Source organism: Sciurus carolinensis, chromosome 2, assembly GCF_902686445.1.
Source record: "Sciurus carolinensis chromosome 2, mSciCar1.2, whole genome shotgun sequence".
NCBI lineage: Eukaryota > Metazoa > Chordata > Mammalia > Rodentia > Sciuridae > Sciurus > Sciurus carolinensis.
In genome coordinates, this window is record NC_062214.1 from 169,155,282 (window position 1) to 169,224,792 (window position 69,511).

At 37.2% G+C, this 69,511-nt stretch overlaps 2 protein-coding genes and 1 pseudogene across 3 annotated transcripts; 2 read left to right on the plus strand and 1 right to left on the minus strand.

Annotated features, from left to right (window-relative positions):
- Nucleotides 1–5,498: 5,498 nt before the first annotated feature.
- Nucleotides 5,499–39,690, minus strand: Synj2bp (synaptojanin 2 binding protein). 2 transcript variants are annotated; one of them, XM_047540995.1, is made up of 6 exons: nucleotides 39,604–39,690; nucleotides 39,045–39,369; nucleotides 27,041–27,083; nucleotides 23,843–23,979; nucleotides 13,096–13,191; nucleotides 5,499–10,882 (listed from the first exon to the last, which is right to left on the minus strand). In XM_047540995.1, the coding sequence occupies exons 3-6, from the start codon at nucleotides 27,045–27,047 to the stop codon at nucleotides 10,742–10,744; spliced, it is 381 nt and encodes a 126-aa protein (XP_047396951.1). In that variant the 5' UTR covers nucleotides 27,048–27,083; nucleotides 39,045–39,369; nucleotides 39,604–39,690; the 3' UTR covers nucleotides 5,499–10,741. The 2 variants fall into 2 exon arrangements, with proteins under 2 accessions (XP_047396951.1, XP_047396950.1); XM_047540994.1 differs by lacking the exon at nucleotides 27,041–27,083 and having other exon boundaries at nucleotides 39,604–39,681.
- Nucleotides 39,691–42,195: 2,505 nt separating this feature from the next.
- Nucleotides 42,196–43,336, plus strand: LOC124976620 (cyclin-dependent kinase 1-like; annotated as a pseudogene).
- An 8,149-nt stretch (nucleotides 43,337–51,485) lies between these two features.
- LOC124977439 (60S ribosomal protein L26-like) lies at nucleotides 51,486–51,869 on the plus strand. Its single transcript, XM_047540996.1, has one exon. It carries the CDS (start codon nucleotides 51,486–51,488, stop codon nucleotides 51,867–51,869), a length of 384 nt encoding a protein of 127 aa, XP_047396952.1.
- The last annotated feature ends 17,642 nt before the right edge of the window (nucleotides 51,870–69,511 follow it).

Consider the following 69,511-nt stretch of genomic DNA (forward strand, 5'->3'; position numbering starts at 1 on the left):
AGGGCTGCTCAGCGAGGGAGTCCCTTGCAGAGGAGGGCTTCCCAGTCCAGGTGGTAGTTCTGGACCTAAGGGAACTTCTCGGAGGAGAGCTGTCCAGCGAAACTTCCCCACCGGGTGAGTCTTCCCCACTGGGCGAGGCTTTCCCACCAGGGCAGTAGAACCAGAGACACAGGCCCAGATCAGACGTGCCCCAGTCTGCAGTCTAGTCCCCCTTTGGCTGACCATCAGTCAACAAGTGGAGGCGCCTCTGCCCACTGACAGGGAATATAGCCCACCTGAAGGCCACCATCCCTAGAGGGGTGGCTTCCTAGTGGAGAACCACATTCTCAAGTTCCTCCAAGACTTCAGGCTACTGAAGGCTAAGAGGTGAGTTATTGGAATTCTATAGAGACAATATTAGTCACTAGAGGAAAACTGCAATATCCCAGAGTTTCACTATTAGAGGGGTAGATACCTGAGCAATATGAGAAAACAAGGGAAGAAAATGTCCCAAACAAACCTAGACAGTATAGCAATAAAATCCAACGACAGCATGGCAGAAGAAATGGCAGAAAGGGAGTTCAGAATGTACATAATTAAAACGATCGGGGAAGCAAAGGAGGAGATGAAAGAGCAAATGCAGGCATTGAAGGAGGAGATGAAAGAGCAAATGCAGGCATTGAATGATGGCACCAATCGACAGTTAAAAGAGCAAATACAGGAAGCAAAAGATCATTTCAATAAAGAGAGATATTGAAAAAAAAACAAACAGAAATCCTTGAAATGAAGGAAACAATAAACCAAATTAAAAACGCGATAGAAAGTATAACCAATAGGATAGAACACCTGGAAGACAGAGCCTCACATATTGAAGACAAAATATTTAATCTTGAAAATAAAGTTGACCAGAGAAGATGGTAAGAAATCATGAACAGAATCTACAAGAATTATGGGATATCATGAAAAAGTCAAATTTAAGAATTACTGGGATTGAGGAAGGCTTAGAGAAACAAACCAAAGGAATGAACAATCTATTCAATGAAATATCAGAAAATTTCCCAAATCTGAAGAATGAAATGGAAAATCAAGTACAAGAGGCTTATAGGACTCCAAATTCACAAAACTAAAACAGACCTGCACCAAGGCACATTATAATGAAAATACCTAACATACAAAATAAAGACAGAATTTTAAAGGCTGCGAGAGAAAAGAATCACATTATATTCAGGGGGAAACCAATACGGATCAGCAGATTTTTCAATCCAGACCCTAAAAGCTAGAAGGGCCTAGAACATTTTTCAAGCCCTGAAAGAAAATGGATGCCAACCAAGAATCTTATACCCAGCAAAACTTATCTTCAGATTTGATGACGAAATAAAATCCTTCCATAATAAACAAAAACTAAAAGAATTTACAAAAACAAAGCCAGCATTACAGAACATTCTCAGCAAAATATTCCATGAGGAAGAGATGAAAAACAATGATGTAAATCAGCAAAGGGAGGAACTACCCTAAAGAAACAGCCAAATAAAGGAGAAACCAAGTCATGTCAAAAAAAAAAAAAACGAGCCAAATGACCATAGACTGGCAGATTGGATTAACAAGAATTTGTTGCCTGCAAGAGATTCATCTCATAGAAAGAGATACCCACAGACTAAAGGTGAAAGGATGGGGAAAAACATACCATGCACACGGACACAGCAAAAAAGCTGGAGTATCCATCCTCATTTCAGATAATGTGGACTTCAAGCCAAAACTAGTCAGAAGGGATAAAGAAGGGCATTACATGCTGCTTAAGGGAAGCATAAACCAGCAAGATGTAACAATCATAAATATCTATGCCCCAAACAGTGGCTCATCCATATACGTCAAACAAATCCTTCTCAATTCCAGAAATCAAATAGACCACAACACAGTAATACTAGGTGATTTTAACACACCTCTCTCACCACTGGACAAATCCTCCAAACAAAAATTGAACAAACAAACCAAAGATCTCAATAACACAATCAATAATTTAGACTTAACAGACATTTATAGAATATAGCATCCAACAAAGAGCGAATACACTTTCTTCTTAGCAGCACATGGATCCTTCTCTAAAATAGACCATGTTTTATGCCACAAAGCTAATGTTAGCAAGTACAAGAAGACAGAGATACTACCTTGTATTCTATCAGATCATAATGAATTGAAATTAGAAATAAATGACACCGAGTAAAAAACAGAAACTACTCCAACACCTGGAGATTAAATAATACGTTATAGTATGATAAATGGATAACAGAAGACATCAGGAAGGAAATTAAAAAATTCTTAGAGGTAACTGAGAACAAAGAAAGATCATATCAAAACCTCTGGGATACTATGAAAGTTAGAGGAAAATTTATTTCATGGAATGCATTCAATAAAAGAAGAAAAAAATCAACAAATAAACGACCTAACACTACAGCTCAAAGCCCTAGAAAAAGAAGAACAGAGCAACACCAAAAGCAGTAGAAGACAGGAAGTAGTTAAAATCAGAGCCAAAATCAATGAAATTGAAACAAAAGAAACAACTGAAAAAATTGACAAAATAGTTGGTTCTTTGAAAAAATAAACAAAATTGATAAACCCTTAGCCACACTAACAAAGAGAAGGAGAGAGAAAACTCAGATTACTAAAATTTGGAATGAACAAGGAGATATCACAACAGACACGAATGAAATACAAAACATAATTAGAAGCTATTTTGAAAATTTATACTCCAACAAAATAGAAAATCTCAAAGACCTCAACAGGTTTCTAGAGATATATGAATTACCTAAACTGAACCAAGAGGACATACACAATTTAAATAGATCAAAAGCCTACCAACAAGGAAAAGTCTGGGACCAGATGGGTTCTCAGCCGAGTTCTACAAAACCTTTAAAGAAGAACTCATTCCAATACTTCTCAAAGTATTTCATGAAATAGAAGAGGAGGGAACCCTCCCAAACTCATTGTATGAAGCCAATATCACCCTGAAACCTAAACCAGAGATACACTGAGGAAAGAAAATTTCAGACCAATACTCTTAAGGAACATTGATGCAAAAATTCTCAACAAAATCTTAGCAAATCACATACAAAAATATATTAAAAAGATAATGCACCATGATCAAGTGGGTTTTATCCCAGGGATGCAAGGTTGGTTCAACATTCGGAAATCAATAAATGTAATTCACCATATCAACAGACTTAAAGTCAAGAATCACATGATTATTGTGATAGATGCAGAAAAAGCATTTGACAAAGTACAGTATCTGTTCATGCTCAAAACACTAGAAAAAATAGGGATAGTGGGAACATTCCTTAACATTGTAAAGGCCATCTATGCTAAGCCCATGGCCAATATCATTCTAAATGGTGAAAAACTGAAAGCATCCCCCCTAAAACTGGAACAAGGCAGGGATGCCCTCTTTCACCACTTCTATTCAACATTGTCCTCAAAACTCTAGCCAGAACAATTAGACCAAGGAAATTAAAGGGATATGAATAGGAAAAGAAGAACTCAAACTATCCCTATTTGCTGATGACATGATTATATATTTAGAGGAACCAGGAAATTCCACCAGAAAACTTTTAGAACTCATAAGTGAATTCAGTAAAGTAGCAGGGTATAAGATCAATGCTCATAAATCCAATGCATTTTTATACATACATGATGAATATTCAGAAAGAGAAGTTAGGAAAACTACCCCATTCACAATAGCCTCGAAAAAAATAAAATACTTGGGAATCAATCTCACAAAAGAGGTGAAAGACCTCTACAATGAGAACCACAGAACACGAAAGAAAGAAATTAAAGAAAACCTTAGAAGATGAAAAGATCTCCCATGTTCTTGGATAGGCAGAATTAATATTGTCAAAATGGCCATACTACCAAAAGTGCTATACAGATTCAATGCAATTCCAATTAAAATCCCAATGATGTACCTTACAGAAATAGAGCAAGCAATCATGAAATTCATCTGGAAGAATAAGAAACCCAGAATAGCTAAAGCAATCCTTAGCAGGAAGAATGAAGCAGGGGGTATTGCAATATAAGACCTTCAACTAATACTACAAAGCAATAGTAACAAAAACGGCATGGTATTGGCACCAAAATAGACAGGTACATCAATGGTACAGAATAGAGGACACAGACACACACCCAAATAAATACGATTTTCTCATACTAGACAAAAGGGCCAAAAATATGCAATGGAGAAAAGATAGCCTCTTCAACAAATGGTGCTGGCAAAACTGGAAATCCATATGCAACAGAATAAAACTAAACCCCTATCTCTCACCCTGCATAAAAATCAACTCAAAATGGATCACGGACCTTGGAATCAGACCAGAGACCCTGCGTCTTATAGAAGAAAAAGTAGGTCCAAATCAACTTGTTGGCTTAGGATCAGACTTCCTTAACAGGACTCCCATAGCACAAGAAATAAAAGCAAGAATAAACAACTGGGATAGATTCAAACTAAAAAGCTTTCTGTCAGCAAAGGAAACTATCAGCAATGCGAAGAGAGAACCTACAGAGTGGGAGAAAATCTTTGCCAATCATACTTCAGATAGAGCACTAATTTCCAGAATATATAAAGAACTCAAAAACTCTACACCAAGAATACAAATAACCCAATCAACAAATGGGCTAAGGAAATGAACAGACACTTCACAGAAGAAGATCTACAAGCAATCAACAGATATATGAAAAAATGTTCAACATCTTTAGTAATAAGAGAAATGCAAATCAAAACTAACCTAAGATTCCATCTCACCCCAATTAGAATGGTGATTATCAAGAATACAAGCAACAATAGGCGTTGGAGAGTATGTGGGGGAAAAGGTACACTCATACATTGCTGGTGGGGCTGCAAATTAGTGCAGCCACTCTGGAAAGCAGTGTGGAGATTCTTCAGAAAACTTGGAATGGAACCACCATTTGATCCAGCTATCCCACTCCTTGGCCTATACCCAAAGGACTTAAAATCAGCATACTACAGAGATACAGTCACATCAATGTTCACAGCTGCTCAATTCACAATAGCCAGATTGTGGAACCAACCTAGATGCCCTTCAATTGATGAATGGATAAAGAAACCATGATACACACACACACACACACACACACACACACACACACACACAATGGAATATTACTCAGCCATAAAAAATAATAAAATTATGGCATTTGCAGGCAAATGGATGAAATTGGAGAATATCATGGTAAGTGAGATAAGCCAATCTCAAAAAACCAAAGGACGAATGATCTCGCTGATAAGCAGATGATGACACATAATGGGGGGTGGGAGGGGGGCAAGAATGGAGGAAGGAGGGACTATATAGAGGGAAAAGAGGGGTGGGGGGGGAGGAAAAAAAAACAATGAATCAAAAACTATTACCCTAGGTAAATGTATGATTACACAAATGGTGTCTCTACTTCATGTACAAACAGAGAAACAAGATGTATCCCATTTGTTTACAATAAAAATAAATTTTTAAAAAATATTCAATGACCAATTTGAGTTTTTATTGAGTGCCATAATTTAATAGGCACAATCAGACACAGTATTATCTCATTTGCTGTATGTGATATCACATAGCAAAGCTTGAGTTTAGCATAGATTCTGATAGTCTCATTAACATATTTAATCTATAGTGATATAGATAATGTGGTTTTACATTGACATGTTTTCCAAGGGACTATCGGGCATTTACTTGATCTGAAAAACAAACTTCTATTTACATCCAGAAATGCAATGTGACATGACAATCAAAGAAGAAAGAACAAAACAAAACAAAGCTCATGAGGAAAATCTTATAAGAACTAATATGGCCAGAAGGTAAAATTCACATGTAACCAGTAATAAGAAACAAAGCAGCATTACAGATATAGCATTAAAAATGGGATTCAATTCTGAGTCTTCATTTGAAAATGTGCAAACAAGGAAGAAGGATCAGTCCATTTTCCTGTGATTTGTCAATAAATTTACAAAATTATTTTGTAAATGACTTTGCTGGTTAATAAATTACATTGCATTTGAAAATCTACTTCAGCCTTTTCCCTTCCCTATTTTTCCTGGAAAAATAAAGCGAACATTAACAGTGAGGAAAACTTTTACTAACAGGCATTAATGTTTGCTTGATTCCTTAGCAGCAATAATGCTTTTTAATAACTTAATAATTTAATGCTATCAAGTGCAGCAAGTTAAAAAGATCACAAGCTTTGTATTCTATATGTAAATATCAACACTACAAGAGAATATGGCAATCAAGAATCTGGTTCCAACCAGAACAAATTCCTTAAAATACTGTCTTCCCTTTGATCCTAACTGCCCTTTTGGATAAAAGTGCTGGTCTCAAAAAAGCTTTGCAGTTAAAAGAGGAACAGCAAAAAGGGTGTGCCTTGGGATAGCAGCTAACCCTAAACCTATTGTAGGAAAAGAGGTAGAGAGCTTCAAAATTCAATTGTTGACTTCTAGGTTATGTTAGAAAAATAGAACATCAACATCTCCACTTTCAGATGCTGAACTGTTTCAACTTAGAATGTAATATTTTATCTTTGTATCTTCAGCACCTAACACAGAGTTGGCACTCATTAGTTATTTGCCGAATGAAGGAAAAAATCCTCATCTGTCCAAAGAGAAATTTCCACAGAAAATGGGTCAAATAAAATCTTTACTGACTCTACATAAACTTATAGGAACTCTATTTCTCCACATTTTTGACAGCCTATAGTTCCTTGTATTATTTCTTTAAATACATTCTTAAATTTAAAAGCAATGTCCATCTCCAAAAACCAAATGTCTCTTGAACTATTAGAACACATCTGATTGAATATTAATTCTCTCAGATTGTTCAATGAAATCTCCCATTCCAATCATGATGCTTGTTAATACCATGCAGCTATCTTATCAATTCTTCTGGTCTTCATTCAAAGTTCAAAAAGAGAAAAGATGGACATGGACTGAAATTAAAAAGGAGTTTTGTATATATGCATACAGGTGACACATTCAAAACAAAGATATGAGACAAAAAAGGTACCTCTGCAACAAATTTTTTAAGTCTGACCAAGCTAAGTTACCTTACCTCTCTAAACACTGAGTTCCTCATCTCTATGGCAAATTCATCCCATAATTCTTCTGCTTCCTTTTAACTTCAATATTCTCTAATTTGGTTCTTAATGGATGCATGAACTGAAACACTCACTAATCATACATTTTGCTGGAGGTGGAATGGTTTCTCATTAACACATTAGGAGTGAAAGAATGTTCCACTTAATCCACATCTATATCAGGGGCAGAAGCTCAGAGATCTGGGCTCTGAAATGACCCAAGGGAAGTTACTGGTTTTGGCTGAAGTCTGTTAGTAATTTAGTAGTTTAAATAGTGTCTAAATCTAATTGCCAAAGAACACTGTCAACTTAGGTTGTAACTGTAATTGCCTGATAAAATCTGTTTACTGCTGCCTGAGTCCCCGTCCTGGATATTACTATCTAGATGTTGCTTTGAGGTGTAGCCTGGTCATAATCACTTTTACTACCTCTCCAGGTGATTCTAACCTAAGAAAAAAGGAAAACTACTAACAGAGTGATAACTCTCAAACTTAAGCATGAATCAGTCCCCTGGAGGGATTATTAAAACAGACTGCTGGTTGCCACATTCAGAGTCTCTCACTAGTACATCTAGGATAAAGCCCAGGAATTGCTTTTCTAACAAGTTTCTCAGTAGTGATAATGTTTTGGTCCAGAGACCTCCGTATGAAAACCATTAGTAGTGAGGAAATATCACTGATGCTGGCACCTGAAGTCCCAAGTTTAAATCCTGATTCTGTTATTACCACCTCTATAATCTTAGGAAAATACTCTCTAATCTGTAGTTTATTTATAGCAATACTTAGAGATCTCAGAGTTGTGAGGCATAGTGTACTAATCAGCGTATGGTGTAGTTCCTGGCATAGGATGCAGAAAACAAATATTAGCTTCCTTTTTCCATTATACATAGCTAGATGGACCAACTGATTACATTAAAACATTTGCACAGACATTAATGCTTCACAAGAAAAGGAAATAAGACACGACTGAAGTAGACCATCTTATTAAAATCACATGTATAATGACAAGTATGAGAAATGTTTTAAGTATAGGGCCTTAAAAATACCTGCATCCAGTTTTCAAAACTTTCATTATAATTTATGTGGTAGGAACATTAAAACAGTCTATTAAGCACTCAGAATATTAGGTTCAATCTGTAAAGAATACAAAAATTTTTTACAACATGTAATGGATTCTGATATTCATAATAATTTGTTTTCCATAGAATTAGAAGACCATCATAAATAGCAATACTTACATTGAACTTTAATATTTTGGTCTTTAAATGCTATTAAATTTCCAAGAAAACTTGTAACATTTAAATGCGTCAGAATCCCTATTATCACAAAGCAAAACTACCAATGATGGGGTAGATGGTTTTTTATTTACATGTACTAACAAATAAAAAATCACGTATCTTTCTTTTCTGCTTGCCGTTTGCTTCACTTTGTCTGTCCCAAGGTTTTCCAAGAATTAATGTCCAAACCCTGAGGTGAATCCTGGGAGGTAAGTAGGCCACAGTAGTTGCACATGCCATGCCATCAGATATAGGGAAAGCACCAGAAGTTGGGCCTCCATGGTGGGCTGGTTAAAATGAGAACTGGATACTGTTGGTGTTTGTCTATGGAACCTATGGAACTAATGAGTCTAGTTATCTAAATGAGTCTCAAAAAGTACTGAATAGTTCAGGTTGGAAGGCATAAGTTATGTTAGGATTGTTTAAAGCAAGTTTCTCCCTATGTCAATAGTTGACCCAGAGGCAAGGTCTTACTGGAACTTTTTATTTTTAAAAGGCCTTCCCTTTCCATTCTACTCTGATGCCATTAAAAGACAGCTTTCTGTTTCTGAACACTCTAGAAAATAAAACTGATGACCACTTGCAGATCTTTGTTGCTGCTTCATGTTATCCATGGTCCTATTTCTTTTTATCACTATTTTCAATTATTACTGGATCTGACAATAAACTTTTCATCTATTTATGAATTCTCTTAACTAGACGGTGAATTCTTATTTAAGAGTCCTTAACATGTGCCCTTCTTTTCTCAAGTGCTCCAATTCTCAGTAACTTTTTTCTTTTGCTTCCTGCAATATAAACTTGACACCAATTTACACTCCCCTGTTTATGTGACTAATTCCATTTAAAACATTCTGTCCCAAACTGGAACCAAAAACCCTTGAGGATGAAAGTTATATATTTCACTTCTTCATAAAAGCATATCAACAAAGCTTATGTCCAATCATGTTTGTTAAGTAACTGATAATCTGTCCATGCTAAAAACTGGATACAACTGATTGCCTGAGGAAAATTCCTCATCGGCTTATGTCACAATGATATAAAGTCTACGGTCTGGCTGGTATATTTGGAGAATGGAAATACTTTCTCAAAGCTAGAAAATAAGACTTGGTTCACTTATCCTCAGTGCTTTAAAACCAACACTTAAACAGAATGGGTCCCACCTCACCAATATCCCCAGTATTCCCTAGCATCCATTCATCCATATTCTTTTCAGGTTTCCCCCAGTAAACATCCACCAAATTTCCCTAGCCCTAAAACAAACAAAACTAATTTCCTCCTAGTCTCTGAAAAATGGTTTATTTTAAAGTATGAAAAGCCAAATTCAGTGTTGGGAGCCTTACAAAGAGCTAGTAATTCAGGTCTTCTTATATTCACTAAATCAGAAACAGAGTTGATTTCATGCCTATCCTACCCAGGAGGCAGTTCTTTTCTCAGGTTTTGCCTGTTGCTAGAAACCAAAAAGATTGGAAGATTGCTTGAGAGGGTTCAGATGCCTCCTTGAAGACACCACCTTTTTTCCTTTCAGAGTTGTCTTGATGGGTTGGTTTGGTCTCACTGACAAGACCCCTGACCACAATCATCCCCAATGATCCTTTAACACTACTGTGAGGTATAAGTGACTTTGATTAGGCATCCCCTTTGAAAGCTCACCTTCCTCTTTCCCATTACATATGTTCTGAAAATAGCTTTTTAAGTTCTTTAATTAAGATTAGCTTTTAAATCAGAAACCTAGAAACCACAGAGTAGCTTTCTCACCTCTTTAATTTTCCATAAGGCATCAATATTATACTGTCATATATGCTAATGTATGTGTACTATATATGTGCATATGTGTGTATATATATATATATGTATATATATATATATGCTTTTTAAAAAAAGTAAAAAGCTCTTCATAGTCTCCTGTGTCCAATATAGGCACCAAGAATGTATTCAGAAATTTACATAAAGGCCACAAGTACTTCCCAAGGAAGATCATTAAAAGAAGAAAAATCCTCTCTTCCTCTCATGTCATATAGCTGGCCTTCAAGGCATGCCAGCTAAGTAAAAGGTGTCACCCATGGTGACAGGAAGACTAGACAGTTCCCTCTTTGGGTGGTAGCTGAATTTCTATTGGCAGTCTTAGTAAAATATGTAACTCCTCATTTGTTCTAAGCAAGTCTTTTCTTCAGCTTTCCTTCAAGTAACACCTTTACTCTCCCATTAGAATATGAAGGCTTGGAGATTTTGAATAGCAACGTTCTGGGTGGGAATCAGTCACTTTAAATCATGTGTTGACTATGCAGAGAGAGGGAAAGATACAGGACAACAACAGGGAAGGAGAGATAAGTTCACTGGGAGCACTAGAAGACAGCAAGCCTTTCAAAGGTGTTGCCGGTATCTCATGAAGGCCCAGGCTGCAACCATGGTGAGGGCAAACACTGGCAGCAGCACCATAGCTATGGGAATACCGCTTGGCTCCCCTTCACCTCGATGTGCTATAGGTCCATTCGGCACCTGTAACTAGAAGGGAAAGAAAAATGTTAACTCTAGTGACTACAGTGTGTTGACCACAATTAAAATGTCCATGCTGCTACATCCCCCAGGGCTGTAGTCTGTAGAGCAACCAAAACAGTCAACCCCAGCACTTCCTATTGTCCTGAGCTGAAGCATTAGTGACACAGATTTTTTATGAATAAAACAGGTCTGATGGGGGAGGTATTGGCCTAATGGGTTCCTTGAGGGCAAGTCAGATGTACAGCCTCCACCTCACTGCTGTTTCATATCAGGAAAATGGAGTTATGAGATGAAACCTACTGATCCTGTGGGGAACCTGGATATTACTAATTGGGGGAAGGAGAGGAAGGAGAATATCTTCCTGGAAACTTTTGCTTACAATGATTACTAGTCAACAGAATGCAATAAGAACAGATCAAGGCAAAGTCAACACAGGTGCAATGTCATCAACTTGGAAATGCTTTTCAATTCCTGAAAGGTACCTCCTCTCTCCTAAGATGTGGTCTTGTCTTTCATGCCCTAATTTATGATACTAGATAAAGATAAAATCTATATGGAAGAGAGGTTGAATCAGAGGTGAGTAAAAATAAATCATATCCTAGTCACTATAATTTCTTAGTGCCTAAGTATTTTCTTTTGAGACTGGATTATCTTTCTCTGTTGCATTTTTTTCAGGGTGGGCCTTCTGAATATCACCTTTTAATGCTTAACTTGTAATAAATATAGTATCATCTTGTTTCAGTGAGATTTCACCTCCTCATGATAACACATGAAACTCTGACCCCTCCATCTGAAAGGTGAGACCACACAAACTACCTTTTATACCCTCTATCCCACTTCTACACATTTCATTTCTTTCTTGACGAGATGTCCTGAAAGGCGACACTTCAATAGGAAGACATGTTTTTTAGGATTGGGCCAATTTCCTTGAACAGCAGAGTCTGTTGTATTAGGAGTTACTTATGGATGTTCCCTGAACACTGCAAGTCACTTCCCACACACCTTTGAAAAGAACCCTAATTATACCTGAAGTATATGCCTTTATTTACTTGACTTTACCTACTACATAAATTCTCCCATACTTTAGAAATACAGAGGAGTCAAGGTAGAAGCAGAAGCAGTGGATGACAATACTGTCTCTTATCAACCTGTTTTCTTTCTTTCTTTTTTTTTTTTTTTTTTGGTACCAGTGATTGAACCCAGGGGCGCTTGACCACTGAAACACATCCACAACCCTTTTTTGTATTTTATTTAGAGACAGGGTCTTGCTAAAGTTGCTGAGGCTGGCTTTGTTTGTTTTTTGTTTTTTGGTGCTGGGGATTGTACATGTGAGGCAAGCACTCTACCAACTGAGCTATATCCCTAGCCCTGAGGCTGGCTTTGAACTTGCAATTCTCCTGCCTCAGCCTCCCAAACTGCTGGGATTACAGCCACCACACCCGGTTTATCAAACTGTTTTCTAATCCCTCACACCCACACTCTGTTTGTAATCCTAGCTGCTGTCTCAGCTTTTGGGTTTTGCCTTCTCCACTTTTTAGTTTCTCTCAACCTTCTACAGCCTCTCTCTACTCAGATGCTAGAGTGTACCAATTTAAGAAGGAATATAAAGGCACAGTGAACCTGTGCTGCGGGAAGAACTGTCTACCAAGTATCCTTCCTTTTCATCATCCAAATTATAAAACACTAAGAAGTAAGACGTGGATGGAGAGAGAGATGTTGTCTTGACCCAATTCTGAATTCCATTTCTTTTTTCCTAGAGCTCTCCTCTTTGAGCATGATAGCTTTAGTCAAGAGTCATCCAGCTGATAGAGAAAGGTTCATGGCAGTGATAGGGAAGGCAAATAAGGGGGAGCCAGAAAACACACCATCTTTGTAGTCAGAATTTTAAAACTAAGATTTTTCCAGGGCAAGTATATGCTTCTTTTCCTGACAAAATGTAAAGGTCATTTTATTTTCCCCTCACTATTTTAATTTGATTATTAAGTTTTATCTTTAAAGAACATTACCTTGGAGGCAGAATCTGGGTTACAAGGATACTGTTATGAATTTCCTTTGATGATAAGCAAAAGTAAAAGAGAACTCCTGCTTGTGTCAAACAAGCTCTTCAAAGTAGTGACAGTAAAACAAAACAAAACACAAACACAAACACACCCACAGGTTTACTCACAAGGATGGTGCAAAAGCCTGATGCCAGGTATCTGGCTGCAAATGACACCTACCCTATGCTGTACTCTCAGTGACACAGCATAGCCTGCATTACGAAAGAGGTCTACCGCATCCTGGTGCAGCAGGTTCTTTAGGTCTTGACCATTTACCTGTCAAAAACAGTGAGAGAGGATAGTAAGAGAAGCAGACAACTAATGCTATAATTCAACAACCTACTTTCATATGGCCAAACCTTTAAAAAAAAAAAAAAAAAAAAACTCCTTCAGGGCAAATTCTAAGGACTAGGAATAAAGACAACTCTTTTTTTTTTTTTTTCCATTTTCAAAGTTGTTTTCCTACAGCTGAGGTTCTGTGGGCCACTTGAAGAGACACCAGGTAAAAATAAAGTAGTTTCTCCTTTTTCCCTGCTTCTGTGCCTGTCTTGTTTTGACACTGGATTCCGTTACTATATTTGTGTGTCTTCCAAAAGAAATAGCCTACTTCTCTATAACTAACCAATCTTCTAAGTCATAACCCTAATCTTTATATTCCTGATCCTTAGCATTGTCAGTTTTAAATCTGGAAACAATTCTATGAAACTCTCCCACAATTTATTTATTTATTTATTTGGGGGGTGGGTACAAGGGATTGAACTCAGGGGAACTTGACCACTGAGCTACATCTCCAGCCCTATTTGGTATTTTATTTAAAGACAGGGTTTTACTGAGTTGCTTAGCACCTTGCTTTTGCCAAGGCTGGCTTTGAACTCACGATTCTCCTGCCTTAGCTTCCCAAGCTCCTGGGATTACAGGCTCATGCCTGTGGTGAGCCACCACACTCAGCCCACAATTTATTTTGATACAATATAAATCTACACTGGCACATTCTCTTGGGCTTACTTTATTGTGACCAATTTTCCTGGATTCCATACATATTCCTATCCTCAAATTTACTAAGCACTGTATTTCTGTGATGATGCAAACCTTTAAAAGGGCATTTCAACATAGGTCACTCTTGGCACTTAAAGGTAAATATGTGAAGGAATACTGGTATTAATACTGTTTGTTGATAAGAGTGACACTAGCCACAGGTGATATCTATCCTATGCTGTACTCAGCAACACAGCACAGTCAATTGTATGCAAGATTACAAATCTTTTATACAAGTCAACATTATCATCAATAGCAAGAGCAGCAAGACTATTTACATATTTATCTATATTTTGTATAAGTTATCTCAATTCTCCCATCCTGTAGACAGTATTTTTATATTGTTTTCATTGATGCAACAATTGAGGCTCTGTGAGACTAGTGAGTATAGTAGCTAGGGCTGGAGTTTTTAAATAATGGAAGAACTTTCGAAGTATCTTTGCATTTTACTGTCCATGTATACTACTATTCCTCCTCTCTAACTCACCAACTATCCTTGGCTGGGTTGAAGCTCAAGCTATTGACTGTTTCAATTCTCTCATCTCTCGTCACAATTTTCCTTCTCCAAGAAGTTCATATTCTTCTATTTCCTGCTAAAGCCCTTGGTAAATCTACCAATACTTTTTGCCTTTCAGGCTGTCTGTTCTCTATTATAATAGTTTCCAGCTCCACTCCTCAATTACCGACTGGGCGACACACACTTAAGACTTAACATTTGATATGTTTCAACTCCCAAAACTCAAACTCTTAAAAACCTGACAATTTCTACTAGTTTTATACTTCTTAGTCCTCTAGCGGATTTCCTCTATAACTTCAGCGTCTAATCTTTTTTATACATTTCACTGGTATTTTTTACCCATCTGGGGGTTGCATTTGTAATTTCAGCCAAGGACTTAATAAATCATTAGAATTTCTTGTCCTCACAATCTTCTGACATCTTTCCAGTCCTGGGCAATATACTGCATCTACTTTCCCTGTTATCACTGAGTTGAATATTCCTAGAGAAAGACTCTCCACCACAGATACACATTACCTGAGTCTGGCCTATCCTTAAAACCCTCATACTCATCAAACAAACTCGCCAAGACATATACAGCTGTATATATACAGCTGTTCCACACCTTTTCTACCATCAAAGACTATTCCAATCCTCCCTCACCTCTCAGCAGATTCCTGTCTCATCTTTTTTGAGAATATTGAGGACTTCTCACATTCTCTCCCTCATCTTCCTCTTCAGTTTCTTGATCTCCTCTCACTGCTCCTTTCTCCTAATTTCTGAATTAGATCTATTTCCTTTATCGAGAATAAAACCATCCACTGATGTACTTATTCTTATTCCCTATTATCATTTTCTCCTCTTGATTCCTTGATTATTTTTCTCTGCTCCTTCATTCTCCTCCACAAAGAATATAATTATTTCTAGCATGCACTGCCATCCTCTTCCCATCTTCTACTTCTTTTCTTTTCCTTTTTTTTTTTTTTTTTTTTTTTTTTTGTGTGTGTGTGTGTGTGTGTGTGTGTGTGTGTGTGTGGTACTGGAGATTAAAGCCAGGGATGCTTTATAACTGAGTTACATCCCTAGATCTTTAATTTTTTTTAATTTTTTTTTTTAAATTTTGAGACAAGTTACTGAGGCTGGCCTCAAACTTGTAATCTTCTTGCCTCACTTTTCTGAGACTCTGAGATTACAGGTATGCATCACTGGGCCTGGTCTCGTCTTTCTTTCACTGCAAAACAGTTTAAAGACCTGTTTGCAAGCACTGCCTCCATTACCTCAGAAACCATCCACTCTTTATTCCTTTGTAATCTCATAATATATAAACTGGGAAGGAAGAACATGTTCTCCTAAAGGTCAGCAGTGATTTCCAATCACCAAATCTTATAGCTCTTTCTCAATCTTCAGACCATCTCCTTCCTTCTGTAATCTCCTATTTTGGATTATGCACCCTTAGCTCTCTTAGTCCTTAAATTATTCTTTTTCTGATTCTTCTCCCTTTCCTTCTTCTTAAAGTAAGTCAGCATTCTTCACAGTCAGTCCTTCACCCCTTCTCTCTTATGATGATCTTTCGCAATTCCAACCATAATCTATAAGATAACTCCCAATTTTTATCCTACTTTTACTTTGGGATTTGCCAATTTCCTGATGAATGCTTATACCTGGATCCTCTACTAGACCCCAATTCAACATATCCAAAGTTTCTTGGTTAACTTCCCACAAAACCAGAAATTTCCTGACTTCCTTCTAAACTGTGAATACCATTTTACTTCTCAAGACACAAAAACAAAATTGGGGAGCAAGGAGAGTGAATACTTGATTTCTTGAACTGGTAATGCAAAGTCCTCCAGGAAAAGACTAACCCACTTTCTCAGTTTAATCTCTCACTACTTCCTTTCATATATTCTATGCCCAAAATATGCTGCATAGCTTACTGACCCTAGGACCTAAAACACAGACAGTCATATCTATGCTGAAACTCTATCTACCACCTAAATGCTTTCCCAAAATTCTACTTATCTTCCAAGATTGATCTTAAAAAGGATCAGTCCTGCTACATGTAACATAGCATAAATACAGGGTTTTCTAGTAGATGGACTTTGACTTCACATTAAGACAACTTCTGATTATGCCCTTTTTGGGGTGGGATGGGGAGATATGCCACAGGGGAGGAACTTCACAATGAATTCTCAATGACTCGATTTTCTAGTTAACTCTTAGGGTAGAGAACAGGTGTGAGACTGCTGACTGCAGTGAGTGAGAATGCCCACTTCGGTAATCTAGCCCGTGTATTAGCCATATTTCTCATTGTGAAGAAACAGGTATTTTCGATTAGAGACATATAAGTAAGTTAACAGTGCAGTCATGTCAGCAAGTGCCAAATGATGCCCCACATTAGTCATCAACAGCAGAGTTTCATGACAACATGAATTCAAGTGGAATAACTGGATCACTCCATGACATTCATGGTAGGAATACTGAGCTTAAAATAATCTTGGCATAATGTTCAGTAATGATTCCAGGAATTATTTAACATTTATCATCATGTTTGGGGCTGCCTAGTCATTCTACCTACATTAATTCATTTAGTCTTCACAATGGTTCCTTTACTTTAGGAACTTCCAGTGATAAAGCAAAAACTCAGAGAAACTATGCAACACATCTATGGGCACAAAGAATGGAAGTAGCAAAGCAAAGGTTCAAACTCAAGCAGCCTGCTGCCCAAACCCTCACTTTAAAACACTGACCTACACAAATTTACACTGTAAGCAAGGATTTCATTTCAGCAAATCTCACTATCATATTAATATTGTAAATTTTATTGATTTTACAGTTTTGTCCGTATTTAATGTTATACATTTAAAAAACTTATACATGCATAAAACATAGGTGTTTAAATAGTAGTATTTTATTCATTTGTATATACTAAAGTAGAATTAAAAATTTTTAAATGCAATTTAGTTACACACCACTTCATGGACAAAGTCTTTCTTCATAACTTCACTAGATGTGAGTGGTTTACTTCTTTGAATCTCCATCCTAGTAATGCTCTTAAAACTCAAACTGAACTTTGCCTCATGTCATTTCACATTCTACTTTGAGTAACTTGAAGAGATTATCTCAACTCATCATTATAAGCCTTATAACACCTGAAGAGCAGTTTGTACAACACTTGAACGTAAGAAATGTCACATTTTCCCAAAGTCTGGCTACTAGTGTACCCTGCAGAAGCTATACCTGCAGGAAGACTGACTGGCAAAAATCTCGGTATTACAGAGTTGAAAGGCCTGGAGTCTAATAGTAGCTCTACCTGCCAATGATTCAGTGAACAATCGTGGCCCTCATCTGAGCATCCTTCTGCTAACAGAGAAGAAAGACATTGGTGATATTAGGCAAAAGAAGGTACTATAAAGGACAAAAGTCAATTAGGCCTCTCAGCACTCTTAGTTAAGACTAAATGTATCCTAATATAAGAATTATTCTAATTACTATTTTAAAAATAAAACCCTTTTGATGGGTGTGGTGGCACACACCTGTCATTCCAGACTCAAGAGGTTGAGGCAGCAGGATCACAAGTTTAAGGCCAGCCCCAACAACTCAGTGAGGCCCTGAACTTAGTGAGATCCTGTCTCAAAAAATAAAGGGCTGATGACAGAGTGCAGAGGTAAAGTGATTCAATTCCTGGTACTAAAAACAAAAACCCTTTTAAAATAAGAGAACTTTCAGAAATGTAAAGGAAATTTCTTTTTTAAAAAAATTTTTCATCCTTCACCCAAGATAAACCAGCCCCATAAAATAAATCATGATTATGATTTTTCTCCCTTGACAATATCATTTCTACTACAAATCTGAATTTGCTTTCCAATGTTTTTAATCTCTCCTAAACATTTTACAGTTTCCAGTTGCCTAGCTACCAAATTCTATAGATTTTATCATATATATCTATAAAATTGACTTTCTTTATCACCATCCATACTAATACAGAAAATAGCTCTCAACCTCCAGGTGATTCTGAAGTTGAGTGAATTCTACAATTTAAACTGCCTCCAATAGTCTTTCACTCCTAGACTACTTACCCTACTTAATACACTACCCATGCATCATTCATTGATGATTTTCCATTTATTAAAGTAGTGATGTTTCAAATATAAGTCTGCGGACCCAGTATAGAAGGTTGTAAAATCAACCCACTGGGTCAAGAGAGTACTTAATTTTTAAAAAATGCAATCAAAAGAAAAGAAAATACTGGATTTCATCACATACAGAAAAGTAGTTTTCTTAAACTTTAATTTCAAATATATATGCTTATTCTGATTTAATGAATAGGGAGTATATGTAGGTCCTAATTTTTAATGTTTGAAAAATACTTGCCTACAACAGTGGTTCTCAAACTATTGTGCAGATTCACCAGGGGACTTATAATATAATTTTGATTCTGCAGGTCTAGGGAGGGTCCTGAGATTCTGCATTCCCAGTTGATAACCAGACTGCTGGTTCGTGGATTTCACTTTTATTTCCAAGAGCTATTCAGTTTGGTAATCCCAGAATTGTTAACTTGCTACTTCAGCTTCCTTAACTCATGGCACAGTAAGTTTCATTGAGCCCAAGATACAACAAGTTTGCAATGTTCTAGAAAATTTTGCCTAATGAATTATTTGGAGAATCAGTATGGTGGTGTTCTAATTAACTGATGGGGAAACACAAAACCTTTTGCTTTAACTCTGATTGTTGGCAGACTTTAAAGAAGTGCTTTCTATTCCTGCTTTAGGAAATAAGTTCAGCTAAAATTAGTTTTTTTTTTTTTTTGGATGATTAAGAATTTTGAATTGCCTCAGGATAATCTAGAATAGGAGTTCTCACTATAGGATAGATGTAGGGTCATAAAGAAAGAATGGGCCCAATTTAATGAGCATCAATCTTAGACTACTGTGGATATTTTAATTTTTTACTAAGATCCTGAAATGAACCACATTTTTGTCTCTTTTTTAATCAAAGTTGAGAGAATTAAAAAAAAGTTATCTAAATACAATTCATCAGACCCAATCAAAAAGGTCAGTGCGTCATAACAGAATGATTCTTTAACTGAACAACTAAATTAGGTCTTTACCCTGTGCCAGTTAAAAGCCTTGGTGCTAGAGATTCAGAGATAAAAGAGGGACTCTTCCATAGAGATACTTTGTCTAAAGATTTTGCTGTATATTTCAATGTCTCTATAGATAACTAGATAGGGTTTCTGCTAGGTCATTCCCTGACTGCTAATCCAAAAGGAAATGAGTCTTTCATCTTCTTTGTAACTTTCCAGAGCTCCTGGCATATGCCCCAGAGGCCATCAAATATACTCATTGATAAATGATAACTAACCAATTCTTTCATTCACCGAATTAAGACTTGTGCTTGAACAGAATATGAAATGCAGTTGGCTAATGGCCCAATCTATGCCATTTTGTTTTATAAATGGTTTGGTTAAAGAGGACAGCATTCATCTATGCAGTGAAATAAACCAGCTACATCACCCTGAGCATCATAAAATATATAGAGTTTACTGAGGATGGACTGTTCTTGACTATCTACCTCCTTTCATTTAGACAAAGAGAGGAAATAAGAAATGTAAGACAGTTTACCCTTTTATTCTTTTAATCAAAAAGAAAATTTCTGCAGCTTCCATGGTAACTTATTCTAATATGACACCATCCTCTCTACACACACACAATTATTTAACACTGATTAGTATTAAATTTTTTTCTTTTTTAGTTGAAATCATAAGTGATCATTAAAAAATTAAATTTCACTTTCGATGAGAAAATAAGGAACTACGTGATATATTATGCAATTATTCAGTTTTAGAACTTGAAATCAAGACACTATGTGGGTATTACTTGGAAAAAATGGAAAGATTAAATTAACAGTCAATAATAACAAAAAATTTGCAGACCACTAATGATATTTCTATTGGTTACCTAAAATGGATGTGTGCTAAGAAACTTATTTTTAGTTTGGTTATCTAGCAAAAGTTATTAGAAAAAAGTGGGACACATTTTAAAACATGGAAAAATAACCCATGTCTGGAGAATAGGAAAATGCATTAAAAAATGGATATATATACTAATAAATAATTTTAAGTCATTTCACAGAGACAACAAAACCAATAATTAATGAATATTTAAATACATTAAAGGGATGAAATGAGCCATCTAGTGGTTATGGCCTAACAGGTTCACTTAAGGATAGACAGGGAGGGGCTGGGGATGTAGCTCAGTTGGTATTGACTCGCATACACAAGGCCCTGGGTTCAATCCCCAGCACCAAAAAAAAAAAAAAAAAGATAGACAGGGAATATGATGCCATAGATGAGTGAGGTAACAGAGACTATTCCACAATCTTCCTTAAGGAAAGGGATCTACAAAGAAAATTGTGGAGTAAACTCAGAAGGGAAACTGAAGTCAAAGGAATACAAGTTCAGTTAGAAAGGAGAGAATATGCTGCCCTTACCTCCTGTATGTCTCCATCTTTTTCTGTCTTATTTCCTCCATATCTCTTTTCTATTTCTGGCTTTCTGTCCCCTTTCATTTTCCCTTTCTTTTTTTTCACATGTATTTTCCTTACTTGAACAGAAATATAAATCTATGTAACATTCAATATTTTATACATATCTTTGTAATGTTTCTTAGTTTCTTATGTTTTGATAAAGTTAAAATCCTCTTTGCTATAAATTTTAAAGTTAGATAAGCTAAGTTTTTTAATCATCTACTTTTCTTTCATTGATAATAATCTCTCACCATCCATCACCCCCAACCCTATTTTACAACTTGAGAGGTCATCCAATAATTTCTTTTCTGTGTGAGGCAATGGGTCACATAACAAAGGTTCCTCACTTCAGTTTATGTCTAATAAATTATTTTCACTGTGGTTATGCCCTTTTCCCCTTAATTCTGTTTTTTAGACAAAGACTAATTCCAGTATTCATATGATTATCATTTACTGTTAATTTACCATGCAACTTTCTTTTTAGGATTACTAAATCTAGCTCTTCCTTTATCTACTAGAAGGCAATGAAGTACACTAGGTAAGAGCAGAGATTTCAAGTTTGGACAAACCAGCTTTAATTCTCTAACACTTACTATTTGTGTGGCCTTGGGCAAGTTGCTTGACTTCATCAAGCCTCAGTTTCCTTAGCTGCAAAATGGGCATAGTGATCATATCTGCCTCATAGGATTATTATAATATTAAACAAGATTAAAGTTCTAAAAATGTTAGTTGTCATTTGATGCTTGAAAACTTCTATTTTCATTTTGCAATGATCTAAATTTAACCAAAGTTTTTCAGATACTATGGTTCTCTTCTTAATTCCTTTATTGTTCAAGTCTTTCTTTAACCACAGAGCCTATTCCGAGATTTGTATGTCAAATTTGAATTTGTATTTGTATGTCAGATTTGTATGTATGATTTGTATGTCAAAATAATAAACCACATAGATCCTAACTACATGCTGTACCTTTATTTTAACAATCCATTCTTTTTCCTTACTATACCCCCGCCAAGTTGATTCACAGTTTTTAGGATGTCTTTCTCTGGGGAGCAACAGTCATCTGCTTTTAAACTCTTCAATATACTTTTAAGATGAAAGGTGGATTATCACTATCTCCATCTTATAAGATTAATAAATTGCACCTAGGAGAAGCTTAATGGGCTAGGACACAGGAAAAACAATGAGATGGATTGAAATAAAGTCATCCATGATTTTACATTTACATTCTGGATCAGTTCGGACACATTTTTTAAAAAAGATTTTTGAGTTAATATAGATATCTCTAATAGCTGTTTGTTCTTATTTTCTGGGGACTAAGTGGAGTCATAAAGCTTTCTTGAACTACTGATCAGCCTAATCTCTCAATTACTCAGATATCAAGTGAAGAAGAGTTAGACGTTCTCTCTTTTTCTTTGTATCTCTACCTACACATACTACCAAATGGGCTGGATGGCAAACAAGTGTCTAATAAGTTGACAACTCAGAGGACCAGGAGACTTCCCACATATGTACTTTAATCACTAGTCAACTGAACTGCATGAGATATAACTCAAAAGGGAAAATTCCTAACAAAGCTACAATGAACTCTTTAAAGGGATATATCAATCTTATGGAGGTAGTTTCAAAATCAGGTCTCTGGGGCTGGGGATATAGCTCATTTGGTAGAATGCTTGCATTGCAAGCACAAGGCCCTGGCTTTAATCCCTAGTACTGCTAAAAAAAAAAAAAAAAAAAAAATCAGGTCTCTGAGACTAATTCTTTAATCAAGACTTCTCTTAGCCTATATATATTCATTTATTTCAGTCTCTTCCCAACTTAACCTTTGTGCCTCAATTCATAAGAGGAAGAGAAAATTTTCTCCTTTTCAGACCACAGGCTCATGGTCCATGGCCCAAGTGAAGAAAAAAGTAGGGGCTTTTCCATAAGACATAGCCTAGTTCGAATTTCCATTTATTTATGTCTAGCCCTTTGAAGCCCCCTCTAACTTGAAGGAACATAAAACTCACCCCATCCCCCAACACTTTTCCATTCTTTATAACAATCAACTGTATCATTTATATACTAGTAACTAGCTGGTTATCTTTAGCTAGCCCTGGAGTGTAATTTAAAAAAATTAAATCTACAAAATCACTAAACTTCCTCCCCTCTCACAACTGATAGTAACATAGTGATACTGTGGCCAATGATGGGGAACAGAAATGAAAAATGGGGCCAAAGGTATGCTATGCATTTTAATAGTTTTAAAATTCTTATTGTGCATGTATTCTGAATTATTATAGGCTAAGTCTAATTTATTTTGAGATTGTGGGTTATCAGTATGAAATGGGAGCATAGTTGATAAGATAACCAAGTCAAACTGCATTCCAATTTTTTATCTTTATAACACGTAAGAAAGGGCTCTGAGTCTATCATGGGTAAGAAAATACAGAGAATTCCTGCTTTCCTTCTTTGAAACTAAATCCATTTATAGGGGTTAACAGTCTCCCCCCCCCCCCCCGCAATACAAATTCATGTTTTAATTAACAAAAGAGAGGTAATAAAATATTGGAAAAAAAGATGAAAATTGTGGGTTTTAAATCTCTTTTCCCCACATCAGTCCTTCCCTCTCCCTGACTTGTTTTTTCTGGAACTTAGGCAAGTAACTTCATATTCTGGGTTTAATTTGCCATGTCTGTCAAGTAAGGATCATATTATCCTCCAAGTCCAATAGAAAGCTGGAAGACTGAGCAAGGTTCCTCCCATTCAACTATATAATCTGGGCATTTCCACATCCAAAAAGGCAGGCAGAAATCTTCCCAAGAAAGGGGTTAGGACAGAACCTAAGAACTACGGAGCAAAGTACAGCAAAGGAGGCAGAAGCCAGTTCTCACCGAGAGGATCTTATCACCCTCCTGGAGCCGCCCATCCAGGGCCGCAGCCCCATTCTCTTTGATGCGGCTGACGTAGATGCCACTGTCATTGGAGACATGCTGCTGATCTGTCCCACCGACGATGTTGAAGCCCAGCCCTGAGAAAATCATGGAGGAATCAAGGAGATGGGGATGAAGAAGAAAGAAAAGGAATTAGAGAAGTAAAGACAGAGAAGAGGCCTAGGGGAGAAGAGGCTAGTAAGTCAGTAAGTAGCTGGAACAGTCATAAGCAAGGTCAGTTAAGTTCAAGAGTTAAAGTCAAGGGGCTGGGGAGATAGCTCAGTCAGTAGAGTGCTTGCCTTGTAAGCACAAGGCCCTGGGTTCCATCCCCAGCACCCAGAAAAAAAAAAAAAAAGAGTTAAGGTCAAGAGTACCAAGTTGCCCACTCAGGTCAGGTAGGACTGAAAATACAAACAGAGATCAAGATGACCTATTGAATATATACAGAAAGAGCTACATACAACTTAAAGAATAAAGTCATCCCTGTAAAATGTTAAGTAGTTCTGTTCACATTTGATTTTGATCCTATTGATGGCATTCAGAAGGCCCAATTCCTGGCATTTCTGGTATTAATGTAACCAGGTTGGCTGCATTCATAAGAATCTAAGCTTTTAACCAATTACCAAATGAACTGTTCTTAATTTAGAAAGAGATTTCCAACCATACCTTCCCCTTCATACTTCTTTGATTCTGGAGAATTTGTATGTGGCAGGGTTTTGGGAGAAGTGGTCTTGGGAGTTTCATTTATTTTTTTCCATTTTGTGTTATGGGAAGGGGACAGTGGTACAGGTGCTGGCAGGAAACCTCAGAACCAGAAAGGTAACTGCTGCTTCATGGTAGATATAGAACCAAACTCACCCTTTTTCTTTTTTTCAAACTTCAAGTACAAATAACCATATACTTGCACATAGTCATAACCAAATTTTATTCACTTGAAACAAAACGGATTCCCTACTGACTAGCAACTGCCCATATGTCCACTAGAAAACACTATTCTATTCTTTGTTTCTATGAATTTAACTATTTTGGATGGGTATAAGATTTTAGTTACGCAAAATGCATAAGTTCAAGAGATCTATTATGGAACACTGTGCTTACAGATTAACACAAGTTTAACTTTCAAAGCTGCTCCCACAAAAAAAATGCATTGTAAGGATGTGCTAGGGATGTGTTCAAATTCCAGCACTGCCCATACCTCACCCTCTCCAAATCCCACTTAACAACACTTTACACTATAAAATCTATCAACGTTAGATTTAAATGTTCTTATTATAATAAAATATAGAAAGCAAGCAAGCTAACAAGCTAGCAGATTATCAAAGTGCCATTTCCATGAACCAACCATTAAGTTGTAGAAAGAATTTCACCCTACAGAAACCACTGTCATAAAGGGATTTTACCTATGCATTTAAGGGTACACAATTCACAACAGCCAAACTATGGAATCAGCCTAGGTATCCATCAACAGATGAATGGATAAAGAAAATATGGTAAATAACACAACAGAGTTTTATTCAGTCATAAAGAAAAATGAATTATGTCATTTGCAGGAAAATGAATGAAACTAGAGACCATCATGTTAAGTGAAATAAGTCAAATTCAAAAAGTTAAGGATTGTGTTTTCTCTCATATGTGGAAACTAGAAGGGGAAAAGGATATCAAAGGTGGGGGTGGATCTCCTAAAAATCAAAACATCGGTAGAGGAAAGTCACCAAGAGGTGGAAGGCAAAGAGGGAAGGGGGAAATGCAGCAGAGTGATACTGACCAAATTATGTTATACTGTGTGCATGTACAGATATGTAACAACAAATCCATTAATAGGTACAACTATAATGCACCAATAAAAAATGTGGAGATGCCAGGCACCACCACGCATGCCTGCAATCCAAGTGTCTTGGAAGGCTGAGGCAGGAGGATCTTGAGTTCAAAGCAAGTCTCAGCAACTTAGTGAGGCCCTATCTTTAAATTAAAAAAAAAAAAAAAAAAAAAAAAAAAAAAGGAGGGAAAAATAAATAAAATAAGAAAAAGAAACCTTGAACTCCTTTAAGTCCTTCTTTATGTCAGCTACTGGCTGGTATAATTCAGGGCCACAGTACAAAGAGAAGGGAGATCATTTGTAAACAAAAAACAAAATGCATTGGTCCAACTGAAACAAATAGCCACAGTCACCACTATACTACTGGCCTCAACAGAAAAAAGATACTTAAAGAGACATATGTGGGTTTTCTAAAAAGTTTTTCACCTTGGTGGGATGAAATATAGACACTTAATTTGTATTAGAGAAGATGGGGGTTTGGGGGAGGTTCTGGTAACTTGAGACAAAGTGAAAATGTAGGCAGATCCAGACTATGGAAGACTCTGAAAGGACTTCGAAACTGTGGCAAAAAAGAAATCCAACATCCTCAGTATGGTTGGAATCTCACCAAAATGTTGTTGTCTCTGGGGATCCTGGGAACAGAAAGCAAGTATTAAGCAGCCAAGGGCATTACAATAATTAGCAAGAGAGGGAAGGAACTTTGCTACAGGTTATTTAAAGCTATAGAACAACATCCAAAAGAAGATGAGTGGAAGAAATCTTACTGAGCTTTATTATAAACAAGTTCAGTTTATTACCCACCCATTAACATCACATTACATATGTACACTTAAAACTCACTGTTAACTTCTGTCGTAAATGAACCAAACCACTTAAAATGAGAACTTATGGACTGATGTAAAGCCTTTCTTCATCCACTTTTACAGAACTGCGTTCATCTATAACTCAAACCCTGCTGCAATAAATCAAAGTCCCCACAACACTGAGTAGCAGTGTTTCAATTCAAACCTGGGGTTGAAGGTATACTTCAGTAGGAGAGCATTTGCCTAGCATACAAATGCACAGGAGTCCCTGGATTCAATTCCCAGTACTAAAATAAAAATAAGATTCAAATTTGGGCCCTACATATCCCTAGATAATCCCAGTATATTTGTTCAATAAAAACTATGAATTATTTACCACATGTCAGGCACTGTGTTAGGTTCAGAGACAGGCAAAGCTAAACTGGATGGTTCCTATTTTAATCACAAACAGAAGTTTATCCTTTTCCCTGTTCCTTTTAAATACTGTAGAAGCAAATCAAAGTCAGAAGAAATGATTCCAAGTTCAACTCCAAAACTTACCAGACATGTGAGTCAGTTTATCTTTGATCCTCAGCTTCCTTTTCTGTAAAACAAGGATTAAAAATTCTGCCCTCTACCTCAAAGAGTAATTGACCCAACAACATAAAATCTGAAAAAACTATTCTTTATAAAATACACGGTAGTTGCTATATTGGGGTAAGGCTCTAGGAGTAGTTGTCAATAAACTATTGATGGCTACTTACCAAAACTAGATAGTTTGACGGAAAAGGAGGAATAAATACACAGTACAAATGTAAGAACTCCTGAAAAGTGGGAAGAGAGATTTAAAAGTCCACCCACCTATAAACAGGAAAAGACTGGATTAGAGATAAAATTTATTAAGTATGTCTATAACCTGTAACTAGAAATCCCCTTCAGGAGTAGTTTCTGGCAAGGGTGATATTTTAAATCTGCAACAATCATCCAGTACATGTTATCAACAAACTGAAACAGATGCCAGTCTGAAACTGGAAGGGGAAAGCCTATGCAGTACATATTTTCTAACTATCAACTATACTCCAGAAAAATCTTTCATGAGTAGGGTGTTCACATATCCTGATTTGTCTGGGAGTCTTGGTATACACCTTCTTCCCTAGTGTTAAAAAGAGTTTCTTTTCAATTTCAAAATCATCCCAGTTTGGACACAAGTGATCATCCCATCTACAAACAGTAATGTAAGACTATGTTTACTGCAGGACATTTTGTGGTAGTGTGGAATTGATGGTAATCTAAGAGCTCATCTTTTGGAAAACAGTTAAAATACAGTTAAAAGTTAGAGGAACTTAATCATATTAAAATAACATGGATAGAGTTTTAAAATGTCATGTTGATATTCACAGCATAATACCTTCCCATAAGAAAACACAAAACAGTATTACCTGTTTACAAAAGTGCATGTAAAGACATATTAAAGTAGATACTCACAGGGAAGAATATACAGGTGGAGTTTAGGTATGAAGGGTAAAAAGAAGAAGAGAGAGGGACATAGGAATGACAACAGTGTGCTATAGAGCTGAAGGATATAATTAATTCTGCTCTCAAGTATAAGGCCCAAAAAGGATGAAGGTCAATGGGAGAAAGAATACAGATTGGGATTCAACAAAATTTTCTAAAAAGTGAGTGGTTAGTGAACTCTAGTTATAATATGCTAATAAATTTTAAAATATAAAAAAATTAAAATGGATTGCTCAGTCTCTAATTTTGATGAGCAGTCTAAACACATACCCAAAAAAGTAAAGGTGGCAGGTAGTATAACAATGATGCCACTAGAGGACTGAAAGGGAAAGAGTGTTTAGTAGAAGATCCTTGGAAAGTTAAAGAAGAAACACATTCTTCTAGACTTCTCCTGACTACAGGTCTGGACCCTGAGTCCATTTATAAGTAAGAGCAATAGCAGCAGCAACAATTAATATTTATTGAGCATTTAATATCTACGAAGTAATATAGTATGAACTTTACTTACATACAGATGATTTTTAAAAATGAATCATGGAGGGCTGGGGTTGTGGTTCGGTGGTAGAGTACTTGCCTTGCATGTATGAAGCACTGGGTTCAATTCTCAGCACCACTTATAAATAAATGAATAAAATAAAGGTACATCAACAACTAAAAAAAAAAAATGAGTCAAGGAGGTCAGGTGCAGTGGCACATGCCTATAATCCCAGTGGTTCAGGAGGCTGAGGTAGGAGGATCGCAAGTTCAAAGCCAGCCTTAGCAACTTAGTGAGGCACTAAGCAACTCAGCGAGACTCTGTCTCTAATAAAATACAAAAAAAAGGGGGGGGGCTGTGGATGTGTCTCAGTGATTAAGTGCCCCTGGGTTCAATTCCCGGTACCAAAAAAACAAAACAAAACAAAAACAAAAACAAAAACAAAAAGAGTCATAGAGAGTCATGGAGGTCACAAAGCTCCAAGTGAGGCTGTTTGATTCCAAGGTATAAGCTTTTAACCATTTTGCCACACTGCATCTTTGTAGAAAGTTTTAAGGGGGAAAAAAAAGTCTTCTAAGTACTGCTTACTATCCTGGGAGCCAGCTGGTCTTTGGGCTGGCTCTGAAAAAAACAACGTAAGATAATGGTTGTAGAACAGTCCCCATAAGTAATATATTCCAGAGGAAGGATTCATCACGCTGGAGTTCTGTCACAGAGGTTGGTCCCTACTGCTTACCTTCAAGTCAGAGAAGGAAAAACACTGCATTTCATTCAGATTCTTGTCTATGAAGTTTCAAAGTTATAAAGTAAAATAACAGCTTAACTTATTATTCTGGATATAATCCAGAAATAATTCGTATGAAACAAAAATTCATTAACACCAAGGATTATAATCACTAATTGAGAAATGAACACTAGATTGACACTCTATTTGTCCCTCTGTCTGCACAGACTTTCTACCACAAAATCCCATTAATTTTCATCAGACATCAAATAAACTCTATTGGATACAAAATCCCCCATCTTTATTATGGTAAAACAGGCTTAATGTAAAATTTATAGTCTTAATGACTTTTAAGTGTATAATTCAGTGGCATTAGGTACATTCACAATGTTGTACAATCATTACCACTATTCATATCCAGAATTTTCACTACACACACATAGTCACAAAACCAATAAACAAAAACATCCACCTCTATATCTACCAGATAATAACTCTTCATTCTCCCCTTCTCCCAGATCTTGGTAACCTCTATTATGCTTTCTGTCTATATGGATTTGTTTATATACCTCATAAATGGAATGATATACTTTTTCTTTTGTGCCTAATTTCACTTAGTAAAATGTCTTTAAGGTTCATTCACATTGTAGCATGTATCAGAATCTCTTTCCCTCTTATGGCTGCATATTATTCTATTTCTTATATATACCATATCTTATTTATTTATTTATTTGTCAAGGAACATGAGAACTATTGCCATATTTTGGCTCCTATCAATAATACTTCTATGAACACTGGCATGCAATCATCTGTTTGTTTCTACTCTCAATTCTTTTGGGTATATACATAGAAGTGAAAGCGTTAGAACACCGGGTAATTCTGTTTTACGATTTGAGGAACCGCCAAACTGTTTTTCACAGTGGTTGCACCATTTTACATTCCTACTAGCATGCATACGGTTCTAGTTTCTCCACATCTTTCCTAACACTTGTTACTTATTATTATAATAGTCATCCCAGTGGGTGTGAAGTAGCATCCCACTATGGTTTTGATCTGTATTTCCCAAATGCCTGTGATGCTGAATATGTTCTTCATGTGCTTATTGGTCACTTGTACATCTTCTATGGAGAAATGTTTATTCAAGTCCTTAGCTCATTTTTAATTTGTTTTGTTATTGTTGAGTTTGAGTTCTTTACATATTCTGCTTGTTAAATCATTACCAGAAATAATTGGCAAATATCTTCTTCAATTCTGTCCACTCCTGATAATGGCCTTTGAAGAACAACATTTTTAGGTTTGATGAAGCATTATATGCTTATTCTTCTTTTGTTGTCTTTGCAATTGGTGCTACATCCAAAAATCATTACCAAATCCAATGGCATGAAGATTTTTCCTATCTCTTCTTGTAAGAGTTTTATACTGTTAACTCTTATGCTTAGGTATTCAATAAATTTTTAGTTAATTTTTATATATTGTATAAGGTGAGGATACAAATTCATTCTTATGCTTGTGGCTGTCTAATTAATCTAGTATCATATATTGAGAAATGGTATTCTGCCATTATTTGATGGAATGTTCTATATATATCTGTTAGGTCTAATTTGTTTATAGTGTTGTTTAAGTCCTCTATTTCTTTATTGATCTTCTGTTGATTGTCCTATTACTGAAAACCAGAGTACTAAAATTTGACTATTACTGTAAAAAGCATCTGTTTTCCCTTCAGTTCTTCAACATTTGCTTCATATATTTTGGAACTCTGTTGTTTGGTACATACATTTTTACGGTTGCTATTCTTTCTGATGAATTGATTTTTAAAATATTATTATATAAAAATAAGGATGAAAGGAACATACCTAAACACTGTAAAAGCTATACATGACAAATCCAAGATCGACATCATTCTAAACAGAATGAAAAATTGAAAGCATTCCCTCTAAAAACAGGAATATGACAGAGTGGCCACTTTTACCACTTCTATTCTATGTAGTCTTTGAAACTCTAGCCAGAGCAATTAGGCAAAAGAAAGAAATTAAAGGAACACAAATAGGAAAAGAAGAGCTCAAACTATCTATTTATGGACAACATGATCCTATATTTAGAAGACCCAAAAAACTCCACCAGGAAACTTCTAGAACTTATAAATGAATTCAGCAAAGTAGTAGGACACAAAATTAACACCCAGAAATCAATTGCATTCCTATAATACAATAGCAAATCAGCTGAAAGAGAAATTAGGAAAACTATCCCATTCACAAGTCTCATGGGACTCAATCTAACAAGAGGTGAAGAACTTCTACAGTGAAAACTGTAGAACACTAAAGAAAGAAACTAAGAAAAAAAAAAAAAGAAAGAAAAAGACAAGACACTAAAGATGACCTTAGAAGATGAAAGACCTCCCACATTCGTGGATAGCAGAATTAATATTATCAAAATGGCCATACTACCAAAAGTGCCATACAGATTCAATGCAATTCTCATCAAAATTCCAATGACATTCCTCATAGAAATAGAAAAAGCAGTCATGAAATTCATCTGGAAAATTAAGAGGCCCAGAATAGCCAAAGCAATCCTTAGTGAGAGAAAGTAAAGCAGGAGACATCAGAATACCAGACCTTAAATTATACTACAGAAGTATAGTAACAAAACAGCATGACATTAGTATCAAAACAGACAAGACCAATAGAACAGAACAGAAGACACAGAGACAAAGTCATAAAAACTAATTACCTCACACTTGATAAAGACACCAAAAACACATATTGGAGAAGAGCTAGCCTCTTCAACAAACAGTGCAAGGAAAATTGTAAATCCTTATGTAGATGAAATTTAACCTTTATCACTTACCTGCACAAAATTCAACTCAATGTAGATCAAAGACCTAGGAATTAGACCAGAAACCCTGTACCTACTAGAAGAAAATGTGGGTCCAATGGTCCAACATATTGGCTTAGGAACTGACTTCCTTAACAAGACTCCTAAAGCACAAGAAATAAAAGATAATCAATAAATGGGATGGCATCAAATTAGAAAACTCCACAGCAAAGAAAGCGAGCAAGAGTGTGAAGAAAGAGCCAACAGAGTGGGAGAAAATCTTTGCCACCTGTACCTCAGATAGGGTGTTAATTTCCAAGATACACAAAGAACTCAAAAAGCTTAACATCAAAGCAACCAAATAACCCAATCAAAAAATGGGCAAAGAAACTAAACAGATACTTCCAAAAAAGAAATACATGAAAAAATGTTCAACATCTCTAGCAATTAGAGAAATGCAAATTAAAATTACAGTGAGATTTCATCTCACTCCAGTCAGAATGGCAATTATCAGGAATACAAGTAACAATAAAAGTTAGTGAGGATGTGGGGAAGAGTACACTCATACGTCATTGGTAAAACTGCAAACTGGTGCAACCACTCTGGAAAGCAGTATGGAGATTCCTCAAAGAGCTAGGAATGGAACCACCATATGACCCATTTATTTCCCTCCTTGGTTTATATCCAAAAGATTTAAAATCGGCATACTACGCAGCCATATCAATGTTTATAGCAGCACAATTCAAGATAGCTAAGCTATGGAACCAACCTAGATGCCCTTCAACAGATGAATGGATGAATAAATTGTGGTATATAAACACAATGGAGTATTACTCAGCCATAAAGAATGACTTTATGACATTTGCAAGTAAATAAATGGATCTGGAGACTATCATGCTAAGTGAAATAAGCCAGTCCCAAAAAAAATGAAGGTCAAATGTTAACCCACAATTAACCCACAATAAGGGTGGCAGGGGAAGAATAGAAGTTCAGTAGAAAAGATAAAGAGGAAGGAAGAGAACGGAAGGGGTGTAAGAAAAGGAAAGTCAGTGAAATTAATACAAAATAATTTTCCTATTACTTACATGAATACACCATAGTGAATCCATCATGTACATCCTAATTAGAATAAGATATATTCCACGCTTGTATAATTATATTAAAATGAATTCTACTGTCACGTCAATTAAAAAGAATCAATAAAAATTTTTTTATGTAATGTCCGAGTCTCTTGTAATTTTTTTCACATTAAATCTATTTTGTGTGAAATTAGTATAGTCACCCTAGCAATCTGTTGAATGGAAAACCTTTTTCATCCTTTCATTATAAATCTCCTTGTCTCTACTTCTAAAGTGAATCTGTTACAAACAGAATATTATCAGATCTTTTTTATTCCATTGGCCTATCAACTGAAGAACTTAATGCTTATTCATAACAATAGTCAAGGACTCACTACTGTCAATTTGCAATTCTGTATGTCTGGCAGTGGTTTTTGTTTTGCCCCTTATTTCAGCCATATAGTTTTGTTTTGTTTTGTTCTGTTTTGCCTTTAGTTGATTTTTTTTTGCAGTGACACTTTTTTATTTTCATTTTCTTTTGACTAACAAATATCCTATTGTACTGCAAAATCCTTAAAAACAGGGATCATTTCTTGTTCTTTATTATCCAAAATTCCTAAGCATATGTAGGCTTGCAGTAAACACTAAATGAATTCTAAACAGTTTCACTTTAATGTCGGGTCTTCTGAAACCAACAATTCCAATTCTACCATCTTAGTTTAGATGTCTTTCCCTCAATAAATAATTTTGCATTTATTTGAATATAATCACTGGCCACTTTCCACTTAGTCACATGGTTCCACAAAGTGGGATGCATCTATCAGCTTACCTTTCTATTTCCCCAAAACAATGCATAGATGTTGAAGTTTTTCTTTTAATTTTTTTTAACCTTTATTTTATTTATTCATTTATACATGGTGCTGAGAATTGAACACAGTGCCTCACACATGCCAGGCAAGTGCTGTACCACTGAGCCACAACTTCAGTTCAAGATGTTGATGTTTTTCTTAAGGATTGTTTTGAAGATCTTTAGACTAATCTTTTTGGGTTTTTGTGTGTTTTTTTGATACCAGGGATTGAACCCAGAGACCCTTAACTATTGAGTCACATCTCCAGCACTTTTTATGTTTTATTTTGAAACATGGTCTTGCTAAGTTGCTTAGGGCCTGGCTATGTTGCTGAGGCTGGCCTTGAACTTCGGATCCTCCTGCCTCAGTTGCTGGGATTACAGGCATGCACCACCCACCACACCCAGACCTTTAGACTAATCCTCAAAGTTCTTATCTTTCTGTGGAGTTTTTCACATATTTCTTCCCCTTGTTTATGGTATCTTAGCTAGTTTCCTAGCCTTCATAATAACACATTATGTCCAACCTCACTCTTTTTTTCCCAAATTGTTATTTATTGGAGAATTCTATGACTTTGCAAAATCTAAAACAAGCCATGTTGCTAGTTCTTTCTAACTTAAACACATTTCATTATGCTAGTATATCAGTTTGGGTATCATGCACTAGACAAAGCATTGGCAAAAAAAAAAGACATTTTTTTAAAAAACCAGAAAACCTCATAGTAGAAAGAGGAGACATAAATGAGAAAACAAAAATAAGACAAAATAAAATTATCTCTGGTGTTTTAGAATTTGAATTTTTAAGTCATGTAGACCTGGATCCAATTCCTAAGTCTGCCCCCAAAGAGCTGTGTAATGTAAAAGTCAAGATTTCCTCATTTATGTAACAGGAATAATGGCCACTCCATCTTTTCCTTGATAGGAGGAGACTGCAGAGAGCTTGGCAATATATGAGAGATACTCTATAAATTGTACAGAATGTTGATAATAAGGGAGCATCCAACCTGGGAGAAGGTTTCCTAGAGGAACTGATTCTCACATTGAGTCTTAACCAATAAATAGGAAGAGGAAAGTATCCAGATGGAACCTGAGAGAAAGATTAAGTTTCTACAGTAATATCAAAAACTTTCTACAATCCAATCTCTGTGTACCTTAGCAAACTCTTCTCCTTTTAATCTTCTTAAATGAAACTTTCCCTTCATCCACACTGGTTTACCCTCTGACCTAGGAATATGATTTGCTTTGCTTACTTCTATTACTGCGAAGACCATATCTACCTCTGTCCCTAACACTAGCCTAAAATCTGGTTATTCTATAAAACCAACATTGTTTAACCTTTTTAAACAATGCTGGTCCTTAGCTCTATGCTGAACTTTCCCCAATATGGGTTCAGATTACCATGTTCTTCTACACTTCTCACTTCCATTTGCATTTAAGCACTGAGATTTAACTTCAGGCACATGAACATCATGTCTCTCTATAGGACTGTAAATTCCCTGAAGGGCTAGAATTCGTATATCCAGAAACAATAGGGCAAAGATAAAGCCCTTAAGTCTCATATATAATTGACAGATGAAGGAAGAAATAAGTCAGAAAACTCTTAGCAATATACTCAGGGTTAAACCCAAAGCCCATGACTGGTCTGTAAAGGTTTAAATGCTTGGATTTAACGAGGTTTCTTGTTTTTAGGTTCTTACCTTAATATGCCCTCAGCTTTATCAACAGCAAACTATAAAAATTTTCCACCATGGATTGTGCTAGTCATTTAAGATGCCTTAAATCCTTCTGGGAATAAAGCATGATATAACAAAATAAAGGCCAAGGGAAAGGTTAACAGTCAACCTGTCAGATCTGGCTTCCACAGTAGGTACAGAACAACCAACAGACCTGGAGTTAAATCCTTTGAAACTTACTGATCTTAGATCTTGAGCAAGTCCTTAACCTCTCTAAGACAATTTCTCCAACTAATAGTGTAGATTAAACACTTACCACTCAGGGTTGCTGTTAAATGAGGTGTGTGTATACACATATGTATAATAAAAATATAAAATATACCATAAAATATATTTAGTAACAAGTACACTATCAGAAAGAGAATACTTCCTTAATTATTCATTATTAAAATATTGTACCAACCACCCCTTCTTCTGCAAGGTCTTATTTCAATAAAGTAAAAATATGAAGATTTTTTTTCTTTCTTCCCTTTCTAAAGATGGCATTTTAAGAGCATCTTGAAGGAACCCATTGAGCCTTCAGGCAGGAACACAGGAATCTGAATATTACCCAGTGTGCAGTAGGGTTGCCTTTATGACCAATTTACCTTCCAGAGAAGAAGAGATTAGAGTCTCTTGTATTTCTTAGAGTAACTGAGCACTCTCAATTTTAAGCACTCTCAATTTGATAAAGGAAAAAGAGCTTTTACACTATAATCAAGGTAGACTCTACAAAAAGAAAAAAGACAATGTTTCATAAAGCTTAGGTGAACTTTTTGACCCTTGAAGACATCTGAGATTGTGACCACTGCCTTTAACATTTTTTTGAAAATATTTTTTAGTTGTTAATGGACTTTATTTTTTTATATGTGTTGCTGAGAATCAAACCCAGTTCCTCACATATGCTAGGCAAGCACTCTTCCACTGAGCTACAACCCCAGCCCTGCCTTTAACATTTCTTCATATCACTGTTAGTCCAAAATGGCAGGAAATGTTTAAAATGATATGTTGAGTGGGCCAAAGAATAAAGAACTCTTAGAAGTGGAAGATACCTCTGAAGTCACCCAAAACAAGTTATGCAGTTGAGGAAGTAGGCAAAGAGGAGACGTAAAGCTACATGCCAACCCTCTTTTTGCCTCCTCTGACACTCATTTCATTATTATAATTTTCCCATAATTGCTTTCTTTGCAGTAAGAAGGATCAGAAAGACTAGGTTCCGTTGGCTTACAAAATGGGCCTAAACTGAAAATTACCAAGACTTGTCAAAACACTGGCAAAAAAGGGCCCTGAGTGGACCATGATGTCCCCAAGTAGGAAGCTGTACAAAACACAGTGACAATGCTGACTATAAATGAATGCATACTTAGAATTAGGAGGTTTTTCATATTTTTCATGTAGCAAGAAAGATCCTAATGGGATTACCAAAATTATGTAGAGGTTTTTAGTGGTAATTACTGACTTCTTCCCTATGTATCCTCATGTTGGCACTGAAGAAAAGCTGGATTAGAATGTAAGACTGGAGTACATATACCAGGAAATCAACTCTGGGAAATGATAAACAGAAACTTGAAACCTTTCCTTGTTAACTGAACCAACCAAACTTCAAACGACAGTTTTTATCCAAATTCAATCCTAAAATTAGTAGCTCCACTCTTCGAGGAAGTTCGTTGACTTACACAATTAAGATGAAAATACTGAGGCTGGGGTTGTGGCTCAATGGTAGAATGCTCGGTGTGAGGCACTGGGTTCTATCCTCAGCACCACATAAAAAATAATAAGAATAATAATAAATAAACAAAATAAAGTTTAAAAAAGTGTTTTTAAAAAAGAAAATGCTTAGGAAAATTCAAGAAGCCATTCAGTGAATAAATTCTTTCATTTTGGATAAATACATCAACATACAGAAATTAAACTACTTGGGGTAAAATATATTAGTTAGATATAATTATTTCTTTTTATTAGTCCCTAAGAGAGAAGGAGAAATTTCTATAAAACAGGAAAAATGAACCCAAGAAACAGGCACACTGAATGAGCCCTGAACAAAAGCTGACTAGCTCATAATGGAGCATTAACAGTAATCACAAAGAGAAGCAAAAAGGTATGATCGGATACCTAAGATCAACGGCTGTTGCCTTTTTATTTTTTAAACAACAGGAAGGAGGATACAAAGAGTGGATAAATCTGAAAGTCAAGTTTTATAAAGAATGATTTATTAGTAGTGAGTAAACTATTGCAAAACTCCACATAGGGAAAGGTGATAGACCATTCTAGGTAGTGACAATGAAAAGAGAAAGGAATGAAAGTATTTCAGAAACATTTTAGAGAACTCATAATACTTTATTAAAGACATGTGAAATACAGTATTTAGCAGGACTTAACTGTGTCACCTAGCCATTCATCCAATAACAGTAACAAAACTCTGCTTACCACATGTCAGACAATGTTCTAAATATTTTACAGAAGATAACTCATTTCATCTAACAACACTGTAAGTACATTCTATAACCAATCCCATTTTACAGAGGAGAAATTAAGGCTTACATCTGTTACAAAGCTAATAAGAGACTAGATAACAAGATTTGGCCCTAGGTAGTGTAATAATAATCTAAAGCTCTTAATAGAAAAACTAAACAGACTTTAAGAAAAGGCAACCAACTTCAAGGAAGGCAGTTGTAGTCATGTCAAAAGCACAGTTTAATGAAGTGTCATGGAAAAGAGTACTGCAGAGGTAAATAAGCATTTGGTTATATCTGAACCACATGAGGTGTTTAGTTTAAAAAAACAAAAACCAAAATCCAAACTGAATCCAATAGCCTGAAGATGGGGACTTAAATGGCGTTTTAGTTTTTTTGTTTTTGTTTTTAATGAAAAAGCAAAAATAAAAAACCCTGAATAATTCTGGAGCAGTACCAAGTTTGGATACTTAGTAAAAAAGGATCTCTGAGGTCTCTTCCTGCTTTAACATTCTAGCTGACAGTGTACATGTATTTCTCGGAAATCGAAGGAGAAAGGAAGGAATTTTAACACGAGGGGGGAAAAGCTGCGTATTCAGAGTTCACATCGTTTTTTCCTAACCGGTCCCTCAGAAACAGGGACAGAGCAGGCAAGAGAAGGAAGGGTATGGTGTCCACGATATGCTGGACTTTTTCTCGTCTTGACTAGCACCGTTAGCTGAAAGAACCCCTTCCTGGATATAAACGCACCTGCTAATCCGACTGGAATATGAAGCCGAGACCTCTGATCCGTTATCTGGCTAAGGATGGAGGTTAATATAATTTTTTCTACATGCCCAAAAGCGTTAGGGGAAACTTCTAGGTTGCGGCCTGCCTGCTCCGAGAGCAGGCAAACCCGGCTCAGCAAAACAAATGTCTACTCTGCAATTACACCCTCAAGTCCCCTGCTCGACTCAAGCCCCGCACGTACCTGAGGGTCCTCTCGTAAGACTGATCTCTTCCTCAGTGACCAAATAATCCACTCTTCCGTTCATGTTCTGCTGCTCGCCGGGCTTCCTCCTGGGGTCAGCTGGCGCTCTGCACAGGTGAAGGTGAATCAATCTCGGCCGGGTGTCCCAGGCACAGTCCTTTCGGTTTGCGAAGCCTGCGGACCGGAAGAGGCCGCCTCCGGACCGAGGGCGCAGGGCATGCTGGGAACCGTGGCTCTCGCGTTATCTCAGCGCGTTCTCAGGGCGCGTGTTGAGGTGAGTCTGGAGCCCCGCCGACTCCGGTGTACCGCTGAGGGCAACCCGAAGCTGGGGGCCGAAGGAGGCTGGTATGGGTGGGGGGCTTAAGTAAATTGACATAGTCGAGGAAATTTTTAAAATTAAATCTCCCGCCATCTCAGGAGATCACAAATGTAGAAAAGTGTAGAAAGGGAGCGGTGAAGAAAAGAAAGAGTTTTACTATTCTGTAAGCATCCGACCAAACTAGGATGGGCAGCACAAGCGACCTATTAATGAGATTGCAAAAATGGACGCAGATCATACCTTTCATGGAGCCAAGCCGATGCAATCCATTACGTGCGATTTCTCGCGCAAGAGGAATTGAGGGCACGGTTTGCTACTCTATTCTTGGCAGTTCCCCCTGGGAGTGGCTGGCTGTTGTTAACTGATTGCCTTTACCCAAAGGAAAAACAAAAACTATTTCTATTTCCCCCGCCCACCCAAGTCCCGCCTTTCTCACTGACAAGTACCTACTTAGATCTTGGAACAAGGCACTTTGGATAACTCTCGGTGACAGGCGATAAGTGCACTGTCTTCCTTGATATTGACATTTCAAAGTTGTTTCCCAGAACCTTAAGAAAAAGATCCTTTGTATCTGGCAGAGGCTTGTTTAACTTTAAAAAATATATGTACATACAGAGACACAGATAAGTATTATAATTACAGATTTTTTTTCCCCAAGAAAATCCTTAAAGGAAGAAGGAAAAAGATCTCATCCTTTTATCCTTTTAACAATACGGAAAGTTTCGATCATTTTTCTTTTCTTTCTTTCTTTCTTTTTTTTTTTTTTAACCCTTACAGTAAAATTAGTGCACTATTTAGGTGTTACTTTTTAGCCCAGCTTTCTTGACTTTTGGGAGAGGATATTCCAAACTGAGTTTGAAGGAACCCTCAGGGGTGCCTTAAGAGTTAGGAAGGCACTTTCTTGCACTCTCTCACTCTGTCTCACACACACACACTTATGAGGTTGTTACTCGCAGGCAAGCCAAGGGAACTGCCTGCCACCTGCCCACATAAGAAAAAAGCAAACAGTGGAAAAACAAAAATGAATTTTGTTCAGTTTGATCAAATTGGGGAGAAGCAGCTGGGTTTTTTGTTTGTTTGTTTGTTTGTTTTTCTCTGCTGGTCCCACAGAAGCAGTTACAATTTATAGACACAAAAGCTGTGTGATAGACATACGTAGATTTAGCGGGGCTGTGCTAGCCAGAGAACATATCAGTTTTAGCTTCCTTGAAATGCAGCTGGGTCAAGAAATAGTTTTTATTCTCAGCAGGAGGAAATTCAGGAGTTCTTTGTTTCAAGGTAACCACAGAAGTTAGTGGGGACACTGGAGAATTAAGAAGTATAGGGCAAATATAAAGGCATTCCAATGTAGATGTAAAAACCAAACTAGCAACTACTATGTGTACCAAGAAAATAAGACAGATTCAGCAGGAAGGGGCTCTTATTTGCTCACCATGAAAGAAGTTAACATGGTAGTGGAAAGAACACAGAGGATGATGCCAAGAGTACCTTATTTCAAGTTTCAGTTCCATCTGTTTCCCGTTGTCTGGGTTTGACCAAGTAACCTAACATCTCTAAACTCTGTTCATTCCTCTTTAAAAAGGAGCTTTTTAGAGGTTGTCAAAAAGAATCAATGAAGTGAAACTTTCAAAATTACATTTCTACTTAAAATTCAGATTTTTGCCACCCTCACTTCCAGCCCTCTTCCACGTATGTTGGTTGGATGAGTAAATAAAACAATTATTATAAAAGGCAGAAAAATGAAAAAACTAAGATAAGAATGACATTGGAATGCCAAGAGAAAAGAGATCAAATAGAAATGGAAAAATGAATTCAAGATGTTATCAATGAGAAGATTTTGAAGAAGAAAACCCATAATTTCCTGTAGATTATGGGGTCAGGGGAGGTGGTTGGGGAGATCATTACTGTGTACCTGTTGAAGTTTGTCCTTCTGATCTGAGTGCACAGCTTCAAAGGAAAACCATAGGGCAGTGAAAAAAAAATCACTAAAGTTCAGGAGATGATAGTAATAGATATAGTGACAGGTGGGGGATGTAAATTGGCTAATGAAACTATAGTCTGTTTGTAGTACTAGGGAGTAAACCCAGGAGCACTCTACCACTGAGCTACAGCAACAGCCCTTTCTATTTTTATTTTGAGACAAGGTCTCACAAAGTTGTCCAAACTGGCCTCCAACTTGCCATCCTCCTGCCTCAATCTCTCAAGTAGCTGGTATTACAGGTGTGTGCTACTACCCTGGGAATAGAAGTATAGAATGAAGCAGCCTAATATACAGGAAGACAGAAAATGGGAAATAGGAGCTTCCACTCTGAGAAAACAATTGAGATAGATTGTGGAATTTGGATAGTGATGGAATTATTTAGGGAATGAATCAAATAAACAGCATTTTGTGATCTTTCTGAAAGAATTTAAAAGGTTTTACTGAACATCCAACTTCTGTGAAAATGTGCTTCATATCATCCACTGTGATGGAAGGAGGAAAGTTGGAAAGATTCAGAGTGAATGATGGTTGAAAGATAATCTAGACATTTTTAAAGCCAGGCGTTTTAATACTATTCAAAGGATATTACTGAAATCTTTAGAACTTAATCTTGCCCCTCTCTTGGAAGCTAAACTGCTTGATGTTTGGACAGTGTAGCATGAAGCACATTTCCATAAAGTATCTGAGCACTTAGATGTTTTATTGTTAACCGAGCTTGATTTGCATTTGCCATCCAAACCAAGGCAGTTTCTTTCTTATTAAACAATCTTTATGTGATGTTTATTACCATACACTCGAAATAGGATAAAAAGCTCATGTGATATGTTAAGATCAGTACTGAGTTTCGTAGCATGGAAGCTGGGGATGTAGCTCGTAGTAGAGTGCCTGCCTAGTATGCGTGAGGTCCTATGTTCAATTCCCAGCAACACACACACACACACACATACACATACACACAAACACAAGATAAGTGAGACTGATAACACATCTAACAAAAATATGCAGGTATGCCACTAGTCCTGGGAATGGTCATATTTCCAGGGACATCATAGGAGGTATATGAAAGGCCCAACAGTTCCAGGATAGCTGGGACTGACAGACCTATAGCTTGAGGAAATCCAATATCCTGTATGTGGTAACGAAATTTTATTTGGTGCACTAAAAGCAGCAGCTGTAGGGTTCAAGGGATGACTGACAGCAGTAGGAATGTCTAAGTGAGTGAAGTCTGTTTTCGTCATCATTGTATTTTACATTAAAACTGGTCATCTTGGGCACTTGACTTCAAAGCTCTATTAAAAGAACTTCATCATCCAAATACAGTCAACCTTCAAGATGTTCTCATGCAGGATTCCAGGTTATATCTCATCTTTGAATTCCTTTCCATGGATCTCAAGAAACACTTGATTCTATCCCTCCTGGTCAGTTCATGAATTCTTCACTTGTTAAGAGTTATTTGTACCAACTCCTTCAGGGGATTGTGTTTTGTCTTCACAAAGACTTAAAAAACTCTTATTGATGACAAAGGAACAATTAAACTAGCTGATTTTGGACTTGCCAGAGCTTTTGGAATACCTGTTAGGGTATATACACATGAGTTAGTAACATTCTGGTATAGAGCTCCTGAAGTATTGCTGTGTTCAGCTCGTCGTTACTCCACTCCCATTGACATTTGGTATATAGGCACCATATTTGCAGAATTGGCAACTAAGAAACCACTTTTTCATAAAGATTCAGAAATTGATCAACTCTTAAGGATTTTCAGAGCTTTGAACACTTCCAACAATGAAGTTGGAATCTTTACAATATAAGAATACATTTCTCAAGTGGGAAACAGGAAGCCTGGTGTCCCATGTCAAAACTTGGATGAAAATGGCTTGGCTTGAATTTGCTATTGAAAATGTTAGTCTATAACCCACCAAACGAATTTTTGTCAAAATGGCACTGAATCATCCATATTTTGATGATTTGGACAATCAGATTAAGAAGATGTAGTTTTCTGACAAAAGTCCAGTTATATGGAGGATGGAGAGTTACACTGTTGACTATTTTTGTCTTGTATATTTTTCTTCTTGTAAAACTTCAGCTGTACTTCGTCTTCTACTTTCAAAAGTATAACTTAAAATATAAATCTTCTATATGAATTTAAATGTAATAATTCTGTATATTCATGTAGATCTCACTGTGACAACTTTTTGTTATTATAATAAAACTACAAAATCTAAAACGAAAACAAAAAATCCATGATCTTGGAGAAATTAACACCTAGAGTACAGCAAGCATTTGTAGATATTCTACCCATCCAGTGCCATTTAACATAATGTACATTTAGTGGGTCAGAATACTGAAGCAAGGGCTTGCAATTGATTGTTCTTTGTAAAGGTGATAATCTTCAAGACCATGCCAGATTTGGAAGATAGCTGATGAAGGCTTCCTAACAGGATAGCACTGACAGCCTACAGTACAACTTGGGCTCTAACTTGATTAAGTAGATTGTTCATCTTAAGTTTTCTGTGATTGTAATACTTAAACAGGGTGTTCTCAAAGGTGAGGAGTAACAGGAGATAATCATAGTAACAGCACCTTCCTCAGAAAGCCATTTCTAAGAAAGCCTTGTTTTTTTTCCTTCCAACACCAATTTCTCTAATCTCACTAGCTCTATCACTGATTTTGTGTATATACCAAAACTAGTTCTTCATTTCATTCTTAAGCTAATTTATTTAGTTTATATCCTTAAAATCTTACCTACATTATTTAGGAACCTCTTAAATGATCTCTTTGAATATAGTTTTAAACACCTTAAGTTTATACTCTACATATTTTCTGGTTATCTTTTTTAGAATTCAAATTTTATTCTTTGTCTTCCCTGATTAAAATTCGTCAGTAGCTTCTCTTAGCCTTCAAAAAACAGCCAGATTCCTTAATAAGGCATGCAAAATGATTCATGATCTGGCTTTGCCTACCTTCTAAATTCATTTCTCACATTTTCTTACTAGAAAATATAAATTTGATTATATCACTCTGCTCAAAATTCTTCAATGACTTTTCATTTTATAAGAGAAGCCAAAGCTTAACATTGGCCATATAGGCCTATCTGATCTGGCTCCTTAATTCTCCAGTTCCTCTATACCACAGTCTCCTGGCAATACTCCGTTCTCCAATTCTGCAACCAAGCTGGCCTTTCTACATCACAAATAAGTTTGTTTTTGTTTTCAGTCTTAGCATATGCTGGGTCATCTACTTCCTGACTGACTCCTTTTGTTCTCATCTCAATGAAAATTTTATCTTCTTAGGGAGGCCTCCTTGAACACTGAATGCTAAGTAAAAATAAAATTTTATTGGAAAGATATCAATTTATTTTATTTACCTATTTTGTTTACTTATCTTCATTCTCTCAATAGAAGTTAAGTTCATATCAAGCCATACTTCAAGTTTCTCATATTTGCATATCTGTTCAAATTATTTGCTTTTTTATATACTTTTGATTTCCTGTACCTTGACCATCTTTTCAATCCTTTGAAAATAATTCTGATTTAATCTTACAGGTTGGTAGAGGATATCTCTCCCAGGAAGGACCTCCTCAACACTTTCTGTCTCCCAGGCAAGACTAGTTTTGTTTGCCTTACATCTGAGCACCTCAAGTTTCTAATGTACAATTCTATCTCATTGTATCCTGCTATACATTTTATTTAACTGTCTGCTTATATAAGATTTTAGATGTAGGAAATATGTCTTTTTTTGGGGGGGTACTGGGGGGAAATATGTCTTTACTATTTGTATCCCCTGAATGATGAAGCATACGTAGTAATTATTTGCTAAATTTTTTTTAATGAAACATAAATAAATTATCCTGGAACTGAATCAGACAACATTTAGAGTGACAGGATCAATTTCCCACAGAAAGATATTCTTCACCACCTGCCACACTAAGTATCATTGCTGAGTAGACTATAGGATACCTTCTCAGAATATCTTTTTCTCTCCTGCCATGCCTATTCCCCATTGATAGTGAAATCTTTATATCTCTTGGTTTGTGAAACTTAATCTTGGTGGCCCTGGGTCTGACCTTCTTCTATCTTAAAGCCTACTTTATCATTTGACTAAAGGTAAGGAGAGTTGGGTTTATTTAAATATATTGTTTGATTTAATCTTCACAATAACTTTCAGAGCAAGTACTATTAAGTCTAGTTTATAGATGAGGAAATTAAGAATCAGAGAAAATTTTAGTTTGCCTAAGGACGTGTGAATGGAAAGAAATATTATAAGGATCTGAACTTAGGGCTCAAGTGTCCATCATGTTTTTTTCTAATATATCTTCCTTGCATAAAGAATCTAGAGATCCTAAGGCAATTAGGATTTGTGATAGCTTGCTATAATTAGGAGATGAGCATGTAGATTAGACCCCTGCTTGATAGCTACATTTAACTATTTTTTGAACTTTAAATGTATTTATTATTGGACAGATGAAATTAGCAAAATAATAGTGACAGTTATAATAATGGTAGTCATAATATGATGGGTTGTGTTGTGTCAATTTGACTAAGATGGAAACCAAATTTTTCAGAATCCTTTTCACTGTATAGTTCTAATTTAGACTTGACTAAAAGAAGAAATTTTGTGCTTGGTTTTAAGTGGAGAAATGAAGTAATAGTTTTTGGAGGTCTGTTACAATTATGTGTTACAGTGAACAGATGCAGAGGTGCATAGTGGGTTCCAGGTTGTCCTTATTTTTTTCCTCTGTACCATGAACCATGATCCCTGACTTCTGGCCAGATAGTGAAGAGCAGCCCACAGCCTATCACCAGAAACTTAACTGTGGACCCACAGAGGAGGTAGGAACATGGACGCAAGAACTTCTTTTTCACACTAACTACTTCAGAGGCTGAAGGATGACTTTCAGTTTAGTTGGTAGATGATCCCATCTCTTATTCACCAACACCTGCTTCTGGATCTTCATTTCCCCACTGCCCCCACAGTTTTGTAAGGTATAATTCCTTTATAAAGATCCCTTATCCTAAAACAGCCACTGTGATCCTGTGTCCTGAATTACATCAGTATTGGCACTGAACATGGTTACAGAGGAATAGAACAGAGGATGGGAATGTGGAATTGGTTCTCCAAGGTATTCAGTGGGAAAACATTACTTGTTACTTAAATCATCAAAGGTGGTCACCTGGAGTCAAATATCTACTGTCATAGAACATTTTAATCAAAATAAGCAATATGGGATTGGTCACTTGCTTCTGTATGCACTAGAGAACTTGGGAAAAGAAGATAACATGAGAATTTTAAGTGTTTAGCTCAAGGTTCAGGTACAACTATAAATGAGTATGTATCTCTCTCAATAGGTTCATCTCTATCTTCTTTTGATAAAAATGAAATTACATCATAATCATTTATGAATTTGGGTTTTACTTGGTTTTGGCTTGGGAATAATATAACACAGGGACGTTTATGTAGGTCATAAAATATTTTTTCTGCAAATAATTAAAAATTCAAAAACAGTTAAAATCATTTGAAAAGATACTCAAGAGTTAGTCATTAAAATAATTTTGAGATATTAGTTTTCACTAAAAGTTTAAATTTTATTCTAATTGTTCCTCACTCAGTAAAACTTTGAAAATCCATTTTTTAAATCCATGAAGCTAATTAATAAAACTAACAGTATTAATCAGAGTAGCTAAAAGACTGGTAGCAGTCATTTCTGCTGTACAGCCTTTCAGTTCTGTCCTAGCCAATTATCACTGGAGTTGATACTTCTGATTAAGGCAATTAAGTGCCTTTATAAAGATAAGAATAAAATCTATACAGACTAAATCTATACCTGATTTTCTATGTTGAAATATTATAAAATAAATCACAGATAACCTAACAATGTTTATAGTAGAACTGCTTATAGTAGATGTAATCTCTTACTTCATTCCTTTTGAAGAAATAAAATGAAAAGTCAGTTCCTTTTCTTCCTACCTTCATTAGTCTCACTCCCCAATGGTAATAATTTCTAAATATTTTTATGTCAGTGTCTAGAAATTCTCAGTATATATAAATACCTTTTGGGGTCTAGTCATGAAAATAGAAACCATTATAATATTTCATATAAAGTGGATTTGCTTAATACAGGACTTATCCATCCAGGGCTCACAACTGGCTAGAGATGATAATTCTAAGGCAAGCTGCACTACTGGTAATAGGATCACAATGAGGTGAAGGCTCAGCCAAAGCTGTGTTTTGCTCTTGAAGAAATGTTGACTTTAACTAAAAACAAGACGAAAATCAATTTCCTCCTCCTCCCAACTTCCAAATTCTATAGTCTCCAATTTATGGAAACTAACTAGAAGGGGTCTGTCAAGGAACTCTGGAAAATACAGTTTGTGGAGTCCCAGCGGTAGCTTTAAACAGTAAGAAGTGTGGGCCTTCTGTTGTAATGTTGTGATACAAGTAAATAACCAGAAACACCACACGTACACACACACTCATATTTAAAGAAAAGAGGGACAATAAAACACTATGTTCCTGGATACCCTCTTTCTATTCCCCAAAACCTAGCCACGTTAGGGAAAAATGAGAGACAGCCTGGGCCAAAATGTCCAGGTACACATTACCTAGGAGACCCTGACTTTCTCTTTTGCACACTGGGAACTAAAGTAAGTTAGTGTTTTCTGTAGAAGGTTGATGGGAAAGGCCGGGAATGTAGCTCAGTGGCAGGCCCTGGGTTCAGATTCCAGTTCTACCAAAAACTCCAACACTTTCCTCTCTTTTTTATTTTTTATATGTCTTTTAACTCATGGACTTCTGTATAATGAAATGGCATATAATACATTATTCTCATTTATTTATTTTAATGCTAAAGTGTCATAGAGTTGACCAGTGGGAGCACATTTAAGCTGTTATCTGTCACCTTTCAACATGTCTCTGTCATTCTTTGAGCATATTATTACTTTTCGGCACAAAATATTTTAGGCCCATCTTATATTTTACCTGCCCTAGGTTTCTGTTTGTTTGTTCAACAGCAGTTTTTTTCTAGGATTCCTGACTTCTATTAACAGATAATGGTATTTATAGAATAAGACTAACAATGGGCAGGGGATGGGGCTAAGTATATTCACTGCTTCTGGTGTATCATTTCTTACAGTCCTTCTTAGCAGACCAAGCTTAGACTGTATTTACACTTATATATCTTTATTCATTGAGAGGCAATTCTGCATGGATCTCTTACATTTCTATATATCTTGCATATAGTTGTACCGACAGATTTTGTCCTAGACTTTCCTTTCTTTTTTTTAATTTTTGATTTTTTGTTCTAATTAGTTGTACATGACAGTAGAATGCATTTATACATTTTGATAGATTATACATAAATGGAGTGTAATCACTCATTTTTCTGATTATACATATTATAGGATCACTTCGGTCATGCAGTCATATATGTACATGAGGTAATAATGTCTGTTTTACTCCACTATAACTCCCTCCCCCATACTCCCTTCCCTCCCTTCTCTCTCTACCTAATATAAAGTAACTCTATTCTTCCCTATACTCCCCTTATTGTGAACTAGCATTTGCATATCAGAGAAAACATTTGACCTTTGGTTGTTTGGGTTTGGTTTATTTCACTTAGCATGATATTCTCTAACTCCATCCATTTACCAGCAAATGCCAGAATTTCATTCTTCTTTAAAGCTGAGTAATATTCCATAGTGTGTGTGTGTGTGTGTGTGTGTGTGTGTGTGTGTGTATGTACCATATTTTCTTTATCCATTCATCTGTTGAAAAGTATCTAGGTTGGTTTCATAGTTTAGCTATTGTGAATTGAGCTGCTATAAACATTGATGTGACTGTATCACTGTAGCATGTTGATTTTAAGTCCTTTGGATATAAACTGAGGAGTGGGATAACTGGGTCAAATGCTGTTTCCATTCCAAGTGTTCTGAGGAATCTCCATACTGCTTTCCACAATGGTTGCACCAGTTAGCATTCCCACCAGCAATGTATGAGTATACCTTTTTCCCCACATCCTCACCAACATTTATTGTTGCTTATATTCTTGGTAATTTCCATTCTGTTTGGAGTAAGAAGAAATCTTAGTGTAGTTTTGGTTTGCATTTAACTAATTGCTAGAGATGTCAAACACTTTTTTTTATATTTGTTGATTCATTGTATATCGTCTTCTGTGAAGTGTCTGTTCAGTTCCTTAGCCCATTTATTGATTGGGTTATTTGGGTTTTTCTTTTGGTGTTAAGTTTTTTGAGTTCTTTATATATCCTAGAAATTAATGCTTTATCTGAGGTACATGTGGTAAAGATTTTTTTCCCAACCTGTATGTTCTCTCATCATGTTATTGTTTCTTTTGCTGAAAAGAAGCTTTTTAGTTTGAGTCCTCCCATTTATTGATTCTTGATTTAACTTCTTGTGCTTTAGGGGCTTGTTAAGGAAGTCAGATCCTAGCCCAACATGGTGAAGATTTGGGCCTACTTTTTCTTCTATTAGGTTAAGGGTCTCTGTACCAGTGCCTAAGTCTTTGATCCACAATGAGTTGAGTGTCATGCTGGGTGAGAGATAAGGGTTTAATTTCATTTTATTACATGTGACTTTCCATTTTTCCCAGTACCATTTTTGGAATAAACTATCTTTTCTCCAGTGAATGTTTTTTGCACCTTTGTTGAGTATAAGATACCTGTATTTATGTGGGTTTGTCTCTGTATCTTCTATTCTGTACCATTGGTCTACATGTCTGTTTGGTACCAATACCATGCTGCTTTTATTATTATAGCTCTGTAGTATAGATTGAGGTCTGCTATTGTGATGCCTCCTGCTTCACTTTTCTTGCTAAGGATTGCTTTGGCTATTCTGGGTCTCTTATTTTTTCCAAATGAATTTTATGATTGCTTTTCCAGTTCTATAAAAATTGTCATTGGGATTTTAATAGGAATTGCATTAAATTTGTCTAACACTTTTGGTAGTGTGGCCATTTTGACAATATTAATTCTGCCTGTTCAGGAGGATGGACGATCTTTCCATCTTTTCAATTTCTTTTTTTAGTGTTCTGTAGTTTTCATTATAGAGGTCTTTTACCTCTTTATTAGATTGATTCCCAAGTATTTTATTTAGGCAATTGTGAATGGGGTAATGTTCTTTATCCTCTTCCAGTGGATTCATTACTGATGTATAGGAATGCATTTGATTTATGGGTATTGACTTTATATCCTGCTAGTTTGCTGAATTCATTTATCAGTTCCAGAATTTTTTCTGTGGAATTTTTTGGATCTTCCAAATATAGAATCATATCATCTGCGAATAGTAATAGTTTGAGTTCTTCTTCACCTATTTGTATACTTTAACTTCTTTTTCTGTCTAATTGCTTTGGCTAGAGTTTCAAGGACAGTGTTGAATAACAGTGGTGAAAGAGGGCATTCTTGTCTTGTTCCAGTTTTTAGAGGGAATGCTTTCAATTTTTTTCCATTTAGAATTATGTTGGCCTTGGGTTTAGCATATATGGCTTTTATGATGTTGAGGTATATTCCTTCTATCCCTAGTTTTCCTAGTGTTTTGAACATGAAGGAGTGCTGTATTTTTTCAAAAGGTTTTTCTGCATTTATTGAGATGATCATATGATTCTTGTTTTTAAGTCTTGATATGACGAATTATATTTATTGATTTCCGTATGTTAAACCAGACCTGCATCCCTGGGATAAACCCACTTGATCTTGGTGCACTGTCTTTTTAATATGTTTTTGTATGTGATTTTCTAGAATTTTATTGAGAATTTTTGCATCTATGTTCATCAGGGATATTGGTCTGAAGTTTTCTTTCCTTGAGGTGTCAATGTCTGCTTTTCTGTATCAGGGTAATATTAGCCTTTTGGAATGAGTTTGGAAGGGTTCCCTCCTTTTCTATTTCATGAAATACTTTGAGGAGTATTGGTATTAGTTCTTCTTTGAAGGTCTTGTAGAACTCAGCTAAGAATCCTTCTGGTCCTGGGCTTTTCTTTATTGATAGACTTTTAATGGTGTTTTCTATTTCATTACTTGCAATTATTCTGTTTAAATCGTGTATGACTTCCTGATTCAGTTTAGGTAGGTCATGTGTCTCTAGAAATTTGTCAATGAACCCTTTTGCAGCCATTGCTGAAGTGGCATCAGCTAAAATGAAGTTCAATCCTTTTGTGACTTCTGACCGAAGCAAGAACCACAAAAGACATTTCAATGCCCCTTCACACATTCACAGAAAGATTATGTCCTCCCCTCTTTCCAAAGAGCTGAGACAGAAGTACAATGTTCAATCTATGCCCATCCTAAAGGATGACAAAGTTCAGATTGTGCAAGGACACTGTAAAGGTCAGCAGATTGGCAAAGTGGTCCAGGTTTACAGGAAGAAATATGTCATCTATATTGAATGGGTGCAGCGGGAAAAGGCTAATGGCACAATTGTCCATGTGGACATTCACCCTAACAAGGTGGTTATCACCAGGCTAACACTGACAGACTGCAAAAAGATCCTGGAACAGAAGGCCAAGTCTTGCCAAGTATGAAAGGAAAAGGGCCAATATAAAGAAGAAACAATTGAGAAGATGCAGGAATGAAGTAACCATCTTTACAACTTGCATTAAAAACTGCTAAAATGAAAAAAAAAAAAAAGAAATTTGTCAAAGTCTTCAATATTTTCTATTTTATTGGAGTATAAATTTTCAAAATAGTTTCTAATTATCTTCTGTATTTCAGTTGTGTCCATTAAGATACTTCCTTTCTCATCACATATTTTAGTAATTTGGGTTTTCTCTCTTTTTCTCTTTATTAGTGTGACTTGGAGTTTATCAATTTTATTGATTTCTTTTTCAAAGAATCAACTTTTTGTTTTGTCAATTTTTTCAATTGTTTCTTTGTTTCAATTTCATTGATTGCAGCTCTGATTTTAATTATTTCCTGTCTTCTACTGTTTTTGGTGTTGATTTGTTCTTTTTCTAGGGCTTTGAGCTATAATGTGTTAGGTCATCTTTTTGTTGACTTTTTATTCTGTTAATAAATGAGCTCAATGTAATGAACTCTCTCTTACTACTGCCTTCATAGTGTCTCAGAAATTTTGGTATGTTGTATTGGTATTCTCATTTACCTCTTAAGTATTTTTTCATTTCATTCTTGATTTCTTCTACTATCCATTTGTCATTTAATAGTGTATTTAGTCTCCATGTATTAGAGTAGCTTCTATTTTTTATTGATTTCTAATTTCAGTCCATTATGATCTGATAGAATGCAGGGTATTACCTCCATTTTTTTGTATTTACTAAGAGTTGCTTTGTGGCATAAGATATGGTCTACTTAAGAGAAGGATCCATGTGCTGTCAAGAAAAAAAGTGTATTTGCTCATGGATGAATGACATATTCTATATATGTCTGTTAAGTCTAAATTATTGATTTTATTATTCAGTTCTATAGTTTCTTTATTTAGTTTTTATTTAGAAGATCTCTCCAGTAGTGACAGAGGTGTGCTAAAATCTCCCAGTATTATTGTGTTGTGGTCAATTTGATTCTTGAAATTGAGAAGTGTTTGTTTTACGTACATAAACGCTCCATTGTTTGGAGCATAAATATAATCGTTATGTCTTGCTGCTATATAATTCCCTTCAGTAGAATGAAATGACTTTCTTTGTCCCTTCTGATTAACTTTGACTTGAAGTCTACTTTATCTAATATAAGGATGGAAACTTGTGCTTGTTTACACAATCCATATGAGTGATATGTTTTTTCCCATTCTTTCACCTTCAGTCTGTGGATGTCTTTGCCTATGAGGTGAGTCTCTTGGAGATAGCATATTGTTGGATCTTGTTTTTAATTCAATCTGCCAAGTCTATGTCTTTTGATTGAAGAGTTTAGACCCTTAATATTCAAGGTTATTATTGAGATATGACTTGTATTTTGGTTTATTTCTGGCTTTTAATTTGATTTAGATTCTCTTTTGACTATTCCTTTATTTTATTTATTTTTATGTGGTACTGAAGATCAAACCCAGTGCCTCACACATGCAAGGTAAGTGCTCTGCCACTGAGCCACAACCCCAGCCCTTTGACTATTCCTTTAGTGTAGTTCCTTCCTTTGCTGATTTTCACTTTTTTTTTTTTTCACTTCATCCTCATGGAATATTTTGTTGAGAATTTTCTGTAATGCAGGCTTTCTAATTGTGAATTCTTTTAACTTTTGATTATCATGGAAGGTTTTTATTTCATCTTCTGAAACAGTTTTGCTGGATATAAAATTCTTGGTTGGCATCCATTTTCTTTCAGAGCTGAAATATGTTGTTCCATGACCTCCTAGTTTTGAGGGTCTGGGTTGAAAAATCAGTTGAGATCCGAATTGATTTTCCTCTGTATGTAATTTGCTTTTTTTTCTCTCATGGCCTGTAAGATTTTGTCCTTATTCTGTATTTTAGCCATTTTCATTATAATGTGTCTTGGTGTGGGTATGGTCTGCTATAATTTTGTACATTTAGGGCCCTGTAAGCCTCCTGTATTTGATTTTCCATTTCATTCTTTAGGTTTGGGAAATTTTCTGATATTATGTCATTGTGAAGATGGTGCATTCTTTTTGTTTGTATCTTTGCTCCTTCTTCTATCCTGATAACTGTTAAATTTGATCTTTTCATGTTATTGCATAATTCTTCAAGGTTCTGCTCATGGATTCTAACCATCTTCTCTGTATGGTCATCTTTATTTTTAATATTAAATATTTTGTCTTCATTGTCTGAGGTTCTGTCTTCAAATGGTCTAGTCTGTTGGTGATGCTTTCCATTGAATTTATAATTTGATTTACTGATTCCTTCATTTCAAGGATTTTTGCTTGTTTTTTTTCATAATCTCTAACTCTTTATTGAAGTGATCTTTCACTTTCTATACTTTCTCTTTGATTTCATTCTTTATACCATCATTTACTTTGCAGATCAGATTAACTATGTACATTCTAAACTCCTTTTTGGACATTTCTTCTATTGTGTTGTCAGTGACTTCTCTCTTTGGGGCATCTTGGTTTGTTTGTGGCATTTTGTTTCCTTGTTTTTTCATATTGCTTGTGTGTTTCCCATCTAACTGTATGGATCTGAGTCAATACACATCCTACCCTGTAGACCTATATTATCAGTGAAGATTTCCAGTATCCCACCTTTAAGAGGGAGACCAATATCATTAAGCACCCAGTGCAAACAATATACAGCCTCAAATCTAATAGCTCCCAACAAGGTGTCCACGGCCCTCTCACTATAAACAGCAATGATGAGTTCAATCACTGTCCACAATAAAAACAGATTTACAATCTCAAATAGTGGACAAAGAACAGAAACAGTGCAGGACATGGTGTTCATGAGTGAGAAAAAAACCAGAAGCAAAAATCCACAGGAAGAGTGGAAGAGGAACCAACAGAGTTTGGCTATTAGATGGAGAAAAGGTAGAAAGGGAATCTAGGAAGACAGACAATTGAGAGGAAGAATACATATAAAGAGAAAAAAATTACAAATATAAGAATACAGAGCAGAACTGCAAAATACTATGCATATATCACCGTCTTCAACAAACTGAAGCACAAAAAAACACCTTGCTCCAAATTTGATGGAGAGAGATGCCAGAGAAGAAATAAAATAAATCTCGGTGGAAATTTGAACAGCTGTCCCTGCCAGCGTCCAGAAGCTTCTCAGCCCTGCCTGTCTCTGACTTCCCATAAGACTGTCTGGCCCAGACAGGCCCTGGCAGACCCAGTCACTATCTCACAAATCTGGGCCTCAAATATCCTGGGTTTGGCCATGTTGCAATCCCCGAATTTTAATGCCACTAGAATTTGGAGAAAGACCACTAGGGATGAGCAAACCTGAGAGATAGCAACTAGATGACGGCAACCTGCTCTCCCAGGAGGAAGACCCCAGGTGTATCCAAACCCGTAGGCACCCTGACACTGAACCTCCGGGTCCTGGCTGGTGTCCCCAGCCAGGGGTGACTGCATCCCAAGATGGCAGTGACAGCAAATCCACTCGTACCCCAAACCAACCCCAGGCTCTGGCCAGCATCTCAAAATGGATGTGACCGTATGCAACCAAACCTGGAGTCTCCCTGGCAGCCAACCTCTGGGCAGTTGTGGAAGTGGTAGTAGCAGGAGTCAGTGGCAGCAGGCAGGTGTCAGCAGCAGCTGCAGAAGTTGGTGTCATTGGCAGCAGGTGGGGGGGACTGCAGCAGCAGTAGTGGTGACTGTGGCTGCAGCTGCAGCAGCACCCCAAGAGAAGACCTTCAGGTGACCTCTGGGGAGCAGCAGTGGCTTTGACGGCAGCTGTGTGGGCAGTAGCAGCAGCTGCAGCAGCAGTGTGGATGGCAGCCAGGTGTCCAAGGCAGCATGGAGGGCAGCAGACCTCGGGCAATGGCGGCTGCGACAGCATCAACAGCAGCAGCAGCACCTGGAGGAAAGACCTCTGGGCACCTGTGACAGCGGCATCAGGGGCAGCTGTGCCTCAAGAGTGAATCTCTGGGCAGTGGTAGCATTCCCACGATAGCAGCATCCAGAGAAAAGATTTCCCCCGCCATCTGGGGCAGTGTGGACAGCAGCAGCACCTGAGAATACACCTCCAGGTGACCATAGTGCCTGTGGCCCCAGACTTTCAAGAACATCTGAAGAATGGACTGGCTTTAATGGAGCATGCATGACTTAGATTACTACCACCCCTGCCTGTATCTGTTATCACACCACACAGTGGCAAAACATTCACCATTAGATTCTGGGAAGAAACTTATAGTTCAGGAATTACACATAAATTTCTACTGTACTAGACACAAGTAAAAGACTCTATGTTTCTGATACAGAGGCTACAACTGCCTGCCAGAGTTGTGATACCTGCTAAAAGTTGACCCATTTGTTTCAAGGTAAGGAAGTTCACATTTCATAGGGGATGCCCCCAGCCTGTTCCTGAAAGACAAATTACATCAGAACTTTGATCCCTTCTTGGGGCTACCAGACTTACCAATATTACTGCCCTAGTCTGATCATCTAACCTCAGCCACACTGTTGAGGCCATGAAACTAATCTGCATCATGTTTTTGGATTTCAAGAACTTCTGCGATCTAACAGTGGTGCACATTTGATTGCTAAAGTCACCCGACAGTAGGCTAACAGTCAAGGTGTCGGGGTCTTAAGCCCCCTTGCTCTTCTCAACCAGCGACAAGGGAAGGGGACACTCCCCAACAAGGTCAGACCGGGATAGGTAGGGCCGACTGACCGCCCGCTCCCAGCCCTCCGGGTGGAGGACAATCGGATGCATCAGGGAGACCAGTCACAGCAGGAACTCGTTTATTGAGGAAATCGCACAGCTTTTATGTAGGGTGGGGGCTAGGCGGGAGCCAATCAGCTTAAAGGTCAGCAAGGCAGGGGGGTTCACACAGGCTGAGAGTCCCATTGGACTATATGGCAAGCAGGAGCTGATCACATTCGCGGAACTGTTGTTAACCAATCCCTGACAGTGATCCGGTTTAGCGTCATGAACCTTTGAAACCGCCTTTGAGGCCTTGATCTTGCTCACTTGCCAGGGAGTAAGGAGTCAGCCTGAGTTAGTTAACGTGTCATTAGTCCCAACATCAAGGTATTCAACAAACCATCCACAGGCTTTAGGTATTGTTAAGTGTTAGAATAGCCTCCCCAATTCCTGCCTTTACCTCCTGCATCTCCTTCTGGCTCACACAACTTACTAAGGCTTACTAAAATAACTTAGTCACTAAATGTGACTAACTATCTCTAGAAAGGAATCATACCCTTTTGACTACTTCCTAATTACTATCAGAAAAGAGGGGCAAGAGGTTACATAGCACTAGTTTGAAATTTTAGGTACGTTTAACTATTCCTAGGCAGGATGCATCTTTCATTCCCTTGGTGTTCCACTTGGAAGTACATCCTCTAGGTGGTGGAAAGTACTTTATTAGTTGTCCAGGGCTTGGGGAGATGGGAGGATTGGACTGATGGTTAAAGGGAGCAGGGTCTGTCTCTTTTTGGGGCAGTGAAAATGTTCTTAAATCGATCATGGTGTTATTTGTACAACTCTGTGAATATACGAAAAGCCATTAGATTGTGTACTTTAAATGGGTAAATTGTATAGTATGTGAATTATATTTTTTCAGAAAGTCTTTTTTTTCTTTTATAAAAGGAAACTTTAGAAAGAAGAAAAGGAGGAGGGACAGGAGGAAGAAGAAAAAGAGGAAGAGAAGAAAGAAAAGGAGAGGAGGATTCAGCAGTTCTGACTCCTGAGGTGTCTGAGAATATGCACGATTTATGCCGCAGCCAGCTGTTCTTCAAGATTCAAGGCCTTTCAGTATAGAATTCAGATACATAGCAGACTCTAGGATAACCGTGAGTACTGGTTCTGGAAGGCAAAGAAGGCAGATGTGTCAAACATCAGCCATGGAAATGGTGAGTGTAAAACTCACATGGTACCTGAAAAGTAATTGGCTACCTAGGCCCCTGACACCTTATGAAAGGAAAAACCAGGCAGCTAGAAGGTGGTGACCGGAGTCCTATAGGAGTCCTTACCCTAATTTCTCATATTCACCATCACTTTGAAGTCCCGGGGACTACTCACCACAGGATACCCAGGTTGTGGGAGGATCAAGACAGCCCATAAACTGCTAAAGGTTTCTCTATGGCATGTTTGCTCTGATGGAAAGGAGACACAGGTACTTGAAGAGATATGAGTAAATGCGACAACCACAAGAGATTTTGTGACACTTAAACACTTCTGAAAAATCTGTTCTATGCCAGGCTCCATTAGAGTCACAGAAGAACCATTCACTAAGTCATGGTATAGGTTTGGAGGAGGCAATGAGAAAAATAACAGCATGAAACAGAAGATGATACTGACATTATACTGGCAGATGCTTTCATTGCCACAAATTTCTGCCCCCCAAAATAGAAAATGATAAAATTAAATGAAGATAAATAATGAAAAAAGAAAAACATCAGATCTGAGCAGTAAAGAAAGCAGTTAATACAAATTTAACCAGGAACTATTATAATGGGAAGGAATCCTCAGAATCAGATCTAGGCTCAATACTAAATACAGCATGGACAAGTGAGAATTTCTAACCAACTGCAGGACGGAGGTCGGTGAGTGGAAAATTACTGAGTTGAAAACATGGGACCAAAGGACTTCTAGCAAAAAAGCGTGCACATGTAACACACACACATACACACACACACACACACACACATACACACATACAAACAAACAAACAAAAAAACAGTATGCTTGTTGAAGGTAGACCGGGTTAATCAGATATCACCTGGGGAAAATGGAGAGTTAGGGAATTGATCAGATTTTACAGGTGCTATATAACAAAGAGTGGGATATTCTGTTTAAATCAATTTAACAGTCTCTAGCAATCACTACCCTTTTATTAGAGTGTTAATCTTAACCACCTTTAATGTCATTAAATGTATAAGGTTAAATTAATCTCTGCCATTTTATAATTTGTTTTCTTTAAGTGTAACATCTACTTGGTCCCTCTTTTTTCTTTTACTATCTTGTTTTGTTACTGATTAATAACTTTCATTGTAAAAGTGAAATGATGTGAAAGAAAAATAACCAATTTAAATATTTGAAATTTAAAAAGCTTTTAAAAAATGAGTATTCCAAAGAGATAGGAAACTACCCAAGCTTTTTGCTCAGTATGGTAGAAAAGTGGCAATTAGCTAACTGGTATTATGATTTAGATAAGAAATGTCTCCCAAAAGTTCCAGGGATAAAGAAGGAATGTTCAGAGGTAAAACAAGTAGATTATAAGAGCTGTAACCTAATATGAGGAAATCCATTTGATGGATTAATAATTTGAAAGGATTATTGCACTGGGTGTCACCTGTAAACTCGTAGATCACAGTGGTGAGCCTTTGGGGTTTTATATTTTATCCTTGATGATTTGCTTGCTCTCTGCTTCCCCGCTACCATGAGGTGTTCAGCTTTCCTCTGCCATACCTTTATGCCATGATGTTCTGCCTCATCCCAGGCTTGGAACAGTGGTCCAGCTGACTATGAACTAAACCTCTGAAAGGACTGAACCTCTGAAATCGTGAGCACAAAGTAAACTTTCCTTTCTCTAAATTGTTCTTTTCATGGGTTTGGAGCATAGCTACTAAAAGCTGACTAACACAGCTAGCCTCTCTCAGGACCCTGAGATTTATTGTCTTTCTGCCACCCTGTGTCCTTCTGTTCACATAACATGAAAGGGAAGGACTCCTACATGGGCGCAACCATTGCTATGGGGAGTAAAGACAGAGGTAGAGTAAGAGGCCTTTCCCAAACCCATACTCTTTGTTGGACATCTATAGCTTGGTGAGTGGCTTGCCTGACTATATTCTTTGTTGTTGCTAATATGATATACTCTAGAAGAGAGTAACATTTTGCCCCACAAGATTAACATCATTCAATGAATTTAACATTATACCAAGCATTTTGAGGCAGCAGGCCATTACCACTCCTCTAGTCATAACTTTGGACTCAGGAGTACAAGGAGCTGTTCAGAGATGCCCCAGTCCACTATTGGGAAGCACTATTTCCTCTAACAAACCCTAATTATTCTATTAAGGATATCTTGGCATGGATTTGCCAACCAATCATATCAATGACTCCCTTAGCGCCTAAGAACTGGCTTATCACAGACAAAATGGCGGCAGTCCCTATCACCCATCCTGAAAATTCGTTCTGTTCCCAGGCCACTAAATAAGTCCCTAAGCATCAGGAGGATCCCTAGACGGGTTTTTTGTTTTTGTTTTTGTTTTTTTTTTAAATGGTTTTTGTTTTCATTTTTTGACTGTTTCACAATATAGAGGTCCTCGACCATTTCATTTTAAGCAAAATGCCTACATTGCTCTAATTACTTCTGGACTATTCCAGGACAACCAGTGCCAGATACCCTTAGCCACCAATGCTCATTTGAGAGTTTGTAGCATGTCCGTGAGAGACATCCTAGCTTCAGGTAATGATAACTTTTACAGCATACCCCTGCCCTGCCCCCAGCAAAAGCCCTAGGTGTCTGCAACTTCCCTGAACCCTTGCCACTGTCAGAGGACAGTTGTTTGCCTACCAACAACCATGTTGGTATATTGGGATCCTCACAGTGATCAGAATTTCCTAACTTTATTAAGTACAGGAATATAATTAGCCTTAAATTATAAAGGGGGTTCCAGCTAATCTTCGGGGGCCTCAGGCAACACAGTAAGGGGTCTACAATTCCTAATGGACATCACTCTGTGCCACAGAACTTCCCCATTCCCCTGTGGTTATCTTCTTCCTTCCCCCTACTGTTTCCTGTGGTGGGAATGAATGCCATTTTGGGGCCACTAGGTCCATGTAATTAAGACCTAGCCCTTACAAAGCAATAGTAACAAAAACGGCATGGTATTGGTAGCAAAATAGACAGGTAGATCAATGGTACAGAATAGAGGACATGGACACAAACCCAAAATAATACAATTTTCTCATACTAGACAAAGGTGCCAAAATATGCAATGGAGAAAAAATAGCCTCTTCAACAGATGGTGCTGGGAGAATTGGAAATCCATATGCAACAGAATGAAACTAAACCCATATCTCTCACCGTGCATGAAACTAAACTCAAAATGGATTAAGGACCTCAGAATCAGACCAGAGAACCTGCATCTTATAGAAGAAAAAGTAGGTCCAGATCTTCAACATGTCGGCTTAGGATCAGACTTCCTCAACAGGACTCCCATAGCACAGGAAATAAAAGCAAGAATCAACAACTGGGAGAGATTCAAACTAAAAAGCTTTCTCTCAGCAAAGGAACTATCAGCAATGCGAAGAAAGAGCCTACAGAGTGGGAGAAAATCTTTGCCAATCATACTTCCAATAGAGCACTGATCTCCAGAATATATAAAGAACTCAAAAAACTCTACACAAAGACTACAAATAACCCAATCAACAAATGGACTAAGGAAATGAACAGACACTTCACAGAAGAAGATCTACAAGCAATCAACAAACATATGAAAAAATGTTCAACATCTCTAGTAATAAGAGAAATGCAAATCAAAACTACCCTAAGGTTCCATCTCGCCCCAATTAGAATGGCGATTATCAAGAATACAAGCAACAACAGGCGTTGGCGAGGATGTGGGGAGAAAGGTACACTCATACATTGCTGGTGGGGTTGCAAATTAGTGCAGCCACTCTGGAAAGCAGTGTGTGTGGAGATTCCTTAGAAAACTTGGAATGGAACCACCATTTGACCCAGCTATCCCACTCCTCGGCCTATACCCAAAGGACTTAAAATCAGCATACTACAGAGATACAGCCACATCAATGTTCATAGCTGCTCAATTCACAATAGCAAGACTGTGGAACCAACCTAGATGCCCTTCAACTGATGAATGGATAAAGAAACTGTGGTATATATATATATGATGGAATATTACTCAGCCATAAAGAATGATAAAATTATGGCATTTGCAGGCAAATGGATGAAATTGGAGAATATCATGCTAAGTGAGATAAGCCAATCTCAAAAATACCAAAGGACGATTGATCTCACTGATAAGCGGATGATGACATATAATGGGGGGTAGGAGGGGTTAGTGTTAGGGTTAGAGTTAGGGTTGGGGGGGCAAGAATGGAGGAAGGAAGGACTGTATAGAGGGAAAAAGAGGGGTGGGAGGGGTGGGTGAAGGGAAAAAATAACAGAATGAATCAAACCACATTACCCTATGTAAATTTATGATTACACAAATGGTACGTCTTTACTCCATGTACAAACAGAGAAACAACATGTATCCCATTTGTTTACAATAAAAAAAAAGAAAGACCTAGCCCTACTGAGGGTCCTTGTAAAATGGGACCTGGTTCATCCTCCATTACCAGTTAAGATAATCAACATTTTTCAGTATTTTCTCAACAATGCTCTGAACTCACCAAGACTCTAAAGATCTCCCCAGTCATTTAAGACCTTCTGAAAGAAGGAGTCATTGTCTTCCCATCTCTCCCTTTAAATACCCAGCATTTAAATTAACAGAAGTAATAGTTAACCATTGAAACCTCAGTGCTCTGGTCTTTCCCCACAAAGCCCTCTTCCCTAATATTATTAAAATGACAGATGATATCTAGCATGCCCCTGTCATTGATCTAACAAATATGCTTTTTCAAACCTCATCTCTGAGACCAACCTCCCATTTTTTCTTCTTTGAAGGGATACAGTATATCTTTACATAACTGCCTATGAGATATTTAAATAGTCCAGTAGTGGCACATAAGTTATGCCAGCAAGATATTAATCAGATGACACTGAACTGCTCAATGCCAATATGACATTCTCTTAGGATCTGGTTCACCAGTCATACTCCAATAGGATCTGACTACCAGATGACCAGTCTTCAAAATAGGGACAGGGCTTTGCCCCAAATAAAGTCAAGAGTCTGCTTCTTCATTCAACTTATTAGGCATTATTTGGACCTCTGAAGATAAATTAATTCCTAATATGTTCAAACAACAGCTTGTTATTTTGGTAGCTCCCCACGTGCTCAATAGCACCCTTTCAACATGTGCTTCACCTATCACTCCTTTGAGACAAGTTGATAAGGTAATCCTAAAATCCATCACATTCAAATAGAAGTTCTGAACACAGCAAGACTCTGAACTAGACCAGTTGGTCACATAATAGTCTCTTCCTTTGGTACCACCATGTACCAACTAGTCAAGTCACCAACCACTAAGAAATATACCTTATAGTTTAGAGTCAAGTATGCCACCATATGGCTGCCCATGGGAGTTTGTCTAGATTACTTCTAGCATACTGTTGCTGCAAGCCCTTGGAATGCCAACTCCTGGCAGCATATTGGGAACTACTAGAGCATATGAACTTCCAGTTAGTGAGACTCAGGACCTAAAATCCCCTCATGCTTTGGGTCAGTGAGAGCCCTCGCTGCTCAATGCAGCAACTAAGTCACTGCTAAATGAAAACGATACCTTCAGAAGAGGGCTAACCCTAATAGAGGAGTCCTTTTGAAACTACAGAAGGAAATGGCCTCCTATGTAATCAGTTCTTTATTAATCTGCAGGGGTGTCTCCAGGGGCACCCCTTTGCCACCACCCTCAATTCAGTGGGGAGCTTGAGTCCAACTGTTTGAAGCAAAAGAGGACGTTTTTAGAATTTAGTGATGATAGCATGTCCATCAGATTATGTAACTTGCTGGCGAGTGCCAATGTAACTCCTGGTCATAGGTACATTATGATCAGGAGGTCTAACTGGCTGAATTAGTGTCCACCAGCCTAGCTAGGAAATAATAAAGTAGGGATTTAAGGAGATGTGTGTCCACTCACTGACTCCTAGGCCACAGTCAATTCCCACAAGATTTTCTTATCCAGGGTCATGCTATGGGGCCATACTAGCTGGAAAAACTGATAGTTGTCTTTTGCTCATTTGGGTAACCCATGTTTTGACCTAGACTATAGCCAATATCCTACAGACCCAGTTTAACACACAAGAATATAGAATTGGTGCAAATTGTGAGGTTGAAAGCTCAGGTCAACTTCTGTTACACAGTTCTACCCCCAATAGACTGTTTCTCAACCATGCCCATGCTATTTGTGAAATGAACACTTAGAACTCTAGGCCACTGAGTTAGTGCCCTGTCTAAATAGACTGAAACTCAAGGTCTCGCTCTCAGTCCCATCTTGGCAAAAATGCACTATTGCAATGTGACCTATGTGCTCAAATAAGATACTAGCATTTGACCCAGGTACCATTCCTAGAAGGGCTTTACTTTACAGTCAATTATATTGGGTTTCCCCCATCCTTCATGGACACAATCACCATGTCCTTACTAAGGTTGACTCTTACACTGGCTTCCTGCTGGCCATACCACCAAAGCTATATTAACATACTTCAGAATCCCAAATGTCAATGACTGGGATCAAGACTCCAATTTTATAGCCCAGACAATTTAAAAAGAGCTCTTAAAACAGGAATACAATGAAATGTCTCCCTCAAAGTTCACTACAGTGTGATTAATCAAAGCCATATCATGGATATTAACTTCTCTTCAAACTACAGGACTGCAGCCAGTAAATGAACCTCTAGTTAAGTGTCACTATTGCCTGAGGTATTGAGCTCTGACTCACTGCAGATACAATCTCTATTTCAAGGAGACACCAATTGTCCTTTTCTGTAAGAAGAGGAAGGTGACAGTCCATTTTTGGAAGATTGCCTTGCCATATGCCCCATGAATGTCAGTTTGACCTATATATTCATGACTTTTGTCCTGCTCCCATCTAAACATGGTTAGAGGCTAAATAGAGGAAGATTGTCAGTTGTTACCCCTTAATCATAGAGGCTTAGTGGTTACTCTGCTTATTCTGGATTCCCAAAATATCCCCCTATCCAAAGGCAAGACTCTATCAAAATAGGATAAAAGACTGACTAACTCCAGTGCCTCCTCAGATCTCTCACAAGCTTTAGGAATTATAACTCAGCTTCATTTCATAGTGTGAATAGCCAAGAGAGATGACCAAACTCCACAACTAGTTAATGGAACCAGATTTGCCAATAATGTCACTGGAAACAGCAGCACATCCTTAATGAGGGTCCCCTCACTCATACCTGGAAAGAAAACAAAACCCAAGGGACCCTGAAATAGTCATGCAAGTCCCAGGGAGGGGGAAAACATCAAGAAAGATGGTTAAGTATAGCTGTATATTATTATAGGTTGCAGTATTGTTTTATTATTATGTTGGATTCTAGCTCTCATGTGCAATTCTCAGTTTCTAATCATGTAGCCTAACGAATGCTGTAACTGTTCATGGAACATGTTGAGACCCAGGCCTGGCTCTTACACTTAATTATGGGAAATGGCACCCAAGACTCACTGGGGTGAAAAACTGACATATGAAAACAAACAATAACAAACTGGAAAATTGTAAGCCCAGGTAAACGAAATGTTAGAGTAAATCCCCCAAAATATATTTATTTAGTCAACCTCGAGCAGGCTTTCCTTATTGCCTCAACCTTACCCTGTAACCTGGTCCTGGAGATCACCTTAAATGAGGATGCTTACGTTGACAAGAATGTGTATACCACAGCAACATCTGAATCACTTGCAAATGTATATCTAATCTCTCTACCCTCTGGAACTCTTCTGGCAGTGTCTAGGAGGCCAGTCCAATGTTTGCAATGTATGCACTGGATGAGCTCTAAATTCTGTAGGAAATATGCAAAACTCCATAGATCTTTTACTAGGACCCCCCCCCAAAAAAAAGTACAGAAACTTCTCATCATGGTCTACTACAGACAAAACTCCAGAATATCTGAGTCCTGCAAAAATACTTTAGCATCAACCGAAGACATTGCTGGACAAGGATACTTCTTCCAGTGACCATCCCTACTACATAACTTAAAACCAAACACACCACTCACTCACCAGTCCCAGACTGTTAAACCTCACAATGCCTGCTACATTGGATCCAAATACAGTCTGCTTTCAAAACTTTGATATCCTGCTAACCATATCATTTTATTTTTGATGCCTTTGTAAATGGGTTGTTTTATTCATTTCTTTTATGAATAATTTAGTGTTAGTGTATAAAACTGCTACTGATTTTTGTATGTTGATTTTGTAACTCACAACTTTACTGAATTTATCAGTTCTAAGAGTCTTTTGGTGGAGTCTTCTTATGCATAAGCTCATGTCAGGAGCAAATGTCTCCCAGACACAGGAGAGACATTACTTTCACCTCTTCCTTTCATGTATATATGTATATATGTATGTATGTATGTATGTATGTATTTTTATGCCTAATTGCTCTGGTTAGGACTTCTAATACATGTTGAATAGAAATGGCAAGAATGGACAGCCTTCTTTGTTCCTGATCTTGGAGGAAAAGTTTTCAGTTTTTCACAGTTGAGTATGATGTTTGCTTGGGAGTAAATTTAAATAAGGGGGTAAAAGATTCATACACTGAAAACTATAAAATATTTATGAAAGAATCTGGAGAAGACCCACATAAATGGAAATACATCCCATGTTCCTGGATTGAATTAATATTATTAAAATATCTGTACTAACCAAAGCCATCTACAGTTTCAATTCAATCCTTCTCCAATGTAATTTTCCCCCACCAAAATAGAAAACAGAAAAAATGATCCTAAAATGTGTATGGACAGGAAAGATGCTGAATAGTTAAAGTAATGTTAAGTGCATACACACAAAACTGTATCACATTCTCTGATTTCAAAATTATAGTTAATCAAAACAACATAATACTAGCATAAAAATACAATGGAACAGGGTACTTCATAGGAATATATCCAAGTATTTATAGACAGTGATTTTTGACAAAGATGCCAAACACACAATGAAGAAGGAAAAGTATCTTCAATAAGTGGTGTTGAGGAACTGGATATCTATCTGTGTGCAGAGGAATAAAAAGAATCCTTATCTCACACCATCTACAAAGATCAATTGGACATAAATAAAAGACTTTTCCTGAAAGTGGAAAGCTACTAGAAGAAAACAGGGGAAGCACTCTGTGACACTGGCTTGGGCGATGGTTAATTAATAGGACTCCAAAAGCACAGGCCAAAATAGACAAGTGTGATTGCATAAACGAAAAGTTTCTGTGTACCAAAGGAAATAGTTACCAGTATAAAAGACAATCCATGAATTGGGGGAAAATATTTGCAAACCATACATATGATAAAGGACTAATATTTAGAATAATAAGGAACTCAAACAACTCCATATCAAGAAAACAAATAACCCAATTTAAAAATTAGGAAATATCTGAATAATCATTTCTCAAAATAAGAGATACAAATGATCTACAGACACATGAACAAAAAAACACTCAATATCCTTAATCATCAGGGAAATGAAAAACCATATGAGATATCACTTTACACATGTAGAAGTGATATTATAAAAGAAGTGAATAAAGTGTGTTGTCAAGAAGAGGGAAGCTTTGTACTTTGTTGATATGAATGTAAATTAGTAAAGCCATTTTGGAGAAGAGTATAGATGTTTCTAAAAAAGACAAACAAAAAGTAAAAATAGAATTAACATAATCCAGAAATTCCACCTCAGTATTTGTTTTTGCTATTATTTGAGTGGGTTCCCCCCAAATTCATGTGTTGGGAATTTAACTCTAAATTCATATGTTAATATATTTGGAGGTGGTTTCTTTGGGAAGTAATGTAGATTAGATGAAGTCAGTCGTGGTGGTGCGACCCCATGATAACATTAGTGACTTTGTAAGAAGAGAGACCTGAGCTAACACACTTGCTCTAGCTCATCATATGATGCCTTCCACCATGTTATGATGCAGCAAAGGCCTTCACCGGTTGTTAAGCAGATTCTCCTAGATTTCCCAACCTCCAGATCCATGAGCCAAATAAATTTCTATTCTAAGTTACCCAGTTTTGTGTATTTTGTTACAGTAACAGAAAATGTACTGATAATACCCAAAATAATTGAAATTGGTATGTTGAAGATTTATCTGCAATCCCATGTTCCTTTCAGCATTATTCACAATTGTTAAGATGTCAAAGCAACCAAAGTGTCATCACTGCAGGAATGAATAAACAAAGTGTGTGACAGGAAATATCTTGAGACTCCTGCTTCTCTGACATTAGAGGTCCAGGTGGCTCTACTGTAGTCTCTGTCACTGTGACCTGCAGGCACTGAGAATTCTGTAGGGAGTACCAGGACACCACAGAAACTGGGAAATCAATGATTCAAGATGATGAAATAGAGATACCTAGAATTCTAATCTTCCTTCCCACCAAATAACCAAAGTAACAAGTGACTAGGTGAGAACATCACAAAGGGAGTGTTGTAGTTCCTGCATTTTGAGGTGAGTGATCATGGGATAACCCTGGAGATAAGCAAGAGAGACACTAAGACCTTGTAAGGTTCAGAGACCTGGGACATCAGCATAATATGAGGGGAAAAAGCACCCTGGTATCTGCCACCTCTTCCACACAGTTGGGAGGATTCTTCCCTTTGAAGGGGTAAGGGTAAAAGAGTCCTAGAAAACTCTCTTGGTATGGATGCTGGGTGATAATAGCTACTAGAAAGTGTCACAATCCTTGCAGCTCACTTAGATAAGCAACCTGAAATCTACATAGTAGCTTTATTTGGAAAAGAATCTCATATTATCATCCAATAAACTCTCAGAGTACTGTAACCAGGAGCCATCTTGGGAGATGAATTGTTGTCTGAGTTTAGGCTGCCACAGTGGTCAGAAAACCCCTGCATATTTCCATCTCAGCTATGTCACAGATACTCTGTGGCCCTGGTTTGGGGATAGCTGCCTCATGAACCCAACTTAACCTTACAGAGTGACTGTGACCTAAGCCCATTCGTTGCCCTAAACTGTAGGAGACAAATGCAACACACAGGAGAATGGAAGGCTCTGTCCTCAAACCAGGAGATTGGTGCACTTGCCCTCTAAGACCAAGGGTGTGGCCAGGAGCATGTGGACTACTCAAGCTAATGCCAGGCCTGACGTCAGGTTTTCATGTGGTTCCTGCTGCCTCTGCCTCTTGTGCGGCATTCAAGTACCTGTTGAGGGCAAGATGGAGAGGGAACACAGCAGTCCCCACTACCGCTTTGTTTTCAGGAACATACTGAAGAGGCTTGAGCACTCTAGCCATCACCTTGCCCTGGGCACGCATAGACAGGGGGCTTAAGCAGAACTTTGCCCTGCTCTGGCTGTGGTCCTATTCCTGCGTGGGCACCATCACCCAAGCACCAGAGAGAAACATGGTTCTTGCTGTTACTCCACCTACATGGTCTCCCCAACACCTCATCCCCACACTTTGTCTGACCATGCACTATTGTCAGGAATAGGTGTGAGTACCACAAAGCGGGTGTTGCCGTTCCTGCCACCACCTCTTCCCATGCAGCATCTGGGTCTGCACCACTGGTTGGAAGACAAGGGATGCAGGACCCTCACCACCGATGGGCCTCCAGTGCTTTTGCTAGTAGCAACAGTGCCTGAGGAAACCCCCATTTGATCATGTTGGGCTTACCCATGAGTTTCTATAAACGTTCTTAATATCTGATCTCCCATCAAATAAATTGAACTTCATTCTGTATTCCTCTGCACACAGGGCTGCCACCATACTGGGCACCACTAACTTAGTTCAACAATAAAAGATTA

Coding starts and splice junctions, on each gene's coding strand:
- Synj2bp (XM_047540994.1), bottom strand. CDS start 39,108: ATGAACGGAAGAGTGGATTATTTGGTCACTGAGGAAGAGATCAGTCTT. Junction 23,980..39,044: donor TCTTACGAGAGGACCCTCAG/GTACGTGCGGGG, acceptor TGATTTTCTCAG/GGCTGGGCTTCAACATCGTC. Junction 13,192..23,842: donor AGGGTGATAAGATCCTCTCG/GTGAGAACTGGC, acceptor TGTTTTTGACAG/GTAAATGGTCAAGACCTAAA.
- LOC124977439 (XM_047540996.1), top strand. CDS start 51,486: ATGAAGTTCAATCCTTTTGTGACTTCTGACCGAAGCAAGAACCACAAA.